Source organism: Chrysemys picta, chromosome 3, assembly GCF_011386835.1.
Source record: "Chrysemys picta bellii isolate R12L10 chromosome 3, ASM1138683v2, whole genome shotgun sequence".
Taxonomy (NCBI): domain Eukaryota; kingdom Metazoa; phylum Chordata; order Testudines; family Emydidae; genus Chrysemys; species Chrysemys picta.
Genome location: NC_088793.1, coordinates 162481702 through 162553790, shown reverse-complemented (window position 1 = coordinate 162553790; position 72089 = coordinate 162481702). Strand labels below are relative to the sequence as shown.

Below are 72089 nucleotides of genomic sequence, written 5' to 3'. Positions count from 1 at the left end.
AGAGTTAATGCTGGAAGAGCATGATGCAATGTGTCCCAGCTTGACCCCACCCATGGGGTAAAATGTACCCCAACTGCATGGTGTTCCAGAGATAATGGATTTGAACTTCATGACTCTCTGTGATAGGTCAAAACCAGAATACTAAAGATGAACAACTTTAAATACTGAAGAAGTTTGTATTAGGATCCAATTCTAAATCTGAGCTTCCTGACTCAGGATCATCTCCATTTATTACTAGAATCGGTGTGGCCACATCTTTATTGTGGATTACAAACATGGAAAAACAACAAAAGTATTAAATAAAACAAGATAATTTGCAGTCTAGCAAAATGCAAAGAAAGTGCTAGAACATTTATTTATAATTAACTTGCAAATGCAAATGCCAGGCAATATATTTAAAAAAATAAAGCTTCCTTTCTCACTTTATTAATAGACAAGAGTCACTGGCTGTTAACTGCAAGTAGCTTACGTATTTTATTTTAATATAATTGTAAAATATGGTAAGAGTGCATTTGCTGTAAGAGTATCAGCAGAAATCTTTAATTAATAACAACATTCATTCATACCTGGTGGAATCCTGCGTTTAGATTAAACTAAAGGCAGCCATTAAATTGAAGTACTGATCTTATTAAGGAGCAGAGCTTTTATTTCTATTGCTTGAATTTACTGATGGTCTGATGTGCACATTTAAATGACAGAGTTCCTAAACACAATAAATAGAATTGGAAACCTGTGTATGCTTACTATTTTCCAGTAACTTTACTTTTTTTACTTGATATTTTTAACTGGACTTTGTGTTTTCCTCGTGGTATATTAAGGCTAACCAAGTTAATTCCTGGGGTTCAAATCATGAACTCATAAGTGGAACACATGAACTGGAATAAAGAGAAGGGAAAATTCTCCATGAACAAGCTAATCAATAAAATAATATTTGGCATATGTTGTCAGAGTGATTATGAGGTCTGTGTGACAACAGTAGTAGGTAAATTTTGTCTGGCAGTGAATATACATGAACAAGACAGAAAATAGAGCCAACAGTGTAAACACAGGACAGGACCCAGCTACCTGGATTCTGTCTCTTGAAAAAACAAGCACAATAAAACACACAGGGAGAGATCCCCTGTGACTTACATTGCAGACGGCTATAACCAGGTGTGTTCAAGTGGTCAGAGAATGTACATATATGTGAAAATGCATGTGAAGCTGGTCTGACCAGAGCACTGACCATTACATACAGTCCCCCATGTAAATTATTCCTACTCTGAACACCTTTTTCCAACAGCATATGGGGGCACTGTTAACACTATGCTTGTTTGGTGGACATTACAGTATAATGGAGTTCAGACAGAATTTGGCCTAAAAGTAATTAGATATCAATGACTGGTATTATCAAGCAATATTTCAGATACCCGATCAAGTCTAATCTTGTAGAGTAATGGCAGCACTCTTTCTAACCGGGCTTGAATCACTACCATGATGTTTACTTTAGAATTTAACTACAAATTTTCTAAATATTCTAAGTGGAGCACAGGATCAGGTCCAAGAGGTGAAAATAGCTGGACTGCTTGATAACAGTGACCATTATATAATTAAATATAACATCCCTGTGGTGGGGAAAACACCACAGTGGCCCAACACTGTAGCATTTAATTTCAGAAAGGGGATCTACACAAAAATGAGGAGGTTAGTTAAACAGAAATTAAAAGATACAGCACCAAAAGTAAAATCCCTGCAAGCTGCATGGAAACTTTTTAAAGACACCATAATAGAGGCTCAACTTAACTATATACCCCAAATTAAAAAAAACATAGTAAGAGAACAGAAAAAAGAGCCACCGTGGTTAAGCAACAAAGTAAAAGAAGCAGTGAGAGGCAAAAAGGCATCCTTTAAAAAGTGGAAGTTAAATCCCAGTGAGGAAAATAGAAAGGAGCATAAACTCCGGCAAATGAAGTGTAAAAATATAATTAGGAAGGGCAAAAAAGAATTTGAGGTACAGCTAGCCAAAGACTCAAAAAGTAATAGCAAAAAAATTTTTAAGTACATCAGAAGCAGGAAACCTGCTAAACAACCAGTGGAGCCATTGGATGATCAAGATGCTAAAGGAGCACTCAAGGACGATAAGGCCATTGCAGAAAAACTAAATAAACTCTTTGCATCGGTCTTCACGGTTGAGGATGTGAGGGAGATTCCTAAACCTGAGCCAGTCTTTTTAAGGTGACAAATCTGAGGAATTGTCCCAGATTGAGGTGTCATTAGAAGGTTTTGGAACAAATTGATAAACAGTAATAAGTCACCAGGACCAGATGGTATTCACCCAAGAGTTCTGAAGGAACTCAAATGTGAAATTGCAGGACTACTAACTATAGTCTGTAACCTATCATTTAAAGCAACTTCTGTACCAAATGACTGAAGGATAGCTAATGTGATGCCAATTTTCTAAAAGGCCTCCAGAGTTGACCCCAGCAATTACAGGCCAGTAAGCCTGACTTCAGTACTAGGCAAACTGGCTGAAACTATAGTAAAGAAAAAAATTGTCAGAAACATAGATGAAAATAATTTGTTGGGGAAGAATCAACATGGTTTTTGTAAAGGGAAATCATAGCTCACCAATCTATGAGAATTCTTTGAGAGGGTCAACAAGCTTGTGGACAAGGGGAATCCAGTGGATATATTGCATTTAGATTTTCAGAAAGCCTTTGACAAGGTCCCTCACCAAAGGCTCTGAAGCAAAGTAAGCAGTCATGGGATAAGAGGGAAGGTTCTCTCATGGATTGGTAATTGGTTAAAAGACAGGAAACAAAGGGTAGGAATAAATGGTTAGTTTTCAGAATGGAGAGAGGTAAACAGTGGTGAATGGAGAGGTAGATAGTGGTGTTCCCCAGGGGTCTGTACAGACCCAGTCCTATTTAACATTCATAAATGATCTGGGAAAAGGGGTAAACAGTGAGGTGGCAAAATTTGCAGGTGATACAAAACTACTCAAGATAGTTAAGTCCCAGGCAGACTGCGAAGAGCCCAGTCTGGTGACTGGGCAACAAAATGGCAGATGAAATTCAATGTTGATAAATGCAAAGTAATGCATATTGAAAAACATAATCCCAGCTCTCTCTCTCTCTCTCTCTCTATATATATACACACACACACACACACACACACACACACACACACAATGTTGGGGTCTAAATTAGCTGTTACCACTCAAGAAAGAGATCTTGGAGTCATTGTGGATAGTTCTCTGAAAACATCCACTCCATGTGCAGTGGCAGTCAAGAAAGCGAACAGAATGTTGGGAATCATTAAGAAAGGGATAGATAATAAAACAGAAAATATCATATTACCTCTATATAAATCCATGTACACCCACATCTTGAATACTGCGTGCAGATGTGGTTGCCCCATCTTAAAAAAGATATATTGGAATTGGAAAATGTTCAGAAAAGGGCAACAAAAATCATTAGGGGTATGGAACAACTTCCATATGAGGAGAGATTAATAAGACTGGGACTTTTCAGCTTAGAATAGAATAGAATATCAGGGTTGGAAGGGACCTCAGGAGGTCATCTAGTCCAACCCCCTGCTCAAAGCAGGACCAATCCCCAACTAAATCCCCAAATGGCCCCCTCAAGGATTGAACTCACAACCCTGGGTTTAGCAGGCCAATGCTCAAACCACTGAGTTAGAAAAGAGACGACTAATAGGGGAGATGATAGAGGTCTATAACATCATGACTGGTGTGGAGAAAGTAAATACGGAAGTGTTATTTAATCCTTCTCATAACACAAGAACTAGGGGCTACTAAATTAAATTAATTGGCAGCAGGCTTAAACCAAACAAAAGGAAGTATTTCTTCATGCAATGCACAGTCAACCTGTGGAACTCCTTGCCAGAGGATGTTGTGAAGGCCAAGACTATAACGGGGTTCAAAAAAGAACTAGATAAATTCAAGGAGGATAGCAATGGCTATTAGCCAGGATGGACAGGGATTGTGTCCCTAGCCTCTGTTTGCCAGAAGCTGGGAATGGGCAACAAGGCGTGGATCACTTGATGATTACCTGTTCTGTTCATTCCCTCTGGAATACCTGGCATTGGCTACTGTCGGAAGACATGATACTGGGCTAGATGGACCTTTGGTCTGACCCAGTATGGCCGTTTTTATGTTATGTTTATGTTTTTAAGAATAGAGGTTTTCAATTAAAAAAGGAATTACAAGTATTTTGGAAATTCAGGGAACAGTGGACATGACATTGTAGAATAGATTAACAATTCATCCAGTCTAGAATCCTGCCTCTAGTTGTTGCCAACACGATACTTCAGAGGAAGACTAAACAAACCCCTCAATTCACCTGGAAAATTAGCTAATATTCAAATATGGGCCAAAATTTTCCCTTCTGACCCCAACTGGTGATCAGCTTATGTTCTGAAACATGGAGATTTATAGTCCTTGCTATTTTTATCCTCATCTATTTAACCCCAAATTCTATCATCAGTCAAACATGCCTAAAACTATTTTGATTACTAAACCATTTGTTTCAATAATGTCCTGCATCTTAGAGTTCTGCAGATGACTTTCCTAAACAATCTGCTCAATATAGGTGGTATCTGATTCAGCCAAATCATTTTTGATGCAAACAGATTCATTTCACCCATCCTGGATACACAAGAGCATTAATCTGCACTTCTGTTTCTGTCTGTCTAGCTCAGCCAATGGTAGCTCTGCAAGGAAAACGTCTCTTTCCTTCTCCTGACTACTAGGGAGATGGAAGTAGTTCTTCTCTCCTGTTGTCCCATTTTTTCTTACTTCATAGAGAGAAGGTAAAGCAAGAAATCTCCTGGGTTCCAGGGCTTTGGAGTCTTGAAAAGGAATCTTCTAGAAAGAAGTCAAGGGTGCAGTATAATCTCTGACATTTCAGTAGTATCCTGTCGGAGGATCTCAAATGGAATAGCTGACAGCTTGTTATATTTTATATATTCTATAACTGTTCAAAAATATTGATTAAAAAGGCACGTATTACCTAATGTTTAAAGAATATGTTTTGGTTCTTAATGCACTAAGGATGTTCTTGTATACAGATTACAGTCTTTAAACATTGCCAAGGACAATGTCTGCAGGTATCTGTAGCAGTATGGGTTACCTGCCAGACATAGCTCTAGTTTTCCCATCTGACTTCTTAGAATATTGCCCAAGTTTACCACGAATGAACAAACATTTTTCCCTATCTCTCACTGGTCACCTCTTGTTTTTGCAGCTTATTCTGTCCCCTGCCTCATGCTGGCAGAGTGTCCCACGCTGCACTAGGAAGCCTGTGGTGACAAATAGCAACTTTGCTTATGTTGCTCAAGAAAAATACAATGCTCAGCTATTTCATATAACACATATAAAAAATAAAAGTGTATATGGAATACAAGTAATCTTTAATTAGAGCCCCCATAATTAAGCTCCCTGACTTTAATTTGTGCTTAGAACACATTTGGTGATAAGAATTTAGGCCAAAAATTGGAAACAACATCTGTGCTAAAGGTATCAAGCAGCCTTTCCAGATATGTATGAAGTTCAAGGTCTGTGTTTAGCCACCTGGATATTTCTAGACACTTGGATAACCCCAAGCTGGTAGTACACTGTTTAGCTCGAAAGGGGCCTTGTTGCCAGACACCGAGTTGATGAGTTTAAGACTCTGTCTGTTATGACCCACAAGAAAATTGTTTCTTTGAACCTCATTTAGGCAAATACTGCACCCAAAGCCTTCCTAGCAAGGGCTAGACATCTTAATGACAAAAGTTGGTAGCAGTCACTTACTTTACAAGTCAGAATCTATGTTTGCTTTAGCTTTTTCTCCACAGCCTAGCTGGCTGCTGGGGGAAAAGCTGGTCTCTGTGTACTCCCAAAAAGTCCAGGTGCCTGCCTTGCAGGAAGTGACACTTTCCTATATAAGTGATGTCAGCTCTTTAATTCTTCCTACAAGCCCGCTAGTGTGTAGGCTTACTATCTCATCTGTTGGGATTTGTTCCTGTTGCTCATGGTCAGAGTCCCCAGGGAGCCAGCTAAGATAGGAACAGACGCAGGCTGGAACAGGGACTGACTAATGTGGATGTGGGAGTAATCTAGAAACTATCGGCAAAGAGAGTGTTCCCAGGTGGCAGGCAGTGAGATTGAGCAAAGACTGCTTCCCTTAGGAGCCTATATACCTGCTTTGGGATCACCTGGGTGGGTCCTTGCCTGTGGATTGGCTGAAGCCTGGTTGAATGGCATGAGACCTATCATAAGACCTGCAGGTAATTGCTTCTGATGACTCAACACACTCTCAGGGTACGTCTTCACTTACCGGAGGGTCCGGCGGCAGGCAATCGATGTTCTCGGATCGATCCCGGAAGTGCTCGCCGTCGATGCCGGTACTCCAGCTCGGCGAGAGGAGTACGCGGCATCGACGGGGGAGCCTCCCTGCCGTGTCTGGACCCGCAGTAAGTTCGGACTAAGGTACTTCGAATTCAGCTACGTTATTAACGTAGCTGAATTTGCGTACCTTAGTCCGAAGTGGGGGATTAGTGGGGACCAGGCCTCAGTCTCAGGGATGACTCATCAGGCTTAGGCAAGCTCAGACTCAAAGATCTCATACCTCTTGCTTGTGAGCCTTTCTATATAGAAAGGATGGTATTTTTCCCCTAAGGTGCAACAACAAATAATTATGGGGACCTGAATGTACTAGGAGTGATATCAATATGGTCAGGCATAGCCAACTTTCACATTAAACATGGCCTTACCTTTGTAAATCTATGTTAAAAGCCTCTAACCAGTTAGCAGCTGTCCATTTTGTCTCTCACTAGTGGTTCCCTGTTCCATATGGAGGCCAGTCTGTTTTGTCCATTTAAAATATGGGTGACATATATATCTCTCTTTTCTACTCTCAAAATAACATTCCCGTTTCCTGGTGGAAACTAAAAGCACTAATAGATCATCTGTATTTTTCCAGAATTCTGAGATTTAGTCCTGGGCCTTTCTTTGTTTCTAGTTGCTCTAATTCTCATTGACCTCTTTTGCTATCGCCCTTAATTTTCATATACTTCACCAACACCTCTTGGTTTCTAGCAGGTTTATTTTGCGTTGCATGGTCAACACTAAAATAAAAATTATGTTAATATCCAGCAATATCTAACTTCACTGTTGTCAAGTTCTCTTCATTATTTCTTTATGGGCCTCAATCTCTAAGTGGCCTCTTGCTCATCAGATATTTATAAAATCATTGTTTGTCTTTGCAATCTTCTTTTCATTTTCACCTTGGTTTTCTTGATCACCCTTTTATTTTAGAGGCCTCTCTCTCTCTTGCAGCAATGGCCCTATGATTTATATGTTTTGTACAGTCTCCTCTTGTCTTTCATTGCACCCTGTATTTCTATGGCTACCTGCATTGTTTTCTTCACTTCTCCTAAAGTGTACTTATTTCTCAGTAGTATACATACTTAGTTGCGCTACCTGCAACTTGCCTTAACATATTCCCCATTTCTCTTTACAGTGTTTCTGACTCACTTCAGTTTCCCACCATGTTCTGGTCAGCTGTGCATATGTTTTGTGACAATCTGCACACAAATGTTTATAGAACTGTTTACATCTTCGGTAGTTGGCTTACTTTTCCCCCCTTCTTTCCCCCCCCTTAAGACTCACTCAGGCCTCTACATTTATCCTTTCAACCACATCTTCTGGATTAGTTAATGCAAGATTGAGGATTTTATTAGTCCTCCCATCTTGCTTGTTTTGTCCTCTGATTGCTTCTGTTTTATGTAGATTGTGAGCTTTCTGGGCAGGGACTGTCCTCTTTGTTATGTGTCTGTACTATACCTAGGGCAATTGGGCCCTAATCCTTTATGGGGGTTCCTAGGTACTATCATATTACAAATAATAATAGAGAGTCCTGCTCCCTTACCTCTTTGACTCTCACATTGTACCTCTCAAGTCTAGCCAACATGCAGCTATAATGTCATCTGCTTTACCTCTCAATCATTCACATCACCCCTTTCGTAGAATCTCGGTGTTGGGATTCTCCCCAGCACCTTTTCCACTCAGCTTATCCAGAACACCTAGTGCAGTTCTGGGAAAACACTTCATCCAGTTCTCTGGAATCCAAAAGCTCAGTTGAACTCCAGCTCATCACTTAGATTACTTTATTAGGCATATAAATGCTCTATGTCCATGTTGGCCAATCCCAGATGCTGGGGGTTTAGGTACAGGGTGATACCACAGTTCCAAACCATTTCATAAACTACACTGTTTATATACAGTTTTTGATAGATACTAATATCTAGACTTCTTGAATTTTATTGGTCTGGACATCATATGGATCTTGTAAGGATCAATTGCTTTGCAAATCATGTAAGGACTAATTGCTTATGTCCTCACCTTATCTACATTTCAAACTTATAATTTCAGGATCTTTCCACTTATTTCAACTATCCGGAAAAAAACAAACAGTCTTCAGCACACAGCCTGTCACACCCTTGTTTACGGTTTAAGCTATATGCCAATCTATGCCTATACCCTGCACTCCTTTACATCTTGTGTGTCATGTTCAAAACTCACATCTTCACCTTCAAGACTTTGGACAGCTGCACCCCAAGCTACATCTCCTCTCTAGTTGCCCCCTGCTCTTGTGGTCTAGCATTCTGCACAGCTGGTTTAGGTCACCTGAACACGTCACCTTCTTCGCTCATGAAGAACTCCATGTCCTTTCTTAGCTGACCTCAATTTCTGGGACAGCCCCTTTACCCCATGCGACCTGTCTCTTCTCCTTCAAATCCCTCCTCAAAACTCACCTCTTCCAGTTAGCTTTCTTTGCTGACTTCCACACTGTCCCCAAATTTTAATAGAGTAAGCTATTTTTGAAAAACATCTAGAGGCTGTAACCAGATATTTACGTAACAATAAGTACATCTTGTGATCTTTGGTTGTTGCAATCATCTTTCTCTCATGCCCTTTTACCCACCTTTTGTTTATTGTCACCACTTGCTTTGTTAACTTTGATTTAGACTGTAAGATCCTCTAGGCAGAGACCTGTCATTTCCATTTGTCTTTGAAATGCCTTGTGCATTAAAGCACTGTACAAATACAGTGCAATGCAAAGAAGCAGGTATGTGCCATGTCCACAAATGTGCTGCCTGACCTGCTTCTTATTTAGTATGTTCCAATTTATATCTGACTAGTTAAGATCTATCGATACTATCCTCCTGTTTTCAAAGGCCCTTCTAATTTCACTTAATGAGACAGCTAAAAAGCACAATCATAACTGCCTTTTTTAACCTACGAATGTTACAAGTAACATCTTGGATTACGATAAATGAAAGAAATTAAAGAATTTTTTTTCACATTGTTTACTCTTGCACGACAGTACTTTATGTCTTGTCAATTTTACTCTTTCTGCTGAACAGTCAGTTTCCTATATATTTATGTGGCTCTTTCAAACAGCCAAAGAGGACAGAAAAAACATTTATATATAAAAAAAGTCAGCCCACATTAAGTTACATCTTTAGTTGTCTGACCACTGTATTATCATGAGTGTAATTAGTCCATTTGGAGTGAATTTGGGACAAGGGTATTTACAAGGAGGTACAACCCCAGGCATCACTGTGGGTTACTATTCATTCATATCAATGGCAGTCCCTTAAAAACTAAAAGCTGTAGCTCACTCTGGATCAGAAACAACTTCAAAACCACAACACAGTTGCCTATGGAGTATGGCATGGAGCCATGTGCCACCTTTGGGAAAGGCATCTTTCACAGCTCTATTTCTTTGTAACCTTATTGCCATTGAAAGGTAATGACAAATGCTATGAAATGGGAGAACAAACAGCAACCAGACCATGCCATTCCAGAGACTATATTGTGCCATTCATTTTTCAGCAGAACTTCCCATTGAATTCAATGATAAAGGAGTTCCGGTTTGAAAAAAAGAAAAGATTACTAGCAATGTGGCCTCTGTCATTAATTTGTGTGTTTTTCAATGCTGGTATAAATGGAAACAGGTGAATTTATCATAAAAGTTAATTGTGGGTTCAAAAATGTTTTACATTATTTCTTGACACCATTATTAACTTTCTGCATGTCTCTTAGTTATTTATAACCAAGACATTATGCAAGCAGTTGCACACACTGGCTCAGACATCATGCAGAGTGTATTATGTTCTGCTAGGGTTAAATTTGTAGTGAGCGGCAGGTGCCTATCGAATCTGCAAAATTCCTTGATTGATTTTTCATACAAAATTTCCATGGAGAATAAATTTTATCTAAGATGTAGTTGGGCTTCTTTTGAGGAATTTCTAATTTGTGGGCTGCATACTACTAAGGTTTACAGTTGGGAATTGAGGAACACAGCCATTCTGTTTTGAATATACTGCAAGGAGTTTTCAGATTGACCTTGAATAATATATATCCCATCCAACTCGATGTCCTTTTGGGGGGATAATTAAAGGTGTATCAGCATTTTAGGAACAGGGCACACAATTCTATCTTCCTAGTTATTTCTAATTCACTCATCACCATCTTATCATTAGATTTTTGTAACAGAGGAAGTGTTAGAAATAACCTTGTTATGAAACTTTGCAAGTACACTTTTGATACAATTGCTATATTACTAATATATTTTTATGCATGCCATTTTTGTCCTAATTAATAACACAGATGAAGAACAAAATCATTTGTTTTAACAGCAACCTATAAAAGCATTTGGATAAATATAATTAATGCTCTTGTCTAAAATACCTTTTACTCAGTTATTGATGACTCTATATAGCCACTGAGTAAGTCAAATTACTATGTATTATAGAAGCAATAGGTTCCTTCAATCTTTGGTATTATTGTTCTATAAGAGCCACCTAGGACCATTAAGAAGCTGCCACAGATACAGCAAAAAAGCCATAAGTCATCTACGTGTTAACCACATTAAATATCTTCTATAATTCTGGGACATCCTGTTTACTTACTAAGCTAAAAATTAGATCTAGAATCATGGGATTATTGTCAGGAAAAATGTAAATGAAATCTATGGAAAGTCTAAAGGAATGACCATATGAAACAAATCAAAGCTCTGCTTTGGCTGTCTGAATTTTTATATGTTTTTTTTTATAGGAAACTTCACTCATCCATATTTGTCTTTTACAAAGCATTATGAATTGAGGACTACAACTCCATAAAATTTATATTTTGTCATCTGGTTTGACTGGTGAAATTGTGTTATTGAGAAGGATTCTGAGATCACATTAGCCAGAAAAGAATAATGCACTAACCCACAGGAAGAACAATACATGTTCTTATCTACACAGGCAGGCAATCAATTTTCTAGTGCATATATCAATATAGGCTAGAAGTCCACTATTGGCAGATCAGGTGGATGAGGTCCTGATACTGGCTTTACCAGCAATGATTACCACGGTAAAACTGGTGGACTAAAAAAACCAAAACAACGAAACAACCCAGTAGTTCCCTTAACATCACTATGAGTGAATTCTGTAATAAGATAATGGAAACTCTTCCCTCAAATGTACACACACTACGTATACTCTATTTTAGAATTAAAATCTGAGGCAATACATCATTTTAACACCTTGTACACAATAAAAACAAGGACTGGAAACAAGGAGGCAGACCCTCAGCTAGGACTTCAATGGAGCTATAGCCATTACACCAGCTGAGAATCTAGCCCAGGAAGTAGTAGGCATCTCATAGGCGAGCTCATTCCCACTGGATTTCCAGTCTAGTTTTGCAGACACAACCAGACCTCCTGAGTGTTCGCTATTTGGGGAGGGTTAATGAAAGAGGTGGGACTCCTCCCAACCTCCTGCCCTCCCCCTTGATGAAACAAATTCCTGTGCAGAGGCACAAGCCCTGTACGCCACTTAAGTCTCACTGAAGTCCAGGGCTGCAATGCTGGCCCCATTGAAGTCAATAGCAAAACTCCCATTGACTCCTTGGGGCCAAGATTTCACTCCATGACTTTGGTGGTGCAGAGCCTTGTGCTGGTCCTCTGCACAGGGTAAAATTTCACCCTTGCAGCCCAGGCAGTCCCATGGTGCTGACCCAACCTGTTCCCACCCATGCCTGGTGCAATTTTCTTGGGCTGCTCCCGAGGACATAAAGGAAACAGCAGAGAAACTGGGGAAGCAGCCTGGTAATGGAATGCTATGAAAGCCTTGGGGAAAGGCACATTTAGCACTGCAATTCTGACCTAAAAGAGTATTTGATTAGGTGAAAAATATTAATTCCCATTCAGTAGGTATGTTGATATGAACACACAAATAACTGCATACAGCACATTAACAGTGGCTGCACATTTATTGCAGTAAGGAAATGCAAACCATATATACAGTAATGTTATCATACAATTGTAGGTATACGTGGCAAAAAAAGCTATTAATTATAGCCCTAATTCTTCATTGTGTTCTGCCAGTCACATGCCATTGTAACCCCATTATAGTCATAAGACAGGTATAAGAATGGAAAATCAGGACCTGAAACCCCCACAGATCGGATAAGATTTAATGAACCAAACTGAATTTCTAAACTTTTAAGGGATGCCAATCACTAATGTAGGCAATTTTCAAATGATCAGAGTAAAGAATAGCCCTGTGTGTAATCTGAATAGCAGAGCTGTGTGAACTATTCAACTCAACCCACAAAAGTATTTGAAATTAGCGCTGGTTCAATTTTGAACTGCATCTGTGAAACAGCAGTGATTAACTTGAATTTTTTTTTTCACGTTTATGAACTGTTCATAGATTTCTTTTCTTTTTTGGCTCTGTGTCAATATCCATTAACTCTTTTAGGCCATTGATTGTGCAGTTCACATTTGAAACTGACTCACTGAGGTGATATGGGAATGTCACCTGGTGGAAGTCGCCTGGCGCCTGATTTCTCTACTGCCATGAGACTTGTAGAATCATTTACATCTGTACAAAATAACTGTAACATGGGTGTAAAATGACACCAAATAATTCCCTGCTCACAGAGGTGATGGCAGTTTACACCTAATTTACACTCACTTTCCTCAGGTGTAAATGACTACACAAGCTGCAAAGAAGTGGAAAATTTGGCCCATGGCATTTCTCCAGTGTCCTTGATTTGCTGGTCTTATTCCAAGTGATCAAAATGGCAGCTTGGCTTTATAACCATTTACATTTGGCTGCTTATGCTTTGTCTACAGAGCAAGTTTTTAAACTGATTTAGTTAAACCAGTGGAAACCACCGTGAAGATATTCTAGTTTGTGTGTGTCTTATTTTGACCTAGCTTGAGTGGATTTAAACCACTCTTAAACCAAAACAAGAGCATACATACACAGAGGTGGCGAGTTGCATGGGCCTGTGGTGTGGGGGCCCGGCTCCACCAATGTTTGGAGCCAGGTCTCTCCCCCAGCCCTGTCTCCCGCCCCCACATGCTCCCTCCCACTGCTGCCTACAACACAAGAGCGGTGCCGGCAGCAAGCTGAGACAGCTGCTGCACCAGCAGAGGAAGGAGACGCACACATAATTGGCACCCCTCTCCTCCTCCGCACCCACCGGGAGCTGATGCCGAGGGGACTTCTGGGAGTCTGGACCTTACCTGAGCAGCTGCTGGGGCTTGGGTGAGTATCCTACCGTGTGATCCGCGCCCCCTCCCCACAGCCACCACTCCTGCCCCACGCTGGGCAAGGGGCAGCCCCATCCCATGTGAGGCTACGGTGAGGGGCAGCAGGTTGCAGCAGGGGAGGAGGCCACATTGATGGCAGCCACCTCCCTGCCCTCCCCCACCACAGGGGAGGTGAGGGGGCTTTCTGGACCTGAGAAAGTCCTGGGCCCTAGGAGCACGTGCAGTGATGGTGCCAGGTTTGTGTGCTGCCGGGGGGCGGGGGGAGTGGGGCCCCTCCCCCGGAGCTCACTGCTGCCGGCGGGGAGAGGGCTGAGGGGACTGTGGAGTCCTCTACTCTGGCCCCTAAACTCCTCATCCCAACCCCACCCCACCCCAGAGCCTGCATCCCCAGCCAGAGCCCTCACCACCCTGCACCCAACCCACTGCCCCACCCTGAGCCCCTCACCCCCGGTCCCACCCCGCAGCCCTCACCCCCACACCCCAACAGCCTTTTGCACCTGATAAATCAGTTTAGTTAAAACTGTGCAACTTTCTTGCATGGACAAGACCTTAGAGGCTATGTTTTAGTTGAGCTCCCTTATCCATGAAAAAATGATGAAAAAATCTGGAAGGAAAAAAGTATTCTTCTATCTCCTGTCTATTGACCTGAACATTTATTACCTCATGCAGCTTCTCTGGGTACCGACTTATTTTCTATTTCTGTCAATATATAGGAAACTTTACTAATAATACCTGTGATTTTTATCTACCATCAAAATGAGGCATAGTATACTATTCCTAGACAGAGAGCTACACAATTCTTCTTCAGTTCCCCTAGTTAGTGAGTAGTTGACTTAGTATTATCATTTAATATGCTACCTGGCATCACTGTCAGAGACAAAGAGGCTTCAGTTCCCAATTTGTTTGAACACCTACACTGCCAGTTACTATACAAGCGCGCCCTTGAGTCGCATTTTTGTTTTTGTGTTGCTGGACAGCAGTTGTATCTGGCTGATCTATATTCAGAAAATAATCTTTACATAGTTGAGTGGGTGTGGTTCAATTTTCCTTTTTAGCTTCTTTTACTCCATTCTCTGAACATCTGCAATAGCCTGCTGTCAAGGCTGGCTTAGCTGCTGCAGCCTATTATTTTATAAAACTTTGATCTGGCTTCTCCTCTCTGGTCTTGACTTGTGTGTGTACAGTTCAAAGGTTAGATTCATTAACACTTTGGCTACACGGGAACAACAGGGGAATGCTGAGATCTCACAGATAATGCCTAGGAGTTTGCAGTGAAGGACCACCGCAAATCAAGAGCCCGTACACATGTGAGCACACACATGAGATTTCTGCATTCGTGTGAATTTGAATGTGGGATTTTGCCTATGTGCGACGTATGTGTGTGATGCGGGATGAGAGAGCGTTTGCACAGCTCTAGTGAAGAGTTAACACACGAGACTAGAACTAAAATGAGGCAATAACAGCAGTGTTTTATTTCTCTCTCATGGGAGACGGCTTAAGGATCAATTTAAATTGACGTAGTTACTATACAGCACACTACATCCTAATATGTACTTCCAATCCTCACATTCTTGTCAGGGGTGAAAAAAATAAGAAATTCCATTCAATAATCAATTGAAAGGGGGAAAAAAACAGTATCAAGTACTAAAATATGGAATTAGGGCTGAGTAACTAGCCTGAGGCTATATTTTGTACTGAACGTTATTTTTCAAGAGTTCTAAGGGTTTTAAAAGAAGCTTGCAAAATGCCACAGGAGAAATGAAGTCTTCTTAAGCTTTACCTTGTTTTGCCAGTGCTTTCATAATACTTGTTTATGTTTTAAAAGGGAGGGGGTGGAATGTCCAGTGAGGTGGAACGGTTATTGACCAGATTGATCATGGGAACAAATCTGCTGGTGGTAACCTTGTTTAATGATATGTTGCTGGGCTCAGCACCTTGCTGAGGCTGTGATTCCTCACCGGCTGGGCCCGCATGATGGATCACGGTAGGAGGCTGATGGTGCAATCACTCACTGGCAGCCACTGACACCTGCACCAGTCTGACACCCGTCCCCTCTGGATGTATCAGCCAGCCTGTTCAGCCTATTGGGAGAGACAACTATTCCACCCAAACAGCAAACAAAAGTTCTTTATCTACCTTGCAACTTCTTTTGTAGGACGTTTCCTTCTCCTTTTTATTCCATTTTATTCCAGTTCAATTGGCAATTCAGTCATTTACTCCCATCCCCCATTCAAAGTCACAGTAAACTTTACGGTGGAGAGAGACGAACAAACAAGTCCAAATATCTATCTTAGCCAAAAATTAACTCACAAATGTACGAAAGTGATACCGTCCCAGTCTCTGGCTAGCTATGTTTTTCCACTAGACATAATATGAAGGCACTTAAATTCTGTATACACCGTTATTTAAAGAAGAAAACTACTCTTCAGTCATTTGTATTCCATACACTCACATTACCACCTCCCAATTAAAAGTTATAATGGAAAAATGTGCCATAACCACCTTGTTGTAGACTATTTGCTTTATTTTACATTCTTAAGAAAAATGAAGAGATGGATCTATTGAACATTATTTTGGATTCCATGTCTTAATACAGTATTCAGAGATAAAATTATAATCAAACTAAAATCAGTTGTATAGATGTGTTATATATAATATACAACAAATATTTTCAATGATTTTCTTCTAGAGACCCTTCATGGACATTTACAGGGTTGACAAGCTCTTAAAAAAACAATACAATAGGAAGGCAGTCCATTATAAGTATAGAAAATAGTTAGGATATAGGTAGGGTTACCAGGCGTCCTGTTTTCGACTGGAACACCTGGTCGAAAAGGAACTCAGGTGGCTCCGGTCAGGCCGGTAAAAGTCCGGTCAGCGGCACAGTGGGGCTTAGGGTGACCAGATGAAAGACGTGAAATATCGAGACGTGGGGGGGGGGGGTGCCAGTGGAGAAAAAAAAAAAAACCCAAGAGCCAGAGGCGGAGGAAAAAACAAAAACAAGAGCCGCTGGAGCATAAGAAAAATTGGTGGGGGCTGAGCACCGCCCCCACACCAGCTCGCCTTCGCTCCGCCTCCGCCTCAGTTCCCCTAGTTAGTGAGGGACTGGGGGTGGGGCAAGGGTGGGAATTTGGGGAGGGATCCAATGGGGGATGAAGAGGGCGGAGTTGGGGCAGGGGGCACGAGCCCCCTCCGCCTGTGCGCTGGAGGGCAAAATATCGGGACAATTCGCGTCCCGACCGATGGGACAAACAAGTAAATATCGGGACAGTCCCGATAAAATCGGGACGTCTGGTCACCCTAGTGCAGCGCCTGGAAGTGGCTGGCATGGCTGACTCCTAGGTGCAGGGACGGCCACAGGGGCTCCATGCTCTGGCCCCACTCCGAGCGCCGGCTCCACAGCTCCCACTCCTGGCCAATGGGAGCTGCAGGGGGCGGCACGTGCGGGCTCAGGCAGCATGCAGAGCCCCCGGCCCCTCCGCCTAGGAGCCAGACATGCTGGTTGCTTCTGGGGGCCACATGGAGCCAGGGCAGGCAGGGAGCCTGCCTTAGCCCCGCTGTGCCGTCAACTGGGAGCCACCTGAAGTAAGCGCTGCCTGGCTGGAGCCCACCCCGCAAACCCTCTGCCCCAGGTTGGAACCCTCTCTCACACACTAACTCCCTCCCAGAACCCGCACCCCAACACCCTGCCCCAGCCCTGAGCCCTCCTCCTGGAGTCCGCACCCCACATCCCCTCCCACACCCCAACCTCCTACCCCCGGCCTGAGTCCCCTCCTGCACCCAAACTCCCTCCCGGAGCCCGCACTCCCTCCCACACCCCAGAGCCCCCTCCTGCACTCCAAACCCCTCTCTGGCCCCACCCCTGACCCCACACCCCCGGCCTGAGCCCACACCCCCTCCTACACCCTAACTCCCTGCCCCAGCCCTGAGCCTGCTCCTGCACCCTGAACCTCTTATTTCTGGCCTCACCCTGGAGCCCACACCCCCAGCCGGAGCCTTCATTCCCTCCCACACCCCAATCCCCTACCCGAGCCCGGTGAAAGTGAATGAAGGTGGGGGAGAGCAAGCGATGGGGGGGAGTGAAGGGAGGGGAGGCCTCGGAGAAGGTGGGGGGGCCAAGGACAAGGCAAGGGTGTTCAGTTTTGTACTATTAGAAAGTTGGCAACCCTAGATATAGGATATTTTTACCATGCATTTTCCAAATCTGAAATTGTATATAAAGGCTTTTTCATTCGTTTAGATTACAAATCTGAAGTAAGCATCAGTTAAGAATGGGAAGTCCAGTTGAACTTCAATATGTTTCTTAAGTGTGCATTAAGCAGTCTCACAATACATAGCTAACACATGTCTCTGCAAGTGACTATAAATTCAAAACTGTAATACACAGGACTAGAAGGAGCTGCACCACCTGTCACAATTAGTTGGATTGAGCTCTTCACCAACGGAGACCATAGGCTGCTAATCAATGGTATAAGGGATACCTAACACTGACCCAGTTTTTCTGGAAAATGAGACTGTTATTTTCTGAAGTTTGCTATATTACCTATGCTAGCTCTGGGAGAGATCCTGTAACCCTTATTCATGTGAGCAGTCCCCAAGCTGTCCTGCAACCTTTACTCTCATGAGTTGTCCCATGCGAGTAGATTACAGGATTGTGGTGAGCCTTCGCCTGTAAAAGTGGTAGCCATAATAACTTGATTTAAAAGCACTTGATCCAAGTCTTATTCTTTTCACTGGTAACTCCATGTAGTTTATATATAACCTTTGTGTGCGCACACACACTATATCCCAGAAAGTTTTGAAGTGAGCACTAATATCCCATTGAAACTTGGTGTTTGGGTCACCACTTGTATTAGCCAATAAAGGGTAAAAATACAAAACTAAATTTTTTCATCGTAACCATTTTTTAAAAATATCTTTTCTCCTGACTTTTTTTATATTTCCTTTAATGAGTTATTAGTAATCAAAATCTATATTTTTGAGTCACTATTGAAAAGAACACGACCTATAGACACATACTCACCCACACAGAAAAGTATGACTGGGTATCAGTTAACTCGATAACCATACCCCAACTCTTCCTCCTCCTTCTGGGATGGCAATCACAGTATGCAGCTGCTATGACAATGAAAATGCTTTTCCAGCTGCAGCATCTGGCTATTTGGCAGACTCATTTAGTAGTTGTGTTGGCAGCACTTGATTTGCCTCTGGGTATATCATATGTTTATAAAGGCAACGGACTGTCAACCTACACTCATTCTGTGTGTGCGCACCTCATCTTTGTGTATGGGTCCTTTTCTTGTTTGCATTTCTTTATGGAAAATAAGCATCAAACCTAGAGAGAAAAATCACCTACTGAGTTTATGATAATCAAAGAAGTTCTCGCTTACCCATGAACACAACTGTGTCACCTAAATTTAGCCATCTTATTCTCAGTAAATATCTGTTTTATTTGTAATAAAGATAATTCACAAGACAAAAATTCTCTGTTGTACAACAAAACTGCATATATATATATGCAGCATTTAATTTATATATGTGTGTGTGTGTGCGTGTCATTTCTCTGTGAATAAGACCCTTAATGCAGTGATAGCATAATAAATGGAAGGGGACATTTTTCATGTTACAGTAATAAATGAGATGTTAAAGGAATATCCTGATACGTGAGCATTTTGTAACTACTGCTTGTTGTTTTGTGGCAACCCTAAAGCAGGGCTCACTGAATTAGCTATGACGTACTATTAAAGAGTGGTGTTAAAAAATGCTTACTACTGTAAATGTAGCTTCTTTACATTTTAACATCCTTTGGTATAACACACTAGCAAACACAATGTTTAAGCAATTAAATAGTCTGTCTTGATTTACTCTTTTGCAGCATTTTGGAATACTTTTCTGCTAATCGGAGGAGGGGAGGAGAGATTATTTTTAAATGATCTTGCGCTACTGACCTTATATTTTAAAGGTAACAGAGAACATTACTTATCTACCTACACAGATGTATACATTAGTGTATAGGTCAGTAATTTGTTACATTTCTGCACCACTGAAAAAAACTCTGAGATAAAATGTCCCTCTTCCCTAAATGCTTTTCATGGAAAAAACATGCAACTTTCAAAACCACACAGTCCATGGGTGGGTAGCAATGAGCTTTATTCATATGTTTTGTAGCCTCTGAAATTCATTCCAAATAATTTCAATGTGGAAACATAATGGTGAGGGTCCTCAAAGTATAAATATCATGAACTAAGTTTTAATTCATTTAGGTTTACTTAACATTGCTTTTTACAAGCAAAAAAAATCCAAATATAAGCTACAAGTATGTTTTAGGGAAGGCAGTTTGTGGTAGAAATTCTGATTTTTGGAACGCTTTATATAATTAGAAGAAATAGACTGAGCACTTAATTTATTTTTTATATTTTGAGGCAGTTTTGCATACAAAAAATAAAATGGGGGAAAGGAGGGGAGATAAATAAGGGGCCATTGATTGGTACCTAAGATTTGTCTCTACCAGCAATACTATCAATCCAATGTAAAGATTAATTCAAAAATATATTTTTTAAATTCCCTTCCATATATTTTTTGTAACTTATTACTATATTTAAAACAAAACAAGGAGCTGTTTTCCTCCAGAATCACATAAAACAATGTTTATATGTTCATTTTGGTTTGGTTTTTAACATCTGTAGAATTCATTGAGGACCACATAACAGTCCCAATGAAAGAAATTTTACAATTTAAAATGAAACTCTTTATGCAAATTATTTTGCCTTTGGCCATTTCAGAATAAAATGAAGGAAATGGAGGATATTATAATTTTACATAACACTAGTGAGATTGTTGTCATCTTTGATCTTACATCAATTAGTCAAGATCTTGAATGATCACAGGCAAAGAAACCTAAAATCTGCTCCCCAGCTGAACAAAAATGTGTCAAAGAATCCAACTGCATAAATTATTACATTATATCCTAGAGCAATAATATTTTCTTTAGGTAGACTTTCTGGTCGTCTGTTATACACTGGGAATAGAATCTCAATATATATTTTATTTTATATACAATGATCTATGCTAATGTATATTTTAATCTAATTTTTCCACAAGTGTCAGCGATATCAAATTCATCTTAAATATATGACTCCATACTGAACGTGGGTTCTGCTCCCCTTTTTGGTTATTTCAAATAATTCTGTTGAAAAATCTGGTTAAAAAATACAAGGTAAAACAGCCCACTAATGAACTTTTCAATAAGTAAAACTTGATAAGCTGCAAGCAGCTATACTGTTTTAACATTACTCATTCAAGTAGGTCCTGTGAAGTTCCCCTCCCCCCCCCGCCCCAACTTGGATCGTTACAATATGGAACTAGAAGCTATATTTAACTTTTAGAAAATATGACCTTTACATTATATATGAAGAACTAAAATTTCTAAACAGCAATGAACAACCAATCCCCACAAAGTTTTTCTTTTCCCTACAGGTAGTATGAAATGGAGCCAGAATGACAGGGCCCCATCTGAGCCATGCCCAGCTCCCCCAGTCTGCACAAACCCACTCTATCAATCATGGCAGGATAATGCATAGTGGCTGCACCTGTGACAGGAAATGATTGAGTGCTGAACACAAGGCCTGCTTCGCCTGTCGCTTGTGCATTTGTATTTCTCCAGGGCCAGTTCAAGAATTTTCAGAACTTGGGGGGAAATTATCTTGCATTTTAGAAATATTTTAATTCCATTTCAATATTGGATGACACCACAATATAAATTGACTTGCAGGGTAACAAGACCTAAATTCTATCGAGGCAACATAACTATACATGGTGTAATTTTATTAAGGTGCAAACAATTTAGTCTAGGTACAGTAAGTAGAGACTGCAGATTGTTGACATCCATTTGATTTCTCCTAAATTGTTAATACGAGTGACAAGTTTTCACTTTATCATAATATAAACAGAGATACAAAAAAGCCAATACTTAATACAGCTGAAATACTCAGAGCCTTAAGATGATGTTTAATATAAAATATAGGAAACCAGTGAAAGATAATCAAATAACTTGCTTCAAAGCAATCCTTTTTCTGGAGAATTTTTAGAAGGATTTGATGTAATATAGTATTTTTTTGAAAGACTTTAGTTTCGTAGTAACCTAAATTTAAGAAACCACAGTTACAATGATTGTGCTAATTCTGCCCTTTTTGTAAAAATGTATGTAAGCAAAACGTATTGTAATATATGCACAGAAAACATTTTATCTGAATTAATGTTTGTATAGAATACTGTGTATATTTCTTTTAGATATATAAAAGGAATCTATACAATTCAAGTAATAGTACATAAGAATCATATATGTTTCCTGTTTAAAAAAATATGTAATTCAATCCAACTCTACAAATATTTGTTATGTGCAAATCCGTGAAAAATAATTAGCTTACTTTAAAACAAAATGAAAACTTGGAATATTGGAGGGAACAATCTAAACACATCCATGCAAATTTCAAATCTAAAACATGCCAACCCCTGAAATAGCAGGAAGAATGTAATCCTTGCTATATAAACATTAGACGATATTCTAAGTTTGTGGCATTTAATTTTAAAGTTAATATTATTACCTGTACATGCTTAGGAACCATATGAAGGAGTTCTTAAGTATTAAAAGCTTTTATTTTCCTAATACCATTTCTATGCCATTTCAAGTGCTAATGCATTTTTGGAAAACTAAAATGCTGAAACAAAGGCTTTTCAAGCTCATATATTTGAGAAGACAATTGCTTCCAAGAAGTTCTGAGCTACTCCATCCAGTTACATGTCAATCGCCAACATTTATTTGAACTCTCCTTTTCTTAGTTGGGTCTTCACATTGTTAATAAGCGTTTTACAATTGCCTCTTCGATGCCTTTTTTCGAAGTGCACAGAATGGATCAAGAAATGGATATTTAAGTTATGGTGATGGCTGGGCCATTGTATAAGGAAACTAAAGGTACATTGTTACCAGAGGACAAGACCTTGGGGAAGAAAAACAAAAAAAAAACCCTGAGGGGCACAGTGTGTCAAACCGCTGCTCTTGACAGAGTTTTGTTCTCTAATGATTCATCTCCAGTTCGGCATTTCTAGCCCCTGTGCTCGCAGATAATCAGAAACAATGAAAATTTGGGTTGTTTTTTTTAAAGGAAGGCTTTGCATGTGGCAATTGGTGTGTGCTTGCTGCTTCACACGCATCCCCCCGGAGCGGCTGTAGCCCCTCAGCCTGGAAAAGCAGCCAACGTGAAGCAACACAAGCCTCACTACCTAGCGTGTTCACCTCTCTGAGCAAGTAGCAGCCCCTACTCCCGGAGTAAGAGCCAGTGAAAGGGGACAGCTGCTGCCAGAGCTCAGCTCTGTTTCTTGCAGGACTTGGGGGGTTTGTGGGGGAGGTTCCTCCTCCTGTGTTCTCCCCCACAGCTGCAGAGCAATGGCCGCAGCGAGGCTCGCAGCCTGCGACCCCTCTCGCTGCTGCTGCAGCTGCTGCAGCTGGGTATTAACTCTTCTGCCTGCATCGGGTTTTATTTGCAGTCAGATTCCGTGCAGCTGGGAGCAAAGGAAGGGGAAGGAGGTGCAGCCAGGAGCTTTCTTCCTCCGGGCTCAGTAAATATCTCTCACATACCCTTCCCTTCCTTTCCTCCCCTTGGTCCAGTTACAACAATTTCCTACTGGCCTGGGTTTTGCTGAGTCTCATGGATGCTACTGTCAGTGGCAAAAGAGCATTCAGGTCCCACTTCCCTGTAAGGTTCCTGCCCCACACACACACCACACAGTATCTGGCTAGGTGACAAAGGCATCCCACTGGCTTCTGGGTTAACAGGCCTGAGACTTCCCCAATTCACGCTGTACAAACCATCAGTAGGTTCAGGGAAAGCACCAGTGATTCCCTTCCTCCCCCCACCCCCAATCCATCCATACACACACTCCTCTGCTGCCAGGGAGGCTATAAAGGGAAAATGCAGCCCAGGCTGCTAGTTAGAGACCCCAAGCAAAACTTAGAGCGTTGAAAGGGAAAAGAGCCCAGCTTCCCAACTAGCCTTTCTTGGAGGGGGAGAGCGAGAGAGAGAGAGAGAAACATCTGGGGATTGGACCATATGCTAAAGCTTTGTCTTGTCCTTCAAAGTTAGGCTGCCCTTGAAGTGATTTGTCAGGCGGCCTAACTGTGACAGGGAGAATATGTGGCAGAAGAGGAGTGAAGGGGAGGGGGGGCGGAGGCACAGATTGAGAGGAGGGGGAAAAGGTGAAAGTGGACTGGGGGGCCGACTGAACAGAGGGAAAGACAAGGCAGGGCACAAAGTGCACGTCGCAAAGGCACAGAAAGGAAAAGAAACAAAACAGGGAATTCCTGTGTGTATCACACAGATGGAAAGGGAAAGAAATAGGGCATGGGGGCAAATTCCCTACCCCCAAAAAGGAAGGCGAGAGAAAGGGAAAAGCAGCAGCATGAGAGGGAGACAGAGGATGCAAAAGAAAAGCGGAAGAGAGGACATGAAAGTGGGGCAGAGACACAGGGGAGGGTGAAAAAGCAGAGAGATGGAGGAGAAGGAAGAGAAAAGCCTCTGCTACTGCTGTGGCCTCCTTTATCCCTCTTCCCTTTCGCCCGCCAAGCGCTGAACTGATTAGAGTGTAATTAAGGCCATAAAACCTTCAGCTTATCCACCTGTTTATTCACTAAAGTCGGGGGCTCATCAGGCAAATTAGCTCCTTCCAGGCTGCACATTGGGCCTAGAGCTGGCCTGATTAATGAAGTTTATTGGGAGCTGTTAAAAGCATTAACTGAAGGAAATCTCAGCAATTCGTCATATTTAAGAGATGGAAATTAAATCTCCCCATGCAAATGAGAGGAGACTCCAAAGCAGCTTCTTTTAGAGGTTACTAGGGGGAGGGGGGAAGGGGGGTGGCTGAGTTCTGCTCACAAAGCTGCTTTCTACCCCCTGGTCAAATAGCCCATTGAAACTGGGTCTGCTCTGGTGAGGAATTTGCAATGCAGGTTTCTAATACTCAGGTGGTACACAAGGGAAAAATGAGATTTGAAGGCAGTAGCTCTCAACTTGCCAAGGTCCAAATATAGGCGCCAGGCCTTGAACTAACTAAGGCTATGGCCCCAGCTGATCTTGTATTGAGTGTCACTTTAAGTGTCTAAAAGATTTTCAGTATAGTTCAGCAAGCTAGTGACTTTACAAGACAGTTTAACACAGTTGGGTCCTATCTTCTTTGGCCAGCAATGCCATTTTCAAATATTTAGCCTGAAGTATTTTAAACTCTCCTTAGAACTGGTTTAGATAACATGGTTTTATAAGAAGAATACAAGGGCCCACATAATACTGGAAATATAAAATGCAGTTGAATTTTTATTAAGGAATGTTGTTGGTAACGAACTTTGAGAATGACAGATAGCAGGTACTGCATATAAACAAAGTATTATTCAGATATGAGAGATGGGCCAAAAAGCAAAGTTTGGATTTGGATCCTGATCTGAACTTCCCCAAATTTCTGGAGTGCTTAGAACCGGGACTTTGGTTCAAACTAATTTGAATGTGAATAACAGTTCCAAGCCCTAAACTTCAGAAGTTATAGCATTTCTGATAAAAACAATCTACAGTAATAAGAGGAATTACAACAGGCATTTATGAAACAGGTAAATTTGCTTCCGTAATGAGGAGGGTAAGAAGAAGAGAAAGAAAGAAACTGTATTTTATTCTTCCTTTGAAATGTTTGGTTTACTAGGAAGGGATTTATTTAAAAAAAATAGCAAGAAAATTGCTTACTTTCATCTCAAATTAAAAAAAAATTCAACAAGGAAGATAAGTGGGGGGAGAAGAGTGTGTCCATGTTTGATATAATTCCTATTCACGGTGCTTGGATATCTCATTACTAGAAAGCTAATTATTTGTTGCAATTACTGGATTAACAATTTGTTAATCTTTTTTTCTTGTCTGTAGAACATTGACCTATTTTTTTTCTCTGTAGAACATTTACCTGATGCAGTGAAACAAGGTGAAAATCTTGTCTGGATTTTCAAAAGGAAACTGAAATGCCATATATCATTATGTATAAATTTGTCCAGTGCTCTTACTATTTTCTAATAGGCCAGCATTGCTTTTACATATCATATTTAGCACCTCTGTAGCCATGGCAGAATAGGACATTAGTTTTCTAGATTTTTCATTCTGAAGACTACTTCCCAATAGGAAAAGAAAGATCTTCACCTCTCCTCCCAACACCTCAGTCCCTTATTCAAAATGTTTCACTCTGTGGACCACTATGCAGAGCACAGTGAGAAATTCAGTGTACAAACAGTGGTTTGAGAAAAACAGGACTGGTAGAAAGTGTATTTTTTAAAATTTCAATATATGGGTTTCACAGTTTCCAATATAATTCAATCTGCACCCACAAATAACATTTTTAATAGAGACACAATATTCATACACATAACTCAGTCATTATCTATACAGTAGCCTCACCAAGACTAGCTACATACCTATAAAAAGGTAAATGTACGTTTTGGTTATTATAGCAGGAAAGGTTTTTTTAAAGTATCTATATTTTTACTTTTACCTTTTTATAACAACAAATTTATTATTGCATGTATTATACAGTGCATAAGTCTCCTACTGATATTCTGAAAAACAGATTGTTTTAGTTAGCCTGGGGTAGGTTTTTGTTTATTCTAACTGGATGATAAAAAAGCATTTCCTAGGGATATAAAGTACCACGGTATTTTCCAGCTACAGCATCCGATTATGTAAGGGATAAGGAAACTATCATCTGTGCTCATTTGTCAAACTTACTTAAAATGTTCTTAAAGTATTTGCTTCAATAGATTAAGAATATTTTATTTAAATCTAAAATAGCACAAGATAACAATTTAACTTTTGGCCAATATACTACTTAGTGTTCAACAGAATAAATTGCTTAGGTTTTTTAATGACTTAAGTACAGGCCTACAACAGGTCTGTTTGAGACAATGCTTATACCAATTTTGTAGATTTCTTCTGAAGATTTCTTAAATTCAACGAGTAGGGGGAATATACTGCCAAAATACTTATTTTTCTTGCTTACCAGTTCCTTCAATAAATTGATTTGTCACATTATGTGGGGTCTTTTAGTTACACCACTAATGGAATATGCCACTTTGAACTCTCCCCTGTTTTAGAAATAAAAGACGCAGTTTAAAGAGACATGTTTAGGTCAATCCACCAAAAACTTGTAAATGCACTATAAATCACATTTTAATTAGAGGATTTTTTTTTAGCAGACGAATATAATTTTTTGCTCACTCTCTACTTATAAAGGAGGTTATGTGAGAAATGTATGGTAAAAACAATGAACTCACAAGCCACTCCCCCCCCCCCTCCCATAACAGCAGTCATTGTTTACATTATAATCACCTGAAAAAAGGGTGTATAATTTGGTCAGAGACATTTTTCTCCAGACTGAAAATTTTAATACCAGATCTCTGTTTGGAAACTATTTGCTTTTTTTGCCAAATTTGTTTTGAAATTGGTCATAGATATACAAATGTAAATGCAAGTTAGCACAGTAGTTTCAAATGCTTTTTCTCCAACTGTCGCTCAAATATACTTTTAAAATTAACTGTAAGAATTAATTTTGTGCTTTAATCCAGATTTAGACCATTTGGAAAAATTAACAAAATATAAAATGTTTAATTTAAAAGTTTATTTAAGATATCCAGTGCTATTTTTTATTAAAACAAAATTATACCAAGTTTTGAACAGACACAATGAATACATGAAGTAGACAAAACAACCAAAAATTAATCAAGCCACTGCTTTCTATTTTGTCAATAATTTACTAATTAGCTATTGTGTCACTGAACTATAGATCACGTGGGCGTATCCAGACTTGATGCAATCTCAGTGAAAACGCAGAGACTTCCCCCACCTTAACACTTTGTTTTTACCACATTGAAAACAAAGGAATTTTAACTACAGCAGAAAACTTCATTAAAGAACATTCAGGGTCGAACAATTCAAAAAAACAAAGATAATATCAGTCAGGCCCAAATCATCATCCTTAATCACATAGTGCAAAAAGTGTCTGCAAACTGTAAGAGCCCAATTCTATTCTTGAATATGTACACAAACACCATTGACTTCCATGAGGGGAACAGGGAGTTATTTGAGGGCAGATTTTGGCCCTAGATGATCTCACATACAGTACGGTGTGTTGCACTACTTAAGAACATCAAGGTTGGTGAAACATATTATTACAGCCTTAACTCTGTTTTTCCTGGCTTTTGCTAGTTTACTAGACCATCAATGACAGTTTTGGTGGTTAATTAATTCTTTTACACTGTCTCCTTCCTATTCAGTCATGTACTGTATTTGAATCTTTTTTTATTAACTCTTTTACAACATGTTTTTCAGCTGTGGATAGAACCACAATTTTAATGAACCACAATTATCTTTTTTACTTATCTGGAAAGTTTAATGAAGCTTCATTAAAATTAACATGACATGATATTACTGGAAGAGCTGCACAAAACCTTTTTTCATTTATAACCTTTTAATTTTTTTTATTAAATAGAAATTATAACTTACTCCAGTTTTCTGGGCAATAATTAGTGCATTCATTGAGAGCTCTTTCTTTTCTTAATAGCTTCACAAAACCAGGACCTAAGGGGGAAAACACTACAGTGTCCTTTAGAGGAACCTACTGTATCTTAGCACTTAGTTAATCCTCTAGTCAAACACACTCAAGAAAATGAAAGCTACATGTCACATTGTCAATGTGAGGAATTGGTTAGACACCTTTCATTTGATTCTTTTTTTCTCCCACAGAAGACAATATATAGTGAAGGAATGTGGCAAATGCATTATGTACATATGCATATTTATACCTAGTACTAAATTACAAATAACCACTGATATTCTTGAAACTTACTCTCTGTATGCTTTTCATCAAAGAAACTGATTATAGTAGCCATATTTTAAAACTAAATTTTGCAGATAAATTTTGGACGATAGTCACAGTATCAAGAAAAAATGCAGTTTCCATAATCAAGAAACTGCCAGAAGATCATAAAATATGTAGTCTGTTCATGTATTTACATTTAATTTTTTATCAAATAACATACAATATATTTATTTGTTTTAGATATGTTTCAAGTATAACATTTTTAGACTAAAAAGTTAAGTCATTAGGGTTTTATTTTGACATACACAATGCCCTATTCCTTCAAGTGCTTCATATATTTCTAGGTGGAAATGAAACCTTTTTAAAGCAAATCTAAACTGCAACAGCGAAAATGAAGTACTGTCATTTTAATAACACCAGTAGACTAAGTATGGAATGAATCAATTATTGTAAGCATAGTCCCAGTGTAAATCACTGAACGGCAAACCAACCTCAGGATTATAAAATGAATCTTTGACAAGTATTCAAGGTTTCAGCATATTCTCAATAATGAGGATTAAGTACCTACTATCCTGTGAAAGAAAAGTTTTATTCACTTACTAAGGAATATGTGAGTAATCATTAAGAGAGGTCAAATTAACTGAGGTACTTTTTTAAAAAGGGCATCCAGTACAACATCTGCTAGAAAATCAATGATAAATATGTCAATTTTTTAGAAAAAGGAAGAGATTAAGAAAAAGGGAGTGTAATGGAATGACTTAATGCTGTATTTTTAAAGAAAGAAGAAGAATTGTAATAACATCATAAAATATTGTTATGAAACTTTTTGACATTTTTATGTCAAGAAAAAGACTACTCTTTCTTGAATCAAGAACAAACAGCGATTTCCGCTAACCATGGGCAATTCAGTCAAGTCCAAATAAATCCTGATTCTACACTGAGGGATTATGTAAAAAAGGCTCTGGACTATTCTGTGTCGTTCATTATAATTCCTTGTTTAATATTTTTGTACTGAGACTGAAATTGGATACAGTGTTCTAAATTTATAGCTGAGTGCTGGGGAAAATGTTCATGTTATTTTGATGCCGGTATCTTTAAAGTAGCCTTTATATAAAATATAGCATATACCTTTACCACATATTCCACTTCCAAAACATTACTGCTTTGTGTCTTTCAGTTTAGTTTCCATACGGTAATGTGAAATACAGAACCACTAGTGTTGTAATTGTTGAGCAGCAACATTGACAGAAATAAAAGGCATTGTGTTCTAAGTTATCATCTATATTTTAATTATGAATGAAAGCCTCTGCTTTAACTGTCAGAATATTTTTATTCATGTCTTTTATATTTGCATACTATCCTTTTATATAGTTCCAATAGGGATGTTTATTTATAGTCAGTATATGCATCTGTTTTTATACTGAAAGGTTTGCTTTCGCAGCTGCCTTTAACTATTGATACCACATGGATCTAACGGTGCTTTCGGTTCATTGGGATGAGGGAATTCAAAATGCCTGCAATAACACTACATCATGTCATTTAATATACCCTCAAATAACGTAATGTAAGTTTAAAAAAAAAACAAAAAAACCACAACTAAATCCAACATCTATCACATCTAACACTTTTACCTGTTTATCTAAACTCTTGCAATTCCTTCATATAGTTTGTCCAAAATTATGTTTATTTTCTATATTAATGTGTTGGTGTGTGTTCCTCTGATTATGCCACAATACATTGTCTCTTTGGTCCAAAATGGATGATTCAAGCTTTGATCTTTTCATTCTGTACTAAACAATCAATTCATTTACAAATGTGTGAATTATTTATGAATCTACTGAAAAAGGTTTAGTAAAAACAAAACAAAAAAAACAAAAAAACACCCCACACATTTTACAGCAAAATCATGTTAGTCATCTGAACACTAAATTGTAAATCTGTAATTTTTCAGTTAACCAAATTGTAGAAAATGTATCTATCTGAAGAGTGTATAACTGAAGAATGTTTAATCTGAATAATAAAGGTCGATGCAAGAGAAATGACGTGAATCGGTTACATTTTAAAAAGCAGAGTACTAAAAAAAAGTATTAGAATAAACATTTTCCACTCCAGCCCTTCTTGTATACAAGAACAGGAATTATGATTATCTTGATGTTTACTAAGTTATCGCAGATAAATTGTTGATTACATTTAATTTTGCACTAATGATTTTAAACATTTTGTTGCTGCTTCACACCATGGGTCGGGATTTTTAAATCTTCATCCTGTGTCATTATGGCTCATAGGTTGTAGATTCATAACTGGCTAGTAGAAGAGAGCTTATAAAGTGGTTTTTGAATAACCATCTACAACTAGTTTGCAAACAATATAAAAATAAGAGTTACAGTAAATGCATAGATAAGGCAGAAAGCACTCTGCTTAAAAAACTTAAAAATTAAACCTTTTAAAGGAAGCAAAACTGAAGGGCTATATTAAAATATAGAAAGATAAACATTTGTTTCTGTTGTGCAGGTGGAGGAATAGAATTTTGCAGTAAAAGTGTGGCATCTGGTGGTTCAGAGAAGAAATGGCAACCTATTCCAGATAATAAACAAGATGGTCACTGCTTCAAGGACTGTATCTATTTAGAATAAATGATCATTCCTCAAGACTCTTATTTCACTCTTGCAATCTCACCCAATTTTTCTACCAAGTTTTTGTTTTCAAGTTCTAGAATACCTTTACTCCTCTCAAAAACAGAGTTTGAAAAACTTGCATGTATATCCACCATAAGACCATGTTGCCAATTTCTCAAAAGTTATGGTAATGACTCACCTAAACCTTGAATTGGAGCTGGGGGATATATAGAGTTCTGACATAGTCCCACTTGTCACCCTCATTGCTTCAAAAAAAAGGGAAGTTGAGGGAAAAGATAAAACATGCTGTTACTAATTAGAGGCAGGAGTAAAGCATTTGGGTGGAAGGGGCATACCATCCAGTATGACTACAGGACTCAATTTGCTTACTAATGTGTTTTATCACAGAAAATTTCATAAACAATTCACTTTTCCCTACCCTTGCAGCTTTGGAGGGCCCTGACCCCACAGAGGTAGTAGGGGTCTACTGTGTGGAGAGAGATATTGAGAGTAAGGTACCATGAGAGAAAGGTACTGAGAGAGACCCCCGCTTGACAGACAGTCACAATGTATATTTGTTACTCTGAAAGGCACGTGGATACCATGAAGATGAGTGAGGTATATCAGGTCCTGCACGCCATACATGCTATTGACCTCTTCCACAATGGCTCCCAAAATTCAGTGTTTAAGTGGGGAGGGAACAAGAGTGGAAATCAAGCACCAATAATGGCCATTCTCTCCCCTCTGCTCCACCCACATGCAGGAGTTACTGTTGACTCAAGAGGGTTACTATATTATTTATATAGCAATAGTGTTTAGCTGCCACCAACCAAAGATCAGACCCCCAATTGTGATGGGGACTGTACATACATATATGTACATGCACACACAGAAGCCTCCCCCGCCCCTTTTTTTTAAGAGCTAGAGATGTCTTCCACCCGACCCCTACTTATCTCCTCAACACACCACTCACATATTTGGGATTGTGTGCTGGGCAAAGGCTTTCTCACTAAAATCACAACAACAAAAACAGCATAATCTATCAAACAAACAATACAAAACAAACGATAACACCCTTGACTGAAACACCAACAACATAATATTAAGCAACAAGAGTTACTAAAAGGGAACAATTTTAATTAAGAAATGCAACTACAAAAGGCACAGCACGTACAACAGAAGTTGCTATTTAATTTTTTTTTAAATCTATTGCTTGATAAATGCAGATAAAATATTCAGTAGTTTGCTATATTACCTTACACAATAGTCACAAAATTTGGTATTGCAATGTTTCAAATAGTTGTGACATATCCTAAGCCTCTGTACATTATGGAGGTCAGCTGTCCAGGAGTGAATTCAGACTGTGTGATAGGGCTGCTACATAGCTGTAGTTACCATTATTCATGTAGGAACTAAACCATAAATAAGTTAATTTTGGATGAAGTAACTTTTGCAGTGATATGTCTAATATTCTGGCATATTAAAACATCATGGACTTCAAATTGTTTATTTTGATATTAACAATAAGAATTTCTTAAATCTTTTGCTTTGTTGAAACAACGTCTTATTTTCCTGTTCTCTTTCTCAGCTAATAATTTTCTAATTTTTATTTTATTTTATTCTAATGTTATTCTAATTCAGTTTATCATGAATGGTGGTTTGGGGCTATAAGTACTGAATGCTCAAACTGATGGATGGAAAAGATCTCATCCTACTAACCAAACTTACTAAGGTTTCATAAGTTCCTCCATAACATGCAATAATATCGTCTAGTTGAAGGCAAGAATTCAGGGTTAATCGTAAGAAAATATCAAAGTAGCCATTTTCACACTGCTCCCATGAGTGGAATGCTATCCCCGTGAAGCACTACTTTCTAGGGTTGCCAACTTTCTATTTGCAGAAAACCAAACACCAATGCCCCACCCCTGCTCCAAGGCCCCACACCGCACTACCCCTTCCACGAGGCCCCACCTCCACTCACTCCATCCCCCCTCCCTCTGCTGCTCACTCTCCCCAACCCTTGCTCACTTGTTCATTTTCATCGGGCTGGGGCAGGGGCCTGCGGTGTGGGAGGGCTCCAGCTGGGAGTGTGGGCTCTGAGGTTGGGCTGGGGATGAGGGGTTTGGGATTCAGGAGGTGGCTGCGGCCAAGGGGTTCACAGTGTGGGAGGAGGTACAGTCTCTGGGCTGGGACTGTGGGCTCTGGGGTGGGGCCAGAAATGAGAGGTTCAGGGTGCGGGAGGGTTCTCCAGGCTGGAGCAGTGGGTTGGGGTGTAGGACAGGGTACAGACTCTGGGCTAGGGGTGCAGACTCCAGGGTGGGGCCAGAAATGAGAGATTCAGGGTGTTGGAGGGGGCTCTGGGCTGGGACTGAGGAGTTTGGAGCATGGGAGGGGGCTCCGGGCTGGGGCAGGGGTGGAGGAGGGGGTGAGAGTTCTGGCTAGGGTTTGCGGGCTCTGCTATGGGGCCGGGGATGAGGGGTTCGCGTGCAGGAGGGGGCTCCGGGCTGGGGCACAGGAGGGGGCTCTGGGCTGGGGTAGGGGCTTGGGTATGCAAGAGGGTGTGGGCTCCAGGAGGGAGTTTGGTTGCAGGAGGGGGCTCAGGACTGGGGAAGGGGGTTGAGGTGTAGGAGGGGGTTTGGGGCACAGGCTCTGGGCAGCCAATCTGGGGCAGGGGCTTGGGACACAGGAAAGGGTCGGGGTGCAGGCTCTGGGCGGTGCAGCACTTACCTCAGGCAGCTCCCAGAAGCAGCCAGCATGTTCCTCTGTCTCCTAGGTGCAGGGGCGGCCAGGTGACTCCATGCACTGCCCCTGCCTGCAGGTGCCACCTCTGCAGTTCCCGTTGGCCATAGTTACCACCAGTGGGAGCTGAAGAGCCGGTGCTCAAGGCGGAGGCAGTGCGCAGAGCCTCCCTGATCATCCCTGTGCCTAGGAGCCAGAGGGACAAGACAGCTGCTGCAAGCAGCCAACTGGACTTTTAACGGCACAGTCAGCAGTGCTGACTAGAACCACCAGCGTCCCTTTTCAACCAGGTGTTCCTCTCGAAAACCCTACTACTTTCTCCTTACTCGAATCCCTCCTTAAGGCCCATTTCTTCTGGGAAGCCCAGAAGCCAGGCATACAGGTCTGCCTACGTGGACCCAGTTGCATGATTGGGGCCTAAACTCCTTGGCATGGGACCATATTTTTAAATTTGCACAATGAGAGAGACCATTTGGGTGCTGTAGAATAAATGAGAATTTAAAAGGAAAGTCAGTAAAATATATTTTGGTTTGGTGTTATATGAATGCATATTTCCCTGTCACTTCTTTCTCATATTCCTATGTCTAGATGTGTGATCCGTTAAGAGGATAAGGCCCGTATCCATGGTGAAAGAGCACTTATGCATTGCCATACCTAACTTCACCGCCCAGTGGAATCCACAAACTCTGAGTTAGGCACCTAGGCTTCTATATACTGAAGAGAGAGAGGGGCCTGAGAATGGGATCCAAAAAAGCCAGCACACTAGGAAGGGAGCCATCTCTGGCCAAGCCACTTTGAATAATTCCACCCCTTCCAACATCCCATGTATCAACATCTCAACACAAAGTCTTCATGCTGGTCTGAAGCTGGGCAAAGCCCCTCCTTACCAAAACACCTGTCTTCTCGCCTCAGCTCCTCCTGGGCTTCTTTGGGGTGTTTCCTGCTCTGGCCTAAGCTCCCAGGCCTTTCTACTGAAGTCTTCCACCGGCTTCTGCTCTCCCTCAGCCACCCATCACTGCTGGGCTTTCCTCCTCAGTCCCTAGTTCAGCCCACAAGCCTCTGGCTCTTCTTGGGCTCAGTCTTTACACAACTCAGCATTCTCCTAACCCAGGCATCCCCATTCCTGAGGCCTATCTGCTCTCCTCCCCAGCCAGCACTCAACTACTGAGCTTTCCTCCTTTGAAGTCCTACGCCCTGCTGTACAGGGCTCACTGAACTTGGCTGACTGACCCCAGGTCTCTTGGCCCTTCAAGGGGCAGGCCACCATATTACACCTCCACCCCTTTTATAGCAGCCCTCTCCCTACAATGGTTCAATCTCTCCTAGATGTTCCTCTCGCTGCAATGAGTTTCTTTGTAATTTCTCTGTTTCTGTCTCCCTCATAACATGACCATTTCTTGGGGCTGGAAGGCACTGCTTCTCAGGTCGGAAGTAGTACTGCTGGCCACCTATTCCTCCTTACTTCCTGCCCCATTGTGCTGCTCTAAGAGGCACAGTGGGGGTTAGATAGCAGTGGAGAAGGAGGAGAAAGTCTTGTTTACATGTGAGGAAGCCCTAAGAGTAGTCTCCACTAGTGGGAAGGAGGAATTAAGGGGGATACCTTTGCTGACTGGTTGCAGACTTCCTTGTGAGTGACACTGACATTTCAGCTAGCAGGAACAGGAGAGTGTCATCAAGAGCAAATACATATGACTGTCACTCCACATGACTAGATCTCTGGAGGACAGGGATATCTGCCTGGACATGTAGAGTTTCAGCATGGTTCTTTCTACCCACCCCGCACTGCTTTATTATTATTTGTATTGCTGTCACACCTAGGCATCTCAGTCACAGACCAGAACACCATTGTGTTATGCACTGTACAAAACACACAACAAAAAGATGGTTCCTGCCCCAGAGAGCCAGTAGCTATTTCTCAGTAGCCATACTTCCATGCTCTCCTTCTCTAGGACCACTTTATTCAGCACTATTTATTACAAACAATTTTTCCTGACTGTCCAGTCAATAACAGATTACTTTAAATTTACAGAAACATTGCATTATTAACGGGATTCTTTACTCCCTTTAAATCAGATTCTCCAGTTAAAGTAAGAAATCTCCAAACAGACAATACTGCACCATTAGGAGATTTAACTGGTTTAACTCAGCTCCAGTTTTTTTGCTATTCACAGACCCCTTTTTGTATCTGGCTACCCCCAAGGAAAAAAATTCCTCTAGCTTCAATATGAAACAAAGTCTTAGCTAGAAAAAGCCTATGCAGAAGAAAACTTTCCTAGTGAAAGCCCAAAGACAAGCTTATACAACTGGAAGCAGAGCCCAAACAGCTAACAGGTGGACTAAAGTTTAGTACTCCACCCCAATTAGGCACAACGAGATCCACTAAATACAGTAATTGGACCCAGCTGCTTTCTTCTTTCTGTTAGCTGTTAGATGGCTGCTTTACCTCAATATGCTGTGAAGTCTACTTAATGTAAACTTCATTGAGTGAGGTAACATACAAACACCCAGTACAGAAAGGAAATGGTTAAACATCCATTGAATGGAATTGTATTGTTTGCAGATGCCTGCAGACCTCCTTGTGAGTCACAAACCAATTTTTAAAAATAAGTTTAGAGAACTGTCCACCTAAATAAAAACATATGATACCAACTATGATGCAGTGAATGTCACACCAGGTAAATAACACATCTTGTGAAATGAATATATGTGCTTTACAATCAACTTCTAGCAGTGCTACACACAGTCAGATCTCTGGTCAAATATTAAGCCTATTAAATAAGAAGCTTTTTGCCCATGAAGCACTTTATACCAAACAGTCTGGGCAGCACTAGCAGCAGCATATTGCTGGATAAGCACTATTGTGCAGGTGCCAGTAGAAGAGAAATACTTCCATTGCAGGAGAAGGTTTGATGAGTCAGGGTGGCTTAATGCATGGTGGGGTGTTTTTCTGCTACTTCTTTTTTTGCAGGCAAAACATGCTCATTGCTACTACTTTGTGTTTGCTGTGGGTGCCAACATAAGCGCTCAGTGGGTTTTGTGCTACCTACAATCATTGTGACAACCAAGTTATACTTCTCACTGCATAAACTGGGTATATCGGTCAATGATAATGCTGCCAACTCTCACAGTATTTGGTTTGGTTTGGTTTTTCTTAAAAGACCAATTCCTGGCATAATACCACCTCAGCTTTCATGGGGGGGGGGAATCTATCCTTGCAAGCCCAAAAGGCTCAGAAAACAAATTTTAGTCCCCACCTTATTTTTTTTAAAATCCCATGATTTTTACACAACTTTTGGAGGCTCTAACTCATTTTGAATGCTTCGAGATGGCAATACCATAACATACTCCTGTATGCTCTGGCAAGCTACATTATGGGCATACTTATCACCTCAATTCTATTTGCAGGGTTTTTATATTTTTCAGTATATTTTGTCATTAAAACATACTTATAAGGAACAAATGTTTGAAACAGTCATGGTGGGGGGGGGGGAGGTTCTGAATACAACATTGGAAGGACATACCTCAAAAATCTCCATGTCCTCCCACAACCTTTAAACAATTCTCGCTTCAGGATCTGACTCCCTTCGGGATCAGGGCTCACTTCCTCACATGTTCTGTGGAGAAGGCAAGTTGAATCTTCTTCTAGCTAGCTTGGCCCTTTCTCTACTCAGTTTAGCGGTTCTCTGTTGGAGGTGTGGCTTACAGGAAACAAGCGTTCCAGATCCTGGAGAAGAGAAGCTTCTAGTAGAAGGTAGGAAGCTCCTTTGGAAGGAGCCACCATAGAGCTCAGATTCTGGGTTATCACCTCTAGTAATTTTATCCTGGGTCTTGGCATACTTAATGTTTTTCTGAAAGCCCCAGTCCCTAGATTGAACTCTCATCTTTCATTGCAAAAAAAAAAAAAAAAAAGTTCCTGGCTCTTATGGTTGTGGAGAAAAGCTTAAAAATTAGAACTTTAAAGGCTCAAATCCCAGAAGAATCTAAAATGTATTATTTTAAAGTCAATCTCAGAGAGGACTAGCTCTTGATTTTTGTGAATCCTTGGGATTAGCAATACTGAGACCTGTTTTTATTTTCTTCTGCCCATTATCACTTGAGGCCTTCCTACAACCCAGTTGGGTGTTTCAAATCATATGTTGGGAATCCCTGCTTTTATCTACAGTGCAACAATGAAACACAATAGCACAATACTCTGTGACCAGTGGCTGAACTGCAAAGGAGGGTGCATTGACTAGACACCATGCTTATATCCTACATAGCAATATCCTGCCTTTCAATTAAAAGTTAATTTTTTACTACAAAACAAAAACTAAATTTACAACAAAAAGTTAACAAACTTGTTTTGGTGTTTGTTGTTGTTTTGTTTTTTTACCATCTGTAGAGCTGGTAGAAATTTTTGACTATAGAAAATGTCAATTTTCATTTTTTTTAAACCAACTGTAAAATAATTTTAAGAATTCCTGCAAAACTTTTTGTTGCTTTTTCATTCAACTCTAACATAAACAGTGGTAGCTATGTTCCAGAAAGAATAGCAAATAAAACTTGGTAGGAAGTTGATATAGTATTCTTATGATTCAGCAGATCATTCTGTCTGCATATTATTTGATATTTAGATAAAGAGAAAAAGTAAAATAAATACTGTATTCATTTATGCATGTAAATATTAAAGCACCAAACAAATATCCAGTACAACACTAGGTGACTGTGTGACAATCTGAAGCTCTTTACTTACTATTTCTTGTTGTCTACCTCTGTAGGCAAAAGTAGCGTTTAGCCCTAAAACAATTTGTTTATATCACAAACTACTTAGTGTCTTACTGCTAATAGTATTTTTAAACTTGGTTGTCCTGACACCATTTAGTTCTTCTATGCAGGATGGTTTTAGTTTTCATTTTCAGAAACCTATTACATATTAAATATTTTAAAAGGCTCCTTCCAGGCCACTTAGCCCTAACCATAGTTCTCATATTATGTTTCAGTTGGATTTAGAGCTGGTGAAAAGCAAGTGGGAAAATTCATGAATGTTTTTCTTTTACATTTCTCATTGAATTATAATTAAAATGATCAATGAAACTTTGAAATTCAAAAAATCTCAACCAGCTCTAATATCAAACAAAAAAAAAGAAAAAAAATCTCATTCATGAGATAATGAACAAACTATTTCTTTGGCATAAGAGAATACATTGGTTTTTTTAATAGTTTTTAAAAGTGATTTTAGTGCTTGTAGAAGGGGTCAGATTGAGAGTACTGGAGATTTAAGTTGTCTATATGCAGAAGAGGCTGAAGTACGCATAGCACCCAGCCAGTGTATTTCTAACCCATCCTGCAGGAATGATCTAACCATGGGCATTCCAATTTTTACCTCCCAGCTGAAACTGCAAGCAAGAGTTTTAACTGTGATGTTAATAACTTTCTGCTGGGAAGAGGACTGAGACCACCAATTTATTTCACATAGACTACCATGCAGAAGGTAAGTAGCAATTGCTTCTAGTTACTACCAACTTTTGGCCCTGTAACTACCAACTTGGGCCACATTCAGACTGTTGCCCTATCTCCTCAGCCATCCATGTCTGTCTTTTTTTATGGTTTATCACTGCGTTGTACAATTTATTATAGTGTGCAATCCCAAGTTTCTTTATTAAGAAAAGAACCCTCTATCCTTCTCTGGATAAATGTATACAGATAACCGAACATATTATTATTATGGCTCACTACAGCATATTACCTTTACATCATAAAGTATTTATTATAGGCAAGGCTAGTAACACTGTATGTTTTGAGGTTGCCTGACACTTTCCATTATAAGGCCCTGTTTTCAGTTGCTTCTTACTTTGCCAAATTTTAACTATTCTGGCTGAAAATTTATATATAAGATGTCTGCCTCAGGAGGAATGTTTTAGGCAGTTTCAGTCAAAATGGTTTGGCCATTTCCAAGAATGGGCTAGGAAAAATTACATTGTTTTTTTATGTTAAAAAATGCTTGAGACCTTTTCCTTGAACAGCTCTAGCATGCCCATCCTTTGGAGCCAGGACTTGAAATTTGCCAGGGTGTGCCTTTTCTTGAAAATCTGCCCAAATTTGACCAATTTATAAAAAAATCACAGTTCACATATGCTAAGTAGAGAATTCTTCGATTTTAGCAGCTAAACTATGCAAAGATTCCATCCTCACTGAGCATGCATAAGCCTCTCACAACTCCTAGTGCTAACCAGACTGTGCATGCACCATTACCACAGAACAACTGAACGTGTTCCATCCCCTCACAACGCCTACCTGTAACGAGAACTGTGCATACGTCATCCCCACACAGCGACTAAGCACAATCCTTTCAGCCCAAGGCTACATGGTAGAAGCCATTCTTTCCCTATAATGGCTGCTGCAGGCTAGGGTGAAGTTAGACACTGGAAATGAGAGCCAGGACTCTGTCTGCCTGTGCACTCAGAGTGTCCTAGTGTAAATGAATGACTATGAAGGGCTACTGTGAATGATGATGAATAGCCATTAGGCCAGGAAAGGAGAGTGATGACAATTCTATAGCCTGGTGGTTAGAGCAGTTTCATAGGCTATGGGAAACATAGGGCTGGAGCACCCATGGAAAAAAATTAGTGGGTGCTCAGCATCCACCGGCAGCCAGCTTCCCCCCCCCCCCAGCGCCTCCCACCCACCGGTGACCCCGCCGATCAACTCCTCCCCCTCTCACCCAGCACCCCACCACGATCAGCTGTTCCGTGCCATGCAGGAAGCACTGGGAGGGATGGGGAAGAGCAGGGAGGGGGCGTGTTCAGGGGAGGGGGAAGGAAGAGGTGGGGGGTGGGAGTTTGCGGGAAGGGGGTGGAGCACCTCTGGACCCAGAGGAAGCTGGCATCTGTGATGGGAAACTCAAGTTCCAGTCCCTATTTCAATGACTATTTACCGTATATACTTGTTCATAAGCCGAATTTTTTTAGTAAAAAAGGGAAGCACCAGGGAATGGGGTTGGCTTATGAATGGGTATAAAGAGGGAGAGGTGGGACAAAGCCCCTCCCCCCAACAGAGGGAGCAAGGAGAGGCAGCAGAGCCACAAGGGAAGAGGTGGGGCCAGAGTCTCTCCACTTCTGGCCACCCTGCTCTCCCCCCAGCCTCTGAAACAGCTGCAGCTCCGGGGCTGGTAGGCTGTAGCCGTGCCGCTCGGCCCCACCCCCCAGAGCAGGCTGTTGCCACGCCGCCCAGCCTGCCAGAGCACGCTGCGGCCGGGCTGCCTGGCCCAGCATCCTGGAACATGCTGCAGCCGCGCCACCCAGTCTGGCCCGCCGGAGCAGGCTGCGGCCGTGCTACCCAGCCTGCAGGAGCAGCTCCAGCCAGGCCAGAGACATCCTCCCCTCGCCCTCCCCAGATAAGGTGGGAAGGGATGGGATGGGCAGAGTGTGGGGGTCCCGGGCTAGGGGTGGGGTCATGTGGGGGGTGGTCACAGGTCCCCTGACTCCCAGCTTCTCCCTCCCAAAAAATTTCCCCACCAGTTGCTGTCCCGGTCCATCAGGGTAAGAAGCTGGCAAGCCGAGACACTTTGTTTACTTAGGTTTACCTCCCTGCCTGCGGATGCTCAAGGTAAACAAACCATCTCGGCCCACCAGCGGCTTATTCTGATGGCCTGGGAGCCAAAGTTCGCTGACTCCTGAATTATAGGGTCGGCTTATGAATGGGTTATAAAAAATTTCCATTTTTACGTATCCATCTTGGCGCGGGTGGGGGGGGGGGTCAGCTTATAAACGAACCAGCTTATGTTCGAGGATATATAATTATTTATACAAAGTGGAACAGCCACAACAGGAAAGACTGAGAAAGACCCACACCAGGCCATCCCATAGCCCAGTGGCTAAGATACTCTCCTGCAATGTGGGAAACCTAAGTGCAAATCCTTTCTCCACATCAGGCAGAGGGGGGGAATTGAGCCCTGGTCTCCCACAGCCCAGGTGAGCCATAAGTAGGGGCCAGTCCTCCTCCTCTTATGCTTTTTGTTAAAAAGCTCAAAATCGAAGTGAAAAATTTCAAGTTGAGTCAAACAAACCATTCATTCAACCCAACTCAAAATGTTTTCTGACTTTTTGATTTGCTGAAAAATTCATCTTCGGTTTGACCAGAACTTTTTTTATATTTTTTGGAATTGCTAGTTAATCCAAAACCCCATTATATACACAGCTTTTTCAAATATTTATTCAATTATGTATCTGCATGTAATTTTAAATCTACACATGTATCCTGTTAATAATGTGGAATCTCGAAGGAAATTGTAGAGGGGACAAAGTTGATGTCAACTTAACAAATAGGGTTGCCAACTTTCTACTTGCACAAAACCGAACATCCTTGCCCTGCCCCTCCCCCGAGGCTCTGCTCATGCCCCGCCCCTTCTCTGAGGCCCTGACCCCACTCACTCCATCCCCCCTCCCTCTGTCATTCACTCTCCCCACCTTCACTCACTCGTTCATTTTCACTGGGCTGGCTCAGAGGGCTGGGGTGCGGGATAGAGTGAGGGCTCTGGCTGGGGATGCGGGCTCTGGGGTGGGGCCAGAAATGAGGAGTTCAGAGTGCGGGAGGGGGCTCCAGGCTGAGGCAGTGGATTGGGATACGAGAGGGGGTGAGGCTCTGGCTGGGGATGCAGGTTCTTGGGGTGTGGCCAGGGATGAGGGGTTTGGAGTGCAGGAGGGGGCTCTGGGCTGGGGGGGGTGGAGCCGAGGGGTTCAGAGTATGGGAGGGAGCTCCGGGCTGAGGCAGGGGGTTGGGGTGTGGGAGGAGGTATGGGCTCTGGGCTAGGGTTGTGGGTTCCGGGTTGGGGCCAGAAATGAGGGGTTCAGGGTGCGGGAAGGGGGCTCCAGGCTGAGGCAGGGGGTTGGGGTGTGAGTGCTCTGGCTGGGGATGCAGACTCTGGGATGGGGCTGGGGATGTTGGAGTGTAGGAGGGTGCTCCAGGCTGGGACTGAGGGGTTTGGAGGGTGGGAGGGAGATCAGGGCTGGAGCAGGGGGTTGGGGCGTGGGGGGGGTGAGGGCTCCGGCTGGGGGTGCTCTGAGGTGGGGGGGGGGATGACGGGTTTGGGGTGCAGGAGGGTGCTCCGGGATGGGGCTGGGGATGTTGGAGTGTAGGAGGGTGCTCCAGGCTGGGACTGAGGGGTTTGGAGGGTGGGAGGGAGATCAGGGCTGGAGCAGGGGGTTGGGGCGTGGGGGGGGTGAGGGCTCCGGCTGGGGGTGCTCTGAGGTGGGGGGGGGGATGACGGGTTTGGGGTGCAGGAGGGTGCTCCGGGCTGGGATTGAGGGGTTCAGAGGGCAGGAGGGGGATCCGGGCTGGGGCAGAGGGTTGGGGCACAGGGAGGGCTCAGGGGTGCAGGCTCTGGGCAGCGCTTATCTCAAGCAGCTCCTGGAAGCACCAGCATGTCCCCACTCCGGCTCCTATGCAGAGGCGCGGCCAGGCAGCTCTGTGTGCTGCCCCATCCGCAGGCGCCACCCCCGCAGCTCCTATTGGCTGCAGTTTCTGGCCAATGGGAGCTGCAGGGGCAGTGCTTGGGGCGGAGTCAGCGTGTGGCGCCCCCGGGGCTGCCCCTATGTGTAGGTGCCGGAGGGGGGACATGCCTGCTACTTGCCAGGAGCCGCGCGGCACAGAGGCTAGCAGGGAGCCTGCCAGCCCCATTGCGCAGCGCCGCCAACCGGACAGTCAATGGCCCGGTCAGCACGCCAGGATCCCTTTTCGACTGGGTGTTTGGTTGAAAACCGGACACCTGGTCACCCTATTAACAAGTAATATCTTGTGAGCAAGAAAATGGCTTCATATTATGTTGGGGAACTCACCAATTCTCCTTCCTGCAGGATTTAGGCTTTCCTGGGACAGTGTGTGTCTTCTCTCCAAGTACTAATCAGAACCAAACCTGTTTAACTTATAAGATATGATAACATCTACTCTGAAACCTATCACAGCCTGAAATGATACAGAAGTAATAAGTGTTTACAAACTTACATTAAAAGCTGATGCATTTAGTAATGAATACATCTTTTTTAATTCTGCCACTTAAAAACTATTCTTAAACATTTAATCAAACCTTTATACAATATTCGCAAGTAAGTGCTGAGCCAGAGAGAAAGTTTATTGATCAGAGGTGATATATCCAGAAGCAATATACTGTTTACAGTAAGTTGTCACTCAATTGAATAATGATTTAGCCATTTACAAGGAAAATCCTTACAAGTAGAGGTCTAATACGGTGATACTCAGTCTTCATGATGGAACCACCTTGCCAAGATTAAGTTCCATAAAGCACTTCACACAAATTTTATTGAAACTACTGTAGAGTACTTTATGTGAAGGATACAGAAGCACATAAAGTATTGTGCAGTAAATTTTGTAATGAAGGGCCACAAATGGTTTGTTAAAGATCCCTATGAGGATGTCAAGTCTCGAAGAAGGTATCACTAGCCTGATGTATCTTTTCCAATAGTTTGTAACCTACCAAAATGTTGTCAAGAAGATGTAACTACAGGCAAATGACTTAATGGTTAGCATAAGCACTCCATCTCAGATGAAGAGGTGAGCACAGCTTCTGTCTGTCAAATGGTTTGTCACCTAGTTGTAAACTGACCATGAATCCTATCAGTTATCAGCCTGAGCCCTCTCTGACAGTGGCCCTCAACCTTTCCAGAGTACTGTACCCCTTTCAAGAGTCTATTTGTCTTGTGTACCCCCACATTTCACCTCACTTAAAAATCAGACATAAAAATACAAAAGTGTCACAGCACACTAATACTGAAAAAATGCTTACTATCTCATTTTTACCATATAATTATAAAATAAATCAATTGGAATATACTTACATTTCAGTGCATACTGTACAGAGCAGTATAAACAAATCATTGTCTATGAACAGGATACATGTGTAGTTTGTGCTGTCTTCGCTAGTGCTTTTTATGTAGCCTATTGTAAAACTAGGAAAATAGCTAAATGAGTTAATGTTCCCCCTGGAAGAGCTCTGCATACCCCCAGGGGTACATGTACCCCTGGTTGAGAACCACTGCTTTATAAGTCCAATCCTGCCATGTGCTAAATAGAGGAGAGCAAATAATTTGCTGTGAATAATTTATCCAATGAGGTTAGCTTCTTTTTCTGCAAGTGGAATATCATTGAGCAGATCATGATTTCCTCTATTGTAATCATTATTCAGAACTATTTAACAATTTTGCGATAATTTTTGTAATTATGTGGATTGTGTGAAAGCAGTTATCTGCGAGGATTTGCTATTTGTTATTGGAGGTATGTTGGTTAGTTAAGATCATTCAGATAAGTTACATGCTATTGATTCTGTTCCTTAACTTCCAGTGCAATTACTCATTCAAAGAAACTGAATAGTAGGTCTGCATGCACAATTGCACATATGACTTTGAAATTCACTTACACCAAACGTTCATGGTAGTACAAATGTGTTTACATGAATGTTCTTGGCAAGCAAACATTAAAGGAGAGTGAACATCTTTCTTAGCTATTTATCAGCGTTTATACAGTGCTTATCGCTGTAGTGTCTCAATCTGTACAAGGGTTAAAAAGGGAAGGTTTGACTGCATGAAGCTTGGTCAAAGCAAATTCATTTTAAAACTCAAGTGAACATTTGCGGAATATTTTCTGCAGTGCAGTATTAGTGCAATTCTAATGTTGAGCCCCTCCTGCAAGGTGCCATTAAGTTCAGTGAAGATGGAAGTTGCTCAGTACTTTTCAGGATTGAGCATTATATGCTGAAAACCATGTTCAACAATGTTTAAGTTCTTGTAGGGCACATTCGTTAATGCATTGGTGAATGTAGTGTTCATGGAGGGTGCTTAATTTACTTCATTAGTGATGAACAGTTACAGAATGATCAGTGACAGTGCAAAGCTTCCCAGACTGTCCTGCCAATATGCTCAGTCCTGACTTGGGAGAACAGTTTCCAAGATGACAAGATACTTCTTCAGTTTCTAGAGTCTCCTTATTCTTTCTGTGGGGGCAACTAGCTTATGATGATGGGTTTTGTCACATGGATTCCTGTCTCTCAGTAACTGAACCAAAACCGCCAACTTATTTCACATGGGTCATAAAAAGCCACAAGATGGTAGAAACCCCCAGCCACTGCTGACCTTTGCCACGTTTGGACTGGTGTTCTATTCCAGATTTTAATACCAGTTCTCTGAGCTCTCCCGTGCCTTACGTAAATGGGACCAAAGGGGGTGCAGCTCCCATTGAATTTAAGGATATTTAGAATAGGTGTGTGTACTACATGGATACAGTTTATGAAAAATACAGATATTTATAGCGGTTTGATTTTTAAAAATTAGTTTTTAAAAAGTCTGTCTGTGTTGCTATCATTTACAGTAGAATTCCTGGAATGATTGTATGTATGTTTGCATGCACACACACATGCATACAAATTGAACTTTTAACTGTTAAGCTGTCAAAAGCATTTGTAAAGAGATCATGTACAGCTTCTCCACAGCAGTTTGACACTGAAAATCACCTCAGAGCTGATTGGACTCTTCATCAATCACCCTGATCATGGTTGCTGTATGGGCAGAGGATTTAAGAGAGCTGATCTGGTCTGTCACTCTAGGGCAATGGATAAACATGGTGCTTTTTTTTTTTTTTCCCTCTAAACCTTCCTCTGGCCTACCTGGCATCAATCAACAGGAGTGACAAAACCACTGACACAACCACCACAGGCAGAAGAGTGCTTTTTTTTTCATTGCTAAACTTTCATAGTGCGATAGAGAAAAGATATGTCTATAAAACCAAGGCACAGAACATGAAGTGGTGTGAGAATCAGTGAACATAGAAACTCAGAGTGGAAGCTGTTCTGGATACGTGAAATAGAAATAGAGTAAAAGAAGGGTATAAATTAGCTATGGGATTATTCTTTTACCAGGAAAACAACAATACTTTAAAATCAACAATGAAATCCCATGGAAATGCTCCATCTAAATTACAATACAAAAATATTTCAACAGATGCCTCTTTGTGTTACCATAAGACAAAGTGAGAGATTACAGACAAACCTCATGCAACATTGCTGTAATTGTCCTTGGGGACATCCAATGAGTCTCTGAAGGCTCTGACACCTTGGAGGTCATCTCTTTAACTGAATGTAGAGGTGCCTTATTTTGTCTTTTACATCAGTGAATATGATTAAACTCCTGCTGTTGTGCTAAATTTCAAAGATTGTAAAAAGTCTGGGGAATTAAAAAGGTCACTGCAGTATTTCATTTCAATAGCAAATCTGTGGAATAATGTTGTACAAGTACATAGGAAACTGCTTTGAAAAGAGAACTAGTCTCAAAATTAGTTCTAGGGGGAAATTGTGGAGTTCCACATACTGACCATACAATTAGAAAAAGATGCATACTACAGGTATACTTGTAGAACAGATTCATTCCATGTGTGTACGTTCAGAAAAGATGCATTCTGCCCACATATGTATGTAATATATACGTTTTTCATCCATGCATGTTAAAATAGAATTTACCATATATACATAAACTTTATGAAGGTAGAATTTTCTATGTGCCTGTCGAGAAAAGTATATTCTACATACAAGCACATCTAAAAGGTGAGTTCTATCTGGCTCTATGTAGAGGAGATGAATGTTACATGCATACTTGTAGAAAAGGAATAGTGTATTTTTGAATATGTCTCTTTTCACTAGAATATGCAACCTCCCCCCTTCCATTGTCTGTGTAAACTTTTCAGTTAAAGGTGTGTCAAGAAAAATGTTGCTCTTTCTAAAGCACATGGTTAAGATAATTATCACAAGTTTGATAGCTGGGGGCTTGTCTGTCCCTAGTCTCAATGGCAATTTAAATGGCGTCTTTGAAATAAGATAGTCACCATCAGGGGAAAGGAAAAATTATGCTTGAGACAAAGAAGATCAGAATTATAGGCTTGCCTCAGAGCTATAGGACAAAGGCCCCAATTCAGCAAGGTTCTTAAGCATGTGTCTAATTTTAGGCATGTGAATAATCTCATGCAAATGGGACTACTTGTGCTTAAAGTTACACATGTGCTTAAGTACCTTGATGAATCAGAACCCAAATGGGGTAATCCTTTTGAGGATGTTTAAAATAGGTAGTACTCAATATATCACACACATACATACACCACTACATTAAAAGAACATCATTAAGGCTTCAAAGCCAAGCAGTCAGAAGTTTAAAAATTCCAAAATTAAGGTTTCCTTTGAATCAGGCAACTCCCTTGTCCATGTGGCCTGGACTCAGCACAGACGAGACAATCTCCATGCTTTGACTTCAGGTACCTGGCCCCAGCTCAGAACAGCACAAAGTTGCAGTTGTGGGGAAAGTCCTGCTCAGTCACAGGCTGGAGCATGCTCATTGTGGACTGAGTCTTCAGTGAATGTAGATGCCAAAATCTCTGTTTAGCATTTAGTGATTTTTGTCAGAGGCAAATTTAGGTAGATTTTCACAGTGGCAGCAAAAGGCACATCCCTGACAACAGGCCACCAGCCAGCCAGATCTTAAGTCCCTGCTCCAATGCATTGGGATGCTAGAGCTTTTCAAAGAAAATTTCAACAAATTTTCACATGAGCAAATCAATGTATTTTTTCCTACCTTCATTCTTGGAAAGAACTGAGCTGTTTTGACTGACATTCTACCAGCCTTGTCTATAATTTACAGTATATGGACCATATTGGCAGTACAAAAGAAAATGTCATTTATTATCTTCAAACGCAAGTGTTAATGTGATCTCTAAACTTAGTAACATTAGTTGTTGTTTTTTTTTTGGCAGGACCCAGAAAAAGATTTCAGACCCTTCAATAAATTGGGGAATGGAAAAATAGAAAAAGAATGCTTAACGAGCTGCTTTGTTGAATAGTCCTCAAATGCAACCTTATTATCAGTTCTGCATGTCACCCAGATACTTTGATGTCAATGGACATTGAACTGATGCTATCAGAGTCTGTGGAATATATTACTTCTATCGAACACATGCTGATATGGAACAAAAGGAAAGTAAATTAATCTTCTAACTCCCATGATCATTAAATTATCAAGAGGTGACGTGATTTGTTTAAAATAAGAACTGATCCAAAATTCAAGTTCTTTCTGTAAAGCAAACACCAATATTTTTTCAGGATAAAAAAATTGCCTCTTCTTCTTCTAGCCCCCCAACTCCATGGGGCAAAATTCAGCACTGATGTAAGAGTGTTGTACCTGCTTTCCCTAGAGCTGAATTTAGCTCTCCATTTCTGAAAGACTAAGTGCCCCCTTTCTCTCTCACTTGTCCCACAACAGGGGACCCCTGCACCCATAGGGTTGCCACCAATCCAGTTTTCCACAGACAGTCCAGGTTTCAGCTTATCCAGATGCCATTAAATAAGCTCTGATGCCCGTTTTCTTTTTTATCTGGGGGGAAGAGATGGAGCAGCAGCAGGGCTTTAGCGGAAAGAGTCAGAGCAGGGGTGGAGCCTTGGGGAAAAGAGTCAGAGCAGGGGCGGGGCCTTTGGGGAAGAGGTGGAGCAGGGGCCTGGTGGAAGAGGCGGAGCAAGGGCCAAGGCCTCTGGGGTCAGGGTACCAGCCATTAGAAAGGTGGCAACTCTAAGCACCCACCATCTCTGGCATGCCCAAATAGCATTTCCCAACCAACCAACAGGTTCAGATAATAGTATTTTACACTTTCCGGTATATAGTGCTTTTCAGAGCTTAAAAAAAGCCACTCATCCATGGTGAGCAGGAATAATTTCTACACACATGTGATCTACTTCTGTAAACTCTAAGCTTTTACTTTTAAAAAAGCCTCTTACCCTCATAGTCCCAAAGAGAGCCAGGCATGGACCAGGTGTAAACTGCGGCAGTTTAAATATGCAGAGACACGATTCCAGTTCTCCTAATGCTGCTCTTAGGTGACGTTGTGGGGAGGTGCATAGCTGTTGTTATTCAGTGAGAAGAAGGAAACTGGGTGCCACAGTTCTGCAGCAGGAGCAGGACCCAGGTCTTGTTGCTGCTATGAAAGTGGTGGGGAAGAGGCTGCTGACACTGTTAAGAGCTGGGAGCACGGTGGGGGCTATCCCTATGCGCCCAGGGTGCAGGAAACACTGGGGGAGGGCCAAACCCCACAGCAAAGGGGCGAGCATAAATTGATTTACTGGGGACAGCTGCCCAGAATGTATAAGTTATTGTAGTCAGGGGTGGGTGCAATTGATTTATGAATGGCATTGTTAATTGTACTGAGGCGTGAAGGGTTGGCCTAGCATTATTGTATTGAGGTGGCAGCATTAGTTGATTTATTTTGTGAGAAGGCAGCATTAATAAATGATTGTGTGGTATCAGGCTGGCACTAAATGAGATTTGAGAGTTCAGCCAGTGGGAGACTGGTGTCGTCAGTCCCACGCATTAGGGTGCAGATGACTACAAGGAAACATAAGAACGCCCATACTGGGTCAGACCAAAGGTCCTTCTAGCCCAGTATCCTGTCTTTCAACAGTGGACAATGCCAGGTGCCCCAGAGGGAATGAACAGAACTGGTATTCATCAAGTGATCCATCCCCTGTTGCCCATTCCCAGCTTTTGGCAAACAGAGGCTAGGGACATCATCCCTGCCCATCATGACTAATAACAATTGATGGACTTATCCTCCATGAATTTATCTAGTTCTTTTTTGAACCCTGTTATAGTCTTGGGCTTCACAACATCCTCTGGCAAGGAGTTCCACAGGTTGACTGTGCATTGTGTGAAAAAATACTTCCTTTTGTTTGTTTTAAACCTGCTGCCTATTAATTTCATTTGGTGACCCCTAATTCTTGTGTTATTAGAAGGAGAAAATAACACTACCTTATTTACTTTCTCCACACCAGTCATGATTTTATAGACCTCTATCATATCCCCACTTAGTCGTCTTTTTTCCAAGCTGAAAAGTCCCAGTCTTGTTCATCCCTCCTCATATGGCAGCCATTTCATACCCCCTAATCATTTTTGTTGACCTTTTCTAAACCTTTTCCAATTCCAATATACGTTTTTTGAGATGGGGCTACCACATCTGCACACAGAATTCAAGATGTGGGCATACCATGGATTTATATAGAGGCAATATGATATTTTCTGTCTTATTATCTATCCTTTTCTTAATGATTCCCAACATTCTGTTTGCTTTTTTCACTGCCGCTGCACATTGAGTGGATATTTTCAGAGAACTATCGACAATGACTCCAAGATCTCTTTCTTGAGTGGTAACAGCTAATTTAGACCCCATCATTTTGTATGTATGGTTGGGATTATGTTTTCCAATGTGTATTACTTTGTATTTATCAACATTGATCAGGGAAGATCAAGTGTATGGTTTGGGAGGAGGTGTAGTTTGGAGCACAGCTGTATTTTGGCCTGCTGAGCAGGCTTAGTCCTTGGACTAGTATGTGTTGGATATGTTTTTCAAGCCCTGGGACTTTTTAGTTGAAGTGTTTTAGAAAGGGGTATATTATTAACCTTATTTTACAGACAATAAGGCCCAGAGAGGTTAAATGGCTTGTGCAAGGTCAGACAGTAAGTCTTTGGCAGAACTGGGACTTGGTGTGTGCTATAACCACTAAACCATGCTGCACCTGAGTATAAATAAACAAACTTTTGAGGGCTTAAGGATGGAGGGGGTGGTTATCTAAAATGTATTGAACTTTCTAACCTGTTAAAGTTTTCCTCATCGCTACATTTAAACCTTCATGTTGAAAAATCAACAGCTCCCTCTAAAGTGAAACAGCTCACTTATGAGAAAGTCCTGTAGGATATAATAGAGAATAATCATCTTTTTTAAACCAGCCTATATAATTGTATAGCAGGGATAGCACTGTTGACACACAGAAGTCTATCTTAACTGCTATCTTAACTACCATTTTACAGTACAGCAATCTGAAGAAACTTCAAACAGATATTGGAGATGCTGTGGTTGCCGGGGGGAAAACACCCGTTGATGAATCCTCTGATCAGAGCTGTAAGTGGCAAAGTTCCTGAGGCCTGATCTACACTTAAAACTTAGGTTGGCATCGCTACACTGCTCAGAGGTGTGAAAAATTCAGACCACTAAGTAGCAGAGCTATGCCGACCTAATCCCCAGTGTAGATGCAGCTTCCATCAACCTAGTTACCTTCACTCAAGGAGAAGATGTTCCTACAGTGACAGAAATATCCCTGCTGTCACTGTAGTCTGCGTCTACACCATGGGGTTACAACGGCATAGCTATGGCACTGTAGATGTGCCATTGTAGTGCCTGTATTTTAGACATGACCTAAGTTGTGACTAACCTAAATAATATGTGTGGCCAGCCTTTATTCCCACCTCATTCATTCCTTAGACTATAATGCAGTAAATCTATAGAACAACATCGGTATTAATATTAAACTCAGTAGTACTCTAGTGTTAACTTGCTTATCTGTTGGAACCTGGCCATTTATTCCTACTTTTCCTCCCTATCTGTTCCCCAGTTTTTAAAACCTGACAGGACTTTCCCTCTCACCCTGTGATTACTAAGGTTCCTTAAGAGGCTCAGGGGAGGGACTTTATCAAGTCTTTTGAAATATTAAATAAACCTAGGGCATCTCTGGTAAGAGCCAACATCAAGCCCTTATAAGTATGATAAAAGCATGTTAAATTCAGGTTTGTAAAAGCTATAGAGAAGACCAAGAGTAAAATCAATGCTAAAATCTTGCTTTTATGCATTTTACTGGTAACTGGGTCATTAGCTATAGTAACAGTAGTATTAAAAATTGCACAGGATCATTCTGCACAGGCAGCATTATCCAAGACTGGAAATAACATCTTCACCTTGAACTTAAAGAAGATTATAGACATTTTGACACATACTCTTGGGGTGCTATGAGGTGTATAAGTGAGGTCAGAAGGTAAATTTCTGTTCCAAGGATAAAAAAGCATATATCTCAGAATCAGGTTTATGGTGTGAAATCTTGCATTTCTGCATTCAAAATTCACTTTCTGTGAATATTTTCCAAAATGTCCTTAAAAATCATTTGTTATGTGAACAGTCCTGCCTGTAAACTCCTGCTCTAGAACATATGGGAAAGCAAACAAAAGAGAAATAAGCACAGTGAAAACAAGTTAACTTAAAAATTCAAATGAAAATGTGGGACTTATTGTTGTAATAGGTACAGGACTGGCTCTAGGCACCAGCAAACGAAGCACGTTCTTGGGGCGGCACAATTCCTGGGGCGGCAGTTGCGCTCTGGGAGGGACGTCTTGGGACGGCAAAAAACCTAGAGCCAGCCCTGGATAGGTAAAACCAAATTATGAGTTTATGAGTAGGGCTGTGGCTTTTGGAATATCACCAGGTGAAACAGTGTTTGAGGCAAATGGATATTATCCCCTTGTTTTATGCTTTTCAGCATGAACTTTACTATACCGAGATACCTTGGCATGAGAAAATGGTCCCAATTCACTGAATATCTACCTAAGAAGATAAGGGTGGCATTATTTCTGATATATAGATTTTTTTTTGAGTGGATCTTTGGCGAAGTGCTCATAATCAATTCTTTTTTAAAGTTAAAATAATAAACTGCACTGGTGTAGCGCAAAGGGTTGCTAGTTTTGGTTGGACGTATTCCTGGAGGTTTCATCAGATGACATAATCATTAATTAAAGATTAATCTTTAATTCCTGGAGACTCCTGGACAATCCTGGAAAGTTGGCAACCCTAGTAGCCCATTTCAACTTAACATTTCAAATGCTTCACAAATATTAAGGGTGTGATTCTGCCATCCTTACGCTGAGTAGTACCTTATTCCACAAGTAGTCCTATTGATTTCAATGAGATTAGTTAAGGAGTAAATTATTACTTTATAGATGAAATACACCCCTGGGCAGATGGCCCACACAAAGCCCGTGTACCCTGTAAGTCATTGCAATTTAAGTAGTGTGTAAACCTGGTGTGGACTTTTCACACAGGGGAGAATTTCATCCAATGTGAATTTGAGTGGCAGCATCTGTCCCTAATGAATTAAACTTCACAGTTGATAGGCATTATAATGTGGTTTTACTGAATCACAGAAATATTAAGGGTCTTGCCCAAGCCACCATAGTAAGTCAGTGGTGGAGCTAGCAAAGGAACCTTTAGGATATGTCTAAATTGCGACTAAACATCTGTGGCTGACCTGTGTCAGCTGACTCAGGCTTGCGGTATTTGGACTACAGGGCTGTTTAATTGTGGTGTAGATGTTTGGGCTCAGGCTGAAGACCAGGCTCTGGGACCCTGTGACGGGGAAGGATTCCAGATCACAGGCTCCAGCCTGAGCCCGCACATCTATACCACAATTTAACAGCTCCTTAGCCAGAGTCCGTGAACCCGAGTCAGCCGACATAGGCCAGCTGTGGGTTTTAATGGCAGTGTAGACATACCATCAGAGTCCTGCTTCACAGTCCTGTGCTCCCACAACTAGATCACATATCACTGTCTTATTTTGATAGTGGTGAAGAGATGCTCAGATTTAATTTGAGACAGAGTAAGGGTGAGAGAGCATGCCAGTGTTAATAACTTCAGGTTGGAACTAAGTTTTCTTGCAACAGTGTAATTTATTAAGATGTTATTCCATGTACACCTCTACCTCGATATAACGCTGTCCTCGGGAGCCAAAAAATCTTACCGCGTTATAAGTGAAACCGCGTTCTATCGAACTTGCTTTGATCCACTGGAGCCCCGCCCCCCCAGAGCACTGCTTTACCGCGTTCTATCAGAATTTGTGTTATATTGGGTCGCGTTATATCGGGGTAGAGGTGTATTGTATAAGTTGTAGAAATGTGATTTGTATAAAATTAAACCTTTTAAAACAGCTCTTTAAAACAACCTCATTGTTTCCTGAGGTACTAACCCAGAACATATTCTTGTTAAAAACTGCCATACACTTCAGTATAGCCACATTAAAATAGTGAAACCCAGCTCTATCAATGATTAATTCAGCATATTATTAATCATTGTAATGGGTATCATTAGTTCATCCTTCAGTCTAGCTATGTGAAATGTTTTGTCTATTACAGTTCAACAAACATAGTGACTGCTTAGTGAGATAGGACATGTTCAATTTAAAATATTTGATCGTGATAAAGGAAGCTCCAACTTGACATTAAATGACACATAGGATGAGGAAGAAAGTAGAGACACAACAGCCATCATTATAAATGTTTATAGACATACCTAAAGTCTTATCTAAAGTTCATCCTGTTAAAGGACATGTTTTATGTTGTACAATTCCTCTTAGAATATCAATCTAATAAGCACCAAATGAGACTGAAGACAATGCTGTTATAAAAAATGGAGGAAAATGATTAAAATGTGATAATTATACTGACATCTTATATGCTCAATCTAATCAACCAAGCTTCCAATTTGTCATAGTGCACACTCAGTCATACATTATTGCTTAATTATAGCAACACTTCTATTTTGAAAGGCTGTCAATCATATGAAGGCCCATCATTTTTCTCTGTTTGCATTTGAGACATATTTTTAGTTCAGATCAAAACCCCACTATGATACTGAAATAATCCTAGCTATTTCTTTTGCTTAAAATGCCTATTGCTATTTATTCTCCTCTGGAATACGTGTGATATTTGTGGCAGTTTAGGCAGTATGAACTACTGCTTTAAATTATGCTAGAGAGGCCTTGGGATTCCCTCTCCGAGCTTGAACACAGGTCTCTCGGGGGGGAAAAAACTTCGTAGTCTTGGGACTGCTGACTTGAACATGAACTATTTAATTATGAATTGATTAAAATTCTCAGACAACTTATTCCAACCTTTTTGCTTTTCTTCTTTCTTCTTCTGGGCTTTCCCCATTGGTCCTACAGGAATTGACAAAGAATAAAGAACAAAATCCTGCTTGCCTTACTCATGTGAGTAGTTTCATCAGCTTCACACAGCCAGTTTGTGTATAAATCTAAATTGATGTAAGTAGTCATCTCATGGTTCTCTTAATAAATGTATGGGGTGATACACATATCATGCTCTGGATTTCTCATATTCTATCTCTTATTCTATCCCTATTTATTTATTTGTTCCCTTAAGAACTTCTGCTTCTTGGGCACTCCACTCTGTCTGTTTCCTCAGTCTTTCTGCTTTGAATCATATCCTAGGCAATATTCTGGCACTTTTCATGAGCAACGACAAGAGAAAAGTCAAACAACATGTGTCATTTAATTAATTGCATAGGCTGCATCAGTGGTAACTAACTGAAAACTTAAGGCAAGAAAGATGGCAGAGCTGTCAAAACATGTAAGTCTATGTGTTAGACTCCAGGCTGCACATCAATAGTTAGTTGAAGTAAAGGAAGCAGTACAGCTAATCCAAACATAATCCAAACTCTACATATAAAATGATGGGGTCTAAATTAGCTGTTACCACTCAAGAAAGAGATCTTGGAGTCATTGTGGATAGTTCTCTGAAAAAAACTGCTCAATGTGCAGCAGCAGTCAAAAAAAGCAAACAGAATGTTAGAAACCCTTAGGAAAGGGATGAGTAATAAGACAGAAAACATCATAATGCCACTGTATAAATCCATGGTACGCCCACACCTTGAATACTGCATGCAGTTCTGGTCACTCCATCTCAAAAAAGATATATTAGAATTGGAAAAGGTATAGAGAGAGGCAACAAAAATGGTTTGGGGTATGGAACAGCCTCCATATGAGGAGAGATTAAAACGACCGGGACTTTTCAGCTTGAAAAAGAGACGACTAAGAGGGGATATGATAGAGGTCTATAAAATTGTGACTGGTGTAGATAAAGTGAATAAGGAAGTGTTATTTACTCCTTCAGATAACACAAGAACTGGGGGTCACCTGATGAAATTAATAGGCAGCAAACAAAAGGAAGTACTTCTTCACACAGCACATAGTCAACCTGTGGACTTCATTGTTAGCAGATATTGTGAAGGCTAAAACCATAACAGGGTTAAAAAAAGAACTAGCTAAGTTCATGGAGAATAGGTGTATCAATGACTTATTAGCCAAGATGGTCAGGGATGATGCAACCCAATGCTCTGAGTGTCCCTAACCTCTAATTGCCAGAAGCTGGGAATGGACAACAGCAATGGATCATTTTATGATTGCCTGTTCTGTTCATTCCCTCTGAAGCATCTGGCATTGGCCACTGTCAGAAGACAGGATACTGGGCTAGATGGACCATTGGTCTGACCCAATATGGCCGTTTTTATATTCACATTACATTACTTACCCAATAGTTGTAACACCTGCTTGCTCTTTTTTTAAAAAAATAAAAACTATTAAAATCCTGTTTCACTAGAAATGGGGGTGCATTTAATAAATCTATAAATACATTTTTAGTTTCAAATTATATGTTATATGTAAACATATAGATTATGTATATGCATTATATGTACATATAAAAGAAACTTAAATTACCATTCATGACAGCAGTTGCAAGTGCTCATGGAAGTAAAAAACTAACAAAAACAGGGCATTTGGCTATGAAAAATGTCAAGTTATTCTTTGAACATTGGCTCAGGAAAATCTCAATACATTTCTGGTAAATGAGGCGTGAAACATATTGTAGAAAATATGGTGTCCAGGAGATAGCACTACCCAATATTTTATTTTAATGACAATGTACAGTACTTAAAAAGGCTTGAACTTTAAATCAAACACTATGGAAAGGACATTGCCAATCCATTAGTTTTTCAACTACAACTGAGTATCAACACAATGACAAGGTGGAGAAAGTAACCCATTTTTGGTAAACCCACGTGGCTAAAATATGTATCAATAATGGTGGATCTGACTCTGAGCAGTCACACAGTTTACCCATTTGTTAGTAGTGAAGCAACAGTGATGACCTTCATATAGCAACCACTTGATATGACTTCAAAAATGTCATTAATGAGTTTTCAAGTCTTTGATGACCAAGGGAAGCCAGTGAATGTGTTTGTAAAGGACACAATCTCATTCCTTCAATAGTAGTATTTGGTGGAAAGCCTGTGTTAGTCACAGTGTTTGTGGATATTATAGCAAAAGCCTGAATTCAGGAAGCCTTTCTTTGAAAGAAAGAGGATTACATTGTTTCTATATAAATAGTATGATATAAAATCCATTTGGTTTATTTATTTATTTATTTATTTATATTCTGAGGAAAAAACTCTTCCAACTCTCTCTTCTTCCTCTAAAGTAGAGAAATTGTGGGATGTCTATAGTGCAGACATTCCTCTTAGGACAAGTTGTAGCTGGAAATTTGTTCATAACACAGAGTTCCTCAGTGAAAACAAAAATTAGTAAGTAGACACTTCAGAAATAAAGCTTTAGAAATGTGTTTTTCACACAATTATGTATCTAACATTTAATAAACTAAACCCTTTTGATTCTTAAAATGGTGTTAGGAGGATGCACTACTCTTTCATTCCTTGTAATGTCAATAAAAGCTTCGCTCAGGTAACAAAAGAAAATGGTTTTGATAGTCGTATGAGTTCACACATTAACACAGAAGGTTATCTCATGACTGACAGACTTTCAGACGAAGCCCTTGACTTTAAACAGCGAATGGCATCTCTTATGTGCCCAGGTCTTGTACACCAAAGGTAGTGCCCTCCTCCTAGCCTTAGGTGAATTCCTGTACTGGTTATGGGGGTGGATTAAGTCTTTCAAATCCGTATTCAGTGGGCTGGAACTTGTGCCACGACTCCCTCTTTCAAGAATGTCCTATCATTTTTCCTGACCAGTGTCCTTGAACTTGCCTGGGATTCAGTCAGCTCAAGTTGCCATTTGTAGGCCCAGATACTGCCATCCCAGGACCACGTAGGGGTCCATTTCAGCAAAGCCTCTGGACCTGGTGATTTTTCTCTTGCTTGTCCCAGAACACCTTGTGCTGGTGTTGGTAGGTCTCATGTATCCTGTCCTGTGCTGCTAGTGGTAACATCTGCTGCTGCTGTTCAGAAGTCAGCTGTGCTTCCTGCTGCCTTTAGTGGTTCTGTATGATTTGAAGGAGGGCAGCCTAGTCTGCTGCTGCTGTTTTGCCTTTACCATACCTAAAAATAAACAAAGACAGATTTCAGAAAGGTACAGAGATAAACTGAAATTGTGAATCGATTGAAGGGAAATTAAGAAATTCCATTAGACAATAACATTGCTAGTTTTTGGTAGCATTGCCATCCTGCTCATCAGATATTTTTCTTTTCAGCTTTCCTTTTTTATTTTCAGATCTCCTTCAGGACTTTACATCTGACTGTGTGTGTAGTCTGAAAGCCCACTGTGACCGCCAACCAGTAGACAACTGAATGCCGACAATGGGCATCTTCTCTGTTAACCTCCGACAGGCTGCCTACTTCACCCACACTGACTTCCTCTTTCCCAATCATTTAAAAATACAAAGTGCTGTTTGATGCAGGAATCTGTGTCTGTGCCCAGAAGCATGAGACCTTCTTCATTGTTGTCCAAGTACAGAGAGCCTAGTAAACATGTTTAAGGGCATTTCTTACCTGTCATTGTGTGGAGGCAGCCACTGCCCCAGCTCATGCGTCACCCAGTTTCACACCTCAGGGAGTGAAGGGAAGCCTCCACCTGCCATATCTCAAAAGCCCCAGCTGAGTTTGCAACTCACGCCCTCTATGCTCTCTTTCCTCAATGCCTCTTCCTTCACTCTGCCAATATCTTAGCTTCCCTCTGGGGATTTGGCTGTGTCTGACTCTCTAACCTAACAATATGCCTGCTTGGGTATTTCAAGAAACCCCTTCTTGCCAGCCCCACAGTTCAGTCCAGCCCAGAGCTCTGTAACAACATGCACAGAACTTCCACTTCCCCAGGGTTCTTTAATCTTCTGTCTGCCTGTTTCTTAGGCCTCCCCCCAAACTCTTTCACAGACTTCTTCCCAAAGCACCTTCTGGGCTCTTTCCTCAGCTCTTTGACTAGTGAGATCCGGAGCTTTTGCTTTTCCAGTCTTCCACTTAGCAGAGAGAACCACAAAAGGGTGTGTGTGTGTGTGTGTGTATATATCTCCCTTCATCCTTTCCCAGCATTCCTTACTGTAGCCTGCAATTCCTGTGGTTCCCTCAGAGAATTACATTCCATATAAATGCTTGGTTCTGTGCTGAAACTGTAATTGGATAATGCTGGACTTGTGGCCTGTCCTTAAAGGCCAACATACCCGGTTACACAGGGATGTTGCCGGTCACTGGATAAAGATGTACTGGTAAAGCTTCTATTGAGAAACTTTCATAGCTCTTGGTTCAAATAGGTGCTATTATTCCATAATTTTCATGAGGGCTAATTTCACTCTCAAATTAAAGAAAGAAAACCTTGTCACAACCAGGGCTATATTTATTTTGTATTCCCTTTGAAGTCATGATTTTCAGACAAACCCTGAAGACAGTAGCTTATAAGGACTATACTGTTAATATAACACATTGGACATGTTACAAAACAAGCCGGTGACTCCTTTTACATATAACCATGGAATAGATAAAGTGAATAATAATATTGAGATATACGAAGCTGAATGTGATTTGAATTTTAGGGCAAAGTACTAGATGTATGATAATTATTTGACATAGAAGTGGGGGGAAATACATAATTAAGAGAGCATTCTCTTTCCTTAGGATCTTCTCTACTCTCTGCCCCCTTCAGAAGAAGACATCTCCAAGAGGCAGAAGAACGCCTAGGAAGGCTATTTCCCCAACTAAATGCAATGGCACATTTCCTGAGGCAGACAAAAGGAAGTAGCCCTAAGGTCATGTAAGTGACCTTGACTGAACCCTGTGGCTGATAGCATGTGGCTGCTGTATGTGATTCTTGTTGAGAAAGGGGAGAGAGAGTTCTGCACTGCCCGGAGGGAATATGTGTGCTGTTTATATATGGTGCTGAAAGGCAAGAGGGTGAAGTATGGCTTCTGAAGTGCTGTAGAGGATATGAAATGATTGAAGATGTGTGTCCTCATGTGTGTAATAGCCTAGGTTGGGTCGAGGGATTGGGGCAGGGGGAGGGAGAGAATTAAAGAATATGAAGGCATTCCTAATGGATTCTCTATTTTCTCTTCAGCAATCAGCATTACTAGAAGAACTCCATCCTCTTTGCTCTGCTTTTTTAAGCAAATTTTCTTTGTCTAAAATGTGTGTGTGTGTGTGTATATATATATATATAGAGAGAGAGAGAGATGTTAGGTTACAAATATGAAAACAGTGCATATTATTTCCTGTGAATACAGATGAATGTTGCATTTTGAATATTTTACATTACATGTTTATGTGTTTATCAGTGAAGATCTTGAGTATACACTATCTTTTTTTTGGATGATAGTAACTCTAAAATTATTGTATGTCAGTTATTACCAATATATTGTGGTGGTTTAATCTACCCAGGCTTACTATTTCACCCTTCCCTCTCTTCCTTCTTCAGGAAATATACTATTTTTAGAACTGTTGCAAGATCTGTACCTTTATTTCAACAGACTCTGGTCTTTAATTCATTGTATCTTCTCCTTAGATTTATTTTGTGATTGCATACTCATTGGGGCATAGCCAAAAGAAGGCCTTTTAAAGACCAGGAAACAAAGGTTTAAATGGTTCATGATGGGTCTGCTTCACTTAGGAAAAGCACATTCCAACCCAACACAAAGTGAGCAAAGCCTTCGTACAAATGGCAATGTTTTTCTCATTCAGGCCTTTCAATTAACTACTTTATGAATCCTAGGAAGTGTAGATATGGATTCCAGACTTAATGGTGGGGTCAGGGAGAGAGTGAACAAATTTTGCCTTAGCAGTGGAATTGTCACAGTGTAAGTGAAGACAAAATTTGGCCAGAGGAGTCTAAAATGATGGCAAACTAAAGATAAAACTTGCAGATAAATAGTTAGAAAATCTACTGCAATTACTGTCCTGTGGATCCAGAAGTATTTAACTTAATACTAATGATCTTGATACTGGTACTGAACCATAACTAATGTCACAAATTTGCAAAAATTAAAAGAACATCACCTAAAATATCAATGTGTCCTAACATCAAGGTCATTCTGAAATGATATGGATCTTCTCTAATACTTAGATAATTTAGGTATAAATTAAGGATTTTATTTTCTAGCAGCTTTCAAGGATCTACCCCTGTTTTTCTCACTTGTTGACCCACACTACAGGCAAGTGCATTTGAACAAGGGATCCCAATGAAGTGTCTTAGCAACTATTAGATCTGTCTTAGAGGGGGCTATAGGGCCAAGGTGATGAATAATTCCTTCTGGGCTACCGTTTTTTCCCAGATGAGCTTCATCTGTCTTCCCAATTTCTCAGCACCTACATTGAAACATACCCTTATGGCCAAGTGGTTAGAGAGCTTCTTCTGAAGGTATAGTGATGCTCTAAGTCTAAATCAACTGCCAGGGGATCCACATGACATGTCATTTGCATCCTTTACCCCAAAGGCTGACATTGCCAACCATGAGTGTTGCTGAGAGGCTAAAAAACAGACAGCTTCTTTAGAAGAGTTACAATACTCAACTATTTGTCAGTGGTGCCCAAAAGCAAACATGTTCCACTCTGCAACTTCCTCCCCATTCTGAAAGTACAGTACCACCTTCACAATGCTCAATATACCACAAGGAACAGTCTACCTGGCAGTGCTCCCAAACTAAGTTTGTCTCTATTGTAATGCAGTTCTCTACCCATTGGTCAGGACTGGGTATTAGTAATGCTGACATTATATGAAGAAATCATTATTATTTATTTGTTCCGTGTGCTGTTACAGTTCTTATCATTGAAGAATATAGGCACCAAGTAAAAGGTGCTAGGACCCATCCAACTCATCACCTCGGTGCATAGGTATGAGGTACCTGGATAAGGTCCCTGTTTGGCTGAATGCATGTCAGAAGTATAAGGCACCACTCTCATCAATCCAGTGGTCCCACCTTAAAGACAGCCCAGTAGTTTTAATAATTGTTTATCAGAGGTGGAGCAGAATTGTATTCATGGCATTTGGGGATACTTTGGGGTGGTCTCTTAAGACAGGATATTGTTTTAAAAGGCTCATTTTCTCTACTGGTGTCATACAAAACTTATCACATATAATGGCATAAAATCAGAGTCCTTAAATAATGGGGAAATGACTCAGATTCCTTCATTCTAGTCCTAGGGAAGCAGTCATTCTTCTCTTAACTGCTTTACTTGAAACATGGACTACAGAGATACAGTATCATCTCAAGCCCAAGAAAAGAACTGTCACACAGTGGAGGAAAAGAAACAGAAGATATGCAGGAAGCAGACCTGTTTAGAATACGCTATAAACAGATAGGTAGATAGATTCAGACACGCTCAAGACTCTGTTTGCAGACGCAGGTTGAAAGCAGCTGGTTCCAGCCTGCAGGTAAAAGTGGCCAAGTTTTCACCTTCACATTTACTCCCAGCTCTTTCCCCAGAAGATCATTCTCTGAGCTGAAAGAAATAGGAGTCAGAAGCGGTGCAGTGGTGCATGCCTGCTCAGCTTATTAAAAGAGGGGAAGAAGGCAATATTTCACCCCCCAGAAATAAAAATAAGATAGACAAGTAAGAGAGGCTAATCCATCTGATGAAATTAGCAGGCAGAGTATGTAGCTGTTTGAAATGATGAACGAGGTTGAAATAGCTACACAGGCTAACATCCAGTGGGATAATTACTCCAAGCTCTCGGGCTAAAATCTGTCTTGGAGGAACTGGGAGGCTTTGATGACTCAATTTCAATGGGCATGCTTATGAAATACATAGTAAAAGCTATTAAAATTGAAATTGTTCCTGGGTGGTATTCTGAGACTGCGCTACGGACCCAAGCAGGCTGCTTTTAATAAAGTACATGCTATTTTTGCTCTCAGAAGTGGCAGATGCTTTAGCTGCCCACCTACATAGTCTTAACCATTTAACGATCCTACCTTATTTTGAACAATTATGATGTTTCTTGAGTAAATCCCATTCTTTACATAAAAATGGCTCCTTTACAAGACAAGCAAGCAACCCATAAGCTGAGCATTCGAGTTGCTTATACTATTCTTCCAATTTTAGAGCCACTTGTGATGAGGCAATTGGCATCAGAGGAACAAAGGAATAAATGAATAAATGTTTTTAAAATTTATATTAGCTACCAAAAGCATTTCATTTCCGTAGCATGCTAGTGCTCCACAATATGTGCTCTATTATATCAGCTCTATGATAGCAAGCTGATCATCTGCAAAGGAAAACAGAAAACAGTAGGATACCAATATAGTCCAAAATTTCTGTCTTAATAAGCTATATTTATGTTGTGGAATATGAGTATGAGCCATCATTTTCTGTTAGAATGAGCACAGGGCTAGGTGCCAGGAACTCCTGACTTCTGCTCCTGGATCATACACCAACACCTGTGCCCTTGAACATTCTTTCCATTTCTTCACATACAAAGGGGGAGGATAATAATACTTACCTGGACCATAGGGGTGGTGTTTGTTTGTAGTATAAGAGGCAGATTTTCAAAAATGCTCAGCGCCCAACAGCTCTTATTTAGGCACTTCAGCATATGGCCAGATTTTCAAAGTTGCTCCGCACACATGGAGGAGAATGGAAGCTGCTGGGAGCTGAGCACTTTTGAAAAGTTGGGTACTTCATTTAGGTGCCTAAATTTAATGGTAACTTTTGCCTTTCACCTCTGGGAGTTGGGTTCAAGGCTGGCCTGGAAAGCTTCTGCAGAATGAATTCTGGTAGGACCAGCCCATTCCCTGAAGAGAGATGTAATTCTGTCTTATTTACCATCCACAAATCTATCAACAGTAGTCTTAGCTCCAAGAGATTATGTTGGAGATTATGATTCTAGACATGAGTAAGCTACACTGTCACAACACAGGCCTGATAATGGGAAGTTGTCATATGGTCAGCAGACATTACCTTTTTAGACATATCACACCCTGGAGGTGGCTGACTGCAGTGATTACATGTTTTATCAGTTTTACAGCACTTGAAAAGTGTTTTGAGATCTCAGGATAAAGAGCACTCAAAGTGCAGTGTCTGTTGATTCATTCATTGAAATTGGTTAGACATTCTTTATGTATATATTTTTTTAACTGGATAGTTAATAGTGCATTCAGAAACATAGTAATATAGGAAACATATACCCCAAATGTACAATATATGGATGCACTTCTGCAGGACTTTATGGTAGCTGTCTTTTGTCTACTTCTGCACCCTTAAACAAAGTGAATGCTTCTCGGGCACTTATTTAGGGAACCAGAGGAGACAGGGAATTAGTTCATTTTACACTTGGTACCACCAGACTTGAAATGGGTACTATATACACAGAATAGGTTTATTCAGAGGGCGTGATATAGCAATGTATATGGAGCTGGAAAGAGAAAATAGTGTAGAAGAATAATATGCTATCAGTATTCAGCAGGATTGTATTCCTCTTTTTTTTTTTTTTAATTCAGGGGTAGGTCCCACAAATGGATCCTGCCTTGACCTGAAATGGGGCTCTATGCAGTTGCAGGGATGGGCCTGAGGAGAGCCATTTGCAGGATCCAGCCCATTCATGACAGGGCAGTTTTAAGTTAAAGATGTTGTTTTAATTTTGTTTTCAATGTTTTAATATGGGTTCCTCCACCTACAATGGAAGAGAATTTCCTCTTTGCAAAGATAGCTCTTTGCTTAAAGAATACAGTGGATTAAAGAACAAATCATGTCAAACCAACCTGATAGCTTTCTTTGACAGGGTAACAAGCGTTGTGGATGGGGGGGAAGTGGTAGATGTGGTATATCTTGACTTTAGTAAAGCTTTTGATACTGTCTTGCATGACCTTCTCATAAACAAACCTGGGAAATACAACATAGATGAAGCTACTATAAGGTGGGTGCATAACTGGTTGGAACACCTTTCCCAGAGACTAGTTACCAGTAGTTCACAGTCATGCTGGAAGGGTATAACCAGTGGGGTCCTGCAGGGTTCAGTTCTGGATCTGGTTCTGTTCAATATCTTCATCAGTGATTTAGATAATGGCATAGATAGTACACTTAGAAAGTTTGTGGATGATACCAAGCTGGGAGGGGTTGCAAGTGCTTTGGAGGATAGGATTATAATTCAAAATGATCTGGACAAACTGGAGAAATGGTCTAAAGTAAATAGGATGAAATTCAATAGGGACAAATGCAAAGTACTCCACTTAGGAAGGAACCATCAGTTGCACACATACAAAATGGGAAATGACTGCCTAGGAAGGAGTACTGCAGAAAGGGATCTGGGGGTCATAGTGGACCACAAGCTAAATATGAGTCAACAGTGTAATGATGTTGCAAAAAAAGTGAACATCCTTCTGGGATGTAATAGCAGGAGTGTTGTAAGCAAGATATGAGAAGTAATTCTTCCATTTTACTCCATGCTGATTAGGCCTCAACTAGAGTATTGTGTCCAGTTCTGAGTGCCACATTTCAGGAAAGATATGGACAAATTGGAGAAAGTCCAGAGAAGAGCAACAAAAATGATTAAAGGTCTAGAAAACATGACCTATGAGGGAAGATTGAAAAAATTGCATTTGTTTAGTCTGGAAAAGCAAAGACTGAAATATGATAACAGTTTTCAAGTACGTAAAAAGTTGTTACAAGGAGGAAGGAGGAAAAAATGTTCTTAACCTCTGAGGATAGGACAAGAAGCAATGTCCTTAAATTGCAGCAAGAGAGGTTTATGTTGGACATTAGGAAAAGCTTCCTAATTGTCAGAGTGTTTAAGCACTGGAATAAATTGCCTAGGGAGGTTGTGGAGTCTCTGTTATTGGAGATTTTTAAGAGCAGGTTAGACAAACACCTGTCAGGGATGGTCTAGATAATACTTATTCCTGCCATGAGTATAGAGGACTGGCCTAGATGATCTCTCAAGGTAACTTCCAGTCCTATGATTCTATGATTAGCCTGTTAGAGGAGCCAATCTTGCTCCCTTAATCATGATTGGAGGCTAATGGAATGTCTAATGTGAGTTAGGAGAGCAGAAATGGGCCATTGGGAAGTGGGAAAGCTGGACTTGTGCAATCAGTGGAGCCCAAGACAGTCTGAATCTGATTCTTGTGTGTCAACATCAATAGAGTCATTTCTAATTTACACTGATGCAAGAGAGAAGAAAATCAAGCCCTTTGTATTAAACTACATTTTATTTGACTCTGTTGTTTGGCAAAGCAAAAGTACATGATTGCATGGTATCTTGTGTCCAAAAATATCTTCCAGGTAAACTGAGCTAATACCAGAGCTGAACTGGCTTTTCTTTTAAGTGAGGGAAATTATGGCTAATCTCATTTAAACCATGTCTAAAAATGACCTAAAATAACTTTTCTGTTTAAATATATCATGACTTAAAACTGCGGTGTTTCAGCACATTCCAAGGCTAGGAGCAAGTGCTGGCTGTCCCTCTAGAAAGTTAGAAATCACTGCTTTCCAGTGGTATAAATCTCTCATTTCTAGTTCCAGGAAGTATGCCTTAGGTCTGGCTACATCTTACCTACAACTATGTTTTATCTTCTACTAGAGATGCTGTGCTTTTGCTCTTCTTTCTTAGCTGATGCTGCTTGCGCGGAAGCCAAAAAATCAAAGAGAAACCAACTTGTAAACAAACTAACAAATTTCCTGTTGACTGGCTCAGAGTGAAGCCAAAATGCCAGTATGAAACCTTGGCACTCAAAGCTCTAGCCTGTGGTTTAAAAATGTATTTAAAAGAATTAGACCTGGTACCAATGTTGAAAATAATCTAGAAATAAGTAAAACATTTTTTAAATTAGTCACATAGTGCAATATATAAAAATCAGCAGTAACATTTACATTTTCAAGTGTAATAATAACATGTCTGCAGGCATGTGATTCTGTAAACATTCCTTGTGATTGCATGTGGCCTTTGGCCTGATACCTCATAAGGCTTCTGAGGAGAGATTACCTATTGTGTGTTACATAATTATTTCCCTAACTTTGCATTATCTTTATTATTGTTCTTTCTCATTATCCACTTAGGACTCCTTAATGTATGTGTTACAGGGAGAACAGTGAAAGTGGGATCAATGCAGTGTTTTTACTAAAGAGATTGTTTTCATCCAAAAAACACAAATAAGACAACAATAATTGTTCCCAGTCCCCCATGCATTTGCTGGTTAAGGTATTAAGAGAAATTGATTGAAATAAATTCTTTTCCTTTTATGATTAATTCAGACAGGAAGAGTTGTAAATTATAGCTGGACTTTGGGAAAAATGCTTCTCTGCTCAGGAACCCATCTAGAAATAGATTGTTTCCAGACATGCTGCTCTAATGATGGGGAGCTGGGGTGTGGATATACAGACGCAGTTGCTGGTAGGGGGCCAGGACTTCCACCAGGTGTTGAGAAGAATGTAGAAGCTCATGGGGAGAAGGCAGTAGAAGGTGTGACCGTATAGATCATTGTTGCAACCAGGGTCCTATGGTACAGAGGAGGTCAAGTGGGGTGTCTACGGAAAGGTTGTAGTTTGCTGGTTATGATTATGCTATCTGTATGTGTGTATCATTTTTGTATTTGACATTATGAATATTGGCTATGTACTTGTATCTCAATGTGTTTGATTCTAAGTAGCCTCAGTGAAGCATTTGGTCAACTTCTTGAGAAAGGACTATTCTCAATAAGTGCCCAATCAAGAAACACTTAACTGATAATGGACTTTGAGAGACGCCAATCCACATCTGAGCTTTCCTGGTAACGTTCAAACTAACATGTAAACAATGGCATCGGCCTGCAAAGAGCTGAATCATTCATGGACATGTGACTTGCCCAGGTGGCTACAAACTCCATCTTGTTGCTGTGATTTTGCACAGAAGAACAAAGGGGTTTCCGCCCACAAGAGAGAGAATATAAAAGGCCCTGGAAACCTCTCCATTTTGTCTTCAGCTGGCTCAAGAGATGGCCTCTCCACCCCAAACTGATGCCTGAAAGAAACTGGAACAAAGGACAGTAACTACGGGGGTGTGAGTGATTGCTGGACCCAGACTAGGAAGGAGTCCAGTCTGTGAAAGAAGCTTATTGGAACATCTCTGGGGGTGAGATTTTATCTGTAATCAGTTTCTTAATGTATTAGGCTTAGACTTGCATGTTTTGTTTTATTTTGCTTGGTAACTTACTTTGTTCTGTCTGTTATTACTTGGAACCACTTAAATCCTACTTGTTATACTTAATAAAATCACTTTTTAGTGAGTAAGTCATTAATACCTGCGGGAGCAAACAGCTGTGCATATCTCTCTATCAGTGTTATAGAGGGTGGGCAATTTATGAGTTTACCCTGTATAAGCTTTATACAGAGTAAAACAGATTCATTTGGGGTTTGGATCCCATTGGGACCTGGGTGTCTGGGTGCTGAAGACAGGATTACTTGCTAAGCCATTTTCAGTTAAGTCTGCAGCTTTGAGAGCGTGGGTCAGACCCTGCAGCAGCAGGGTAGCGTGTCTGGCTCAACAAGAAAGGGTTCTGAAGGCCCAAACTGGCAGAGAAAATGGGCTCAGAGGTAGTTTCAACACATCAGGTGACAGTCCCAAGGGGGTTTCTGTGATCTCAACCTCACAGGAGGTTGAGAAAATAAGAAGGGAGAATGGTAATCTGTGACATAGGGAAATATTATTTCCCCATAGTATCGGTAGGGCAGCTAAAATAGAGGGGTTAAATGATTTGCCCAAGGTGATGCAGCAAGTCAGTGGCAAAGTCAGAAAAAGAACCCAAATCTTCTGACTCCCAGTCTTCTGTTCTAACCACTAAATCATAGCAAACTATAGTATAGTCCATTTCATTTAGTATTAAAAATAAGAGTTTTGGATGGGATACAGAGACTCTTGTTTCAGAGCATAAGCCCAGCCCATAACTATTGGGAGTTAGGAAGAATGTTCCCTTGGGGTAGGTTATCCCGCAACTACCTTCTCCAGGGTTCTTTGACATTCCTTTGCAGCATAGCACTTGCTACTATTGTAGACAGGATTTTGGTCTTGGAGTATTGGTCTGTTCCAATTTGACAATTCCTACATTCTTATGTTCCATGGTTTAAATCATGTATTTTCTTTTCTTTTTAAATTTGTACTTCCTACTTGTTCCGCTGCAGAGATAACATATTGAGACATGGTGGGCATCATTTTAGTTTACATGAGTTTGCTTACTAGTTAAGCACTATTACTTTGTACAAATAGGAAAACATATTCAATGAATCTTGCATTATGTCTTTAAAGTACAGTAGTGGAAAGTCACATCACACAGCAGCTGCTGCCTATGCTCACTAGCTAGACCCATAATAGCATATGTTAATGTAAACTATCTAATGGACTTTTAATTTCCTTATAATTTAGGGAGTTGTAAAGAGTAAGAAAAAAACTGTGGCAGAAGAATAATAGGATATCACTATTCAGCAAGAATGTATTCATAATTTTAAAGCTTTCATTGAAAGAAAAAGTGGATTTACATTCATGACAGATCAGTGTTATCAACAAATTTTCTTTAAAGAATTTCAGTTTTAATATGAATTTTTAGTTTTTGTAGTAGAGAATTTCCTCTTTCTAAAGTGGCTCTATTTAAAAATACATTGGATTAGCCTGATAGAGACCATATCTTTTTCACTTTACTCATGATTGACCCCACTAGGGTCAATGGGAGGGCTTATGAGAGTTAGGAAAACATAACTGGACCATCATGGAAGAAAAAAGCAGGAAACTTGCACACAATGGATCACAAGACAGTTTGAGTCTGATTATCCTCTCTTACACACCAGTTTTACACCAGCGTTAATTGAGTTACTCCTGATTTACACCCATGAAAGAGAGTGAAGAATCAAGCCCTTTGTATTGAACTACATTTTATTTTACAACATTATTTGGGAAAGGAAATGTGAATGATCTTATAGATGGTTATTGTGCTCCTAAATATCTTCCAGGAGAGCAGAGCTAATATCAGAACTTTGCTGGTTTTAAATTAGGAAAATTATAACTCAGTCATTTAAATCACTTCTAAAGATGATCTGAGGTATCATTTCTGTTTAAATATTTCATGACTTTAAACCCCAGTGTCTCTGAACATTCCAGAACTAATAGCAAGAGAGTGTTTGTCCCACTGGAAAGCTAAAAATCTCCCGTTTCCAGTGATAGGGTGCCAGAATGTATATTGCCAATACTTGAGCTTAGGTCAATGTAATTTTGGAGAGAAAACTCCACATTTGTAGTGGGGAGAAGGAAACATTATTCTAGCAAATTGTTCCTTTTAAACATGGCAGCTGTTTGAAGCTGCTCAGAGGTTTCGAATATTAGCAATAGTGGAATGGAACATGGATTAGTGGGCATAGTGCAAAAGTGAATAACAAATATAATTTATCACATGGTTCTGTAATGATCCCACAGTGTATCCCATGACTCTGCAATTTCACACACACTTTTTTTCATTGTGGCACTACAGATAAATAGGACTTATGTTTAATCAGACGGTTGTTTGTTTTATAATAAGAGAGGATGTTTTATGATAAGAGAGGATGTCCAGCAAATAAGTAACAAAAACACAGTGGGAAAAATTCATCATAGGTACAAGTGCTTTGATTTCAGGAATGAATTTAGCCTAATGAATATAAATAATTGCCCGACATTGTGCCTGCACATTTGATCAAGACTCAAAGCAATTTATAAGATTTTCAGTTTATCTCATGGAACAAAAGGCTAAGAAATATTCCCCTTGTGAGTTTGTGTGAACTATACTCTTAAATATTTTGGAAGCTAGCTGGTAGTGCATGAAAGATATTAGTCAAAATCCTTATATGCCTAAATCAGCTGTATATAACATTTATATCAAATCAGTTACATAATTAAGATGACAATTATTATTGTGATATAAAATATCAACCTCTAATACCAATGAACCTGAAATTATTCTGAGTCTGATTGTGCCTGACCTTGTGAGGCAGAGGAGACTGTGGATGGAACGTGCTCAAACCCTTGAATTCCTGTGCAGGGGCTGGGCACAATCCTATTAGGGAGCTCTGGCATGACGTTCTTCCAGCATCACTGTGGCTGCTAGCTATCTGAATGGGGGCGAGGGGAAATCTGGGTCATGCTCACACTCCTCCGACCCCATTGACCTGTAGAGCTAGCTATCTACAAAGAAGACCATATATGCATCCCTTAAAAGAGTATAGTTTGTACCTCCCTGATTCAGCTAGTAATCCTCCATGAGCCCTTCCCTAGGAAAAAAAGAGTAAGAATCATGATGAGATAAGTAGTCTAAGGCAGTGGCTCTCAACCAGGGGTACGTGTACCCTAGGGGTACTCAGA

General features: G+C 40.6%; 1 long non-coding RNA gene across 3 annotated transcripts; it reads left to right on the top strand.

The window, feature by feature from the left end:
• The first annotated feature begins 36363 nt into the window (after nt 1-36363).
• LOC135982484 (uncharacterized) lies at nt 36364-61635 on the top strand. 3 transcript variants are annotated; one of them, XR_010599869.1, is made up of 6 exons: nt 36364-36781; nt 37419-37598; nt 39217-39317; nt 55674-55718; nt 60425-60560; nt 60864-61635. It is a non-coding gene; the product is annotated as an uncharacterized LOC135982484 (long non-coding RNA). The 3 variants fall into 3 exon arrangements; XR_010599868.1 differs by having other exon boundaries at nt 36364-37598; XR_010599870.1 differs by lacking the exon at nt 55674-55718 and having other exon boundaries at nt 36364-37598.
• Nucleotides 61636-72089: the final 10454 nt, after the last annotated feature.